This window comes from Notechis scutatus, chromosome 8, assembly GCF_049901735.1.
Source record: "Notechis scutatus isolate UNSWTSFEM ecotype Mainland chromosome 8, rNotScu1.2, whole genome shotgun sequence".
NCBI classification, from domain to species: Eukaryota; Metazoa; Chordata; class Lepidosauria; order Squamata; family Elapidae; genus Notechis; species Notechis scutatus.
Genome location: NC_142016.1, coordinates 11,137 through 72,084, shown reverse-complemented (window position 1 = coordinate 72,084; position 60,948 = coordinate 11,137). Strand labels below are relative to the sequence as shown.

Genomic DNA, 60,948 nt, shown 5'->3' with positions numbered 1-60,948 from the left:
CAATAGTAGACAGTCTAAGGTTAAAGTTTTTGGGGTTTGGGGAAGAAACCACAGAGTCAGGTAGAGTATTCCAGACATTGACCACTCTGTTGCTAAGTCATATTTCCTGCAATCAAGTTTTTGTGCGGTTAACCTTGAGTTTGTATCTATTGCGTGCTCTTGTATTATGGTTGAAGCTGAAGTATTCATTGACTGGTAGGACATTGCAATGTATGATTTTTATATACTATACTTAGATCGGACCGAAGGCGGCATAGTTCTAGATTTTCTAGGTCTAACATTTCAAGTCTAGCAGGGTCATGGCTTGTGGGGCCACAGGGAAGGCTGGTCTGGTCAGGGCAAGGTTGCACAATGCTCCTGGGCAGAGAAGAGTCTCAGAAGAACAAAGTAATGCACAAATTGCATCCTGCCTTCTCACCACATTTCTATAAGGAGCTGAACTTATAAAACATTTCCTAGGGGATTCAAGAAAAAGGGGCTTATGACTGTTTTTCACGTTCACAACTGTTGCAGCATCCCCCTGGTCACGTGATCAGAATCCAGACACTCAGCAACTGGTTCATATCTATGATGGCTGCGCTGTCCTGGGTTCACATGATCGATCCCCTTCTGCAACCTCCTGACAAGCAAAGTCAATGGGGAAGCCAGATTCATTTAACAGCCATGTCCACTTGCTCTGCCTGGCTGTGGGCCTTGAACTCTGCAAGATGGAAACTCTGGAGCTGCTGCACTCACCTTCCTTCTGCCCTGACTTTCCAAAAGGACCAGGACTTGGCCTGAGAAGGAGTACCAGTTGCACAATACACATTAAATGCGCAATCGCATTTCCTCACATTCAATGAGGAAAAAGAAGACGACTGGAAAAATCCAAACAAAAAGCAAAAATTGAATGATAGGAAATGGAAAGAAGGACACCCAAAAGCTCATATGGGTAGTCTGGAAATCAAAAGGGAATATTGGGAGAGCTGAGATTCAGAATGTTCAAATTGGCAACGGAGGCCAAGAAGAAACAAAAGCCTTTCTTGAGCTGTTTACCAGTTTGGCCAGAGAAGGGCTTGCCTTTGCTCCAAATGCTCAAGCTTGATCTGTCAAGAAAGCTTCAGTTTGGATTCGTGCACTGTGGGGGGAATTAAGCATAGTGGCCTAAAGGGGTGAAAATCTGTCAAGGTTGGGAAAGCACAGGTATCAATTTCATTGAAAAATACTTATGTTAAAACCATAGCTTAAAATATAGAATTGAAAGTTGGTTACGGAATGCAAGAAAAGCAGTCTGATGGAAATAAAGCATGTGTAAAGTATAATGCACTCTTGACAACAGCTCAACAGTGAACACTTGAGTGAAAGAAATGTAATATCCACTGTTGCCCTGTAGTGACACTAAAGGTGTTGGACTGTGGGTGGGAATGCCCATCTACTTTTCTATCCAAAGGATGCTGTTATGGTTTGAGAACCTGAGCAATTTGGATCAATTGCATGTCACAATGAGGAGTATGAGGAATCTGTATGCTTTAGCAGAGTGTCTACCAAAGATGGGAAAGCAAGCAGAGAAATATTATGAAATGCAAAAGCTGAAAGAAAATTAAAATTGTACACTTAGGCAAGAAAAATCATTGCACAGATATAGAAGAGGTGGCACCTGCTCAGTAGCAACAACTGTGACAGGGATCTAACAGTCCTAGTGGACAACCATTTAAGTATGATCAAAGATAAGTGGGGGGGGGGCTCCCTGGACCTAGCACAGGCTAGGAGAGGGGAGACCCCAGGCGGGAACAGTGCCTCCTGATGGCAAGGGGCGCCAATAGGACGGGAGGCGGGTCAGGGCCCGGGCCGGAAGCATGGCGTCACGACGGGCTGTCCGGAGGCCGGAAGCGGAAGCCCCACTGCCTGCGGAGACCCTGGTGGCGGCGGAGAGCAGAGAGAACGGCGGTGGCGGAGGACGACCCAGCGTCATGGCGGCGGCTCCGCCCGGCCCTGACCTGGCCCTGAGGGCACCCGGTAAGGCCACAGCCTCTGCAGGCGGCGTCGGGCCCGGCTGGCTCAGTGATGCTGCCGCTGCCGGGCCTTCCTAATCGGCGGGCGGGCGAAGTGCAGCGGTGCGGCCGACAAGGCGGCTCTCCAACGCCTGGGTGCTTTGTCGGCCGGGGGCGGAGGGCCGGTCGTCTGGGTCTCGGGAGTAAACTGCGGCCGAAAGATGGTTTCACGGTGTTCCTTTCCTTTCTTTGCAGGCTCTCCGCACCGTCTTCCTCCTGTGGCCGCCCCTGAACTCCACTGAGCCATGGGGGAGAACAGCCCTCGGAATGTCATCTACTACGAGGTGGAGGAAGATGACTTGGCTCGAGATGACAAACTGATAAGATTTGATGACCGGAATGGCCTGGCCTCCCCTTCCTCCGGGACAGTCTATGACAGGACGACCGTCCTCATTGAGCAAGACCGGGAGCCATTGGAGGAGGAGGAGGAGGAGGAGGAGGAGGAAGGGCAAGGCGGGCATCTTTTGCCTTTCTTACAGGAGGATAGATTCCACTTGATGGCTGATCATGAAGGCATCTCCCAGGGCTACGTGCAGCACATTATTTCACCAGATCAGATCCATTTAACTATCAACCCTGGTTCAACTCCCATGCCCCGGAACATTGAGGGGGCCACCCTCACTTTGCAGTCAGAGTGCCCTGAAACCAAGCTTAAAGAAGTAAGTCACCGGCTTCAATGGGAGCCTCTTTCCGAGAGTCTTCTTGAATAAGTTCTTCATTGAAAGAATGTTGGCTCTGTTAGAAAATTCTTCTGAGTGTCTTCTGGTATATCTGAGAAAATTGTTTCCTTTTGCATCTTAGGGGCTTAAAATCTGCCAAGCCTGCAACTATATAAGTTAAGGTGCCTAAATTTCCAAACCAATTTTGTTTTTCTGTGTTTTTGTGTTTATTTAATTTCTATTACTGATTGTTTCAGCCAATGACTCTGGACAACATACATCAACATAAAAACATACACTATGAGTAAAACCATTGCCATAGATGTTAATATATCTAAGAAACAGGACCTTTAACATACTGGGCACCAGGCCCAGGCACACAAGCAAATCTTCACAACCTTATAGGAGGCCAGCAGGGTCACAGTCATCCTACCCTCTAAAGGAATATTATTCCAGAAGACAGAGAGGGAAGGCACATCTAGTTCCCACCAGCCAACATTCCTTGGCTGACAGGACTTGTAACATGCCCAACTTGCCAAACTAAACTGGATGGGTAGAAACAGCTTTTGTGTGCTCTTGAGTAATGTTTTATGGTGGATATAAAAAGTCCACACACCCCTGTTAAAATACTATGTTTTTGAGATGTAAAAAAAATCAGACCAAGATTAATCATTTCAGAATTTTTTCCACCTTTAATATAGAAATAGAAATAAAATAACAGAGTTGGAAGGAACCCTGGAGGTCTTCTAGTCCAAGCCCCTGCCCAGGCAAGAAACCCTACACCGCTTCAGACAAATGGGTATCCAACATCTTTTTAAAAACTTCCAGTGTTGGAGCATTCACAACTTCTGGAGGCAAGTTGTTCCCCTGATTAATTGTTCTGTCAGAAAATTTCTCCTTAGTTTTAAGTTGCTTCTCTCCTTGATTAGTTTCCACCCATTGCTTCTTGTCCTGCCCTCATGCTTTGGAGAATAGCTTGACTCCCTCTTCTTTGTGGCAGCTCCTCAAATATTGGAATACTGCTATCATGTCTCCCCTATTCCTTCTTTTCATTACACTAAACATACCCAGTTCCTGCAACCGTTCTTCATATGTTTTAGCCTCCAGTTCCCTAATCATCTTTATTGCTCTTCTCTGCACTCTTTCTAGAGTCTCAACATATTGTTTTACATCATGGTGACTAAAACTGAATGCAGTATTTCAAGTGTGGCATTACCAGAGTATTATAAAGTGGTATTAACATGATCTTGATTCTGTCCTTCTATTTATGCAGCCTAGAACTGTGTTGGGTTTTTTTGGCAGCTGCTCCAAAACATTCTCAAAGATCCATCTCATCTTGGGAACCCTTTTTTTGAACTATTACCATCTGGCTGACAGTACAGAATAATAAAAACAAGGACAAATAGGCTGAAAAACAGCTTCTATCCCAGGGCAGTAGCTCTTTTGAATTTTGCTGTATAGTGCAGTGTTGGTGTGGTGTTGGGAGTTTCCGGTTCAATGGGTGAAGGGTGAAGGATGTGTGTTTGTGTTTTTTTCTTTTTAAACAAACTATTAATTATACAACTAAAATGTCAAACAAACACATACACAACACACAGAAAGAAAAAAAAAACAATTAAAAAAACTAGCAATTCTATTATCGACAGTCTATGGTTCCTTGTTTGTTATCAATATTGGTGACATATTTACAAATACATCCTATTGCGAGTATATAATTACTTCCTCTTTTACATTTTACGGTGTTTACTAATATATTTTCTATTTTTGTTCTATCCAGTCATACCAGCATTCCCACTTTTATAATATTCTGATGTTTCTTTTTCCTTAAGTGCTAAGGTTACTTTATCCATCTCTGCACAGGCTGTTATTTTCTGAATGACCATTTCCTCTGTTGGAATATCTGCTTGTTTCCAACACTGTGCAAAGGTTATTCTGGCTGCAGTAAGAATGTGCAGTGTTATATATTTGACTTTTTTTGAAATTTGTCTATTAAATATCCCCAGTAAGAAGAATTCTGGTTTTAATTCAATTTGCTCCGCCATTATTTCGTCTAACCATTTTTTTATTCTGTGCCAGTATCTTTGGGTTTCAGTGCAGGACCACCACATGTGAAAGAATGTTCCGTGTTTCTTTTTACATTTCCAGCAATTCGGATTCATGTTAGGAGACATCTTCTCAATTCTTGAGGGCGAGAGATGCCATATATAAAACATTTTATAGGCATTTTCTTTATATGTTGTTGCTTTTGTGATTTTATTGTTCCTTGTCCAGACCTTTTCCCATTCTGATAATGTAATGCTACGTCCTATGTTTCTACTCCAAGCTATCATGTTGCCTTTGACTACTACTTCTTCTAATTCTATCTCTAATAAATAATTACAAAATTTAGTTATATTTTTTTTATCTGGGCCTAATAGGATTTTATCTAATTGTTGTGGCTTAGCATAAATTCCATTTTTTTTTTCCTGACTGTATCTATTTTGAATTTGCAGGTAAGCCCACCGGTCTACTTGTAGCCCTTGTTCTTGGAGATCTTGCCATGATTTTAAAGTTCCTTGCGCATCAAGAAGGTCTTTGTATTTTATCATTTTGTTAAGATCTAGATTATTTGGATGTATCATCGCCTCCATCGTTGAGATCCAGATTGGGATTTTAAATAATGTTTTTTATTTTATTTTATTCCAATTAGCCAATAAGGAATCTCTAATTATATGTCTGTGGAAATAGTTCTGTTTGATTTTTCCAGTGTCCCATAAAAATGCATGCCACCCCCTCTGTAAGTCGTGGCCTTCTAGAAATAAGATTCTTTTATTCGATAGGTTTACTCACTCTTTCAACCAAAGTAAGGAGGCTGCACTATAGTATATTTCCCAATTTGGGAGTGCCATACCTCCTCTGCTCTTCATATCTTGCATTGCTTTTAGGTTTATCATCAGGTTTTTCCCTTGCCAAATAAATTTGGTGATTATCTTGTTAAGTTCCACAAGGTAATTTTTATGTATTTTTATTGGTATTGTTTGGAATAAGTAAATAAATTTGGGCAGAATGTTCATTTTTATAGTGGCAATCCTCCCTAGTAAGGAGATTTGCAATTTGACCCATATCTCTCAATCTTTTTTGACTTGCTGTAGTAGTTTATTATAATTATTTTCCATTAGGGTTTTGCATTGAGCCGTCAACCAAATTCCTAAGTATTTAACTTTTTTTATTATTTGTAATCCCATTATCCTTTCCAATTTTAATTTGTTTTTCTGTTAAAGTTTTAGTTATTAATTTCGTTTTTTCTCTATTGATTTTAAGTCCTGCAACTTCCCCAAATTGATCTAACTCTTTCAATAGTTCTTGACCTGTTTCAATTGGTTCCTCTATAAAAAAAACCATATCATCCGCAAATGACTGGAATTTATATTCTTCTTTCTTAATTTTTAGTCCTTTTATTCCTGGGTTCTGTCTAATTCGTGTAAGCAATGTTTCCAAAGATAATATGAAGAGCAGGGGAGATAATGGACATCCCTGCCTAACTCCTTTCTCTATTTTTATTGAGCGCGTGTACTCTCCATTAATTATAATATTCGCTTTTTGTGAATCGTAAATTGTAGTCACAATGTTTTCAAATTTAGTGCCTAAATTCATGTAAATTTGTTGGATTAGGAATTGCCAATTTAGGTTGTCAAAGGCCTTCTGTGCATCCAAGAATACAAGAGCTATTTGTTTTTCCGGGTGGGATTCATACCCTGTTTCTCCAACAATATGGCCTCCCCCAGTAGGAAGTCCCAGCATGTTTTATAGGCATGAAATGAAATTAAGCCCCTCCCTCCAAATTAAGGCCTATATTAAAACATGCGAAATGGGGGGGAATGGTGGGGGGGCTTGCCGTTAGGAAGTACTTTTGTTGCACACCAGATATGGTGCTGCCTGCGTTGACCCCGATACGAACTGCCCCACCAACGCTGAGGTCAACATCCAAGCCATCGCTGCCCGCCCACCCGAAGATGCAAGGGGGGGAATTAAGTCACCCCTGAAAAGACAGCCTAGCCATTTTTTCGGGGCTCAAAAAAAAATAAGACCCGGCCTTATTATATGAGAAACACGGTAGTATTCCAAAACATTTAATACTATTCTCAAATTATTCCTAATTTTTCTATTGGGAAGGAATCCGTTTTGATCTTTATGTATATATTCATTCAATATTTTTTAAATCTATTTGCTATAATTGTGGTAAATATTTTATAATCAGTATTTAACAGGGAAATTGGTCTATAGTTTTGTATAAGCCGTAAGTCTGAGTCTTCTTTCGGAATCAACGATATCAGTGTCTCCTTCCATGAATCCGGCATTCTTGCTGCAAGTAGGACCTCATTATATACTTCCATCATGAGAGGTCCTATTAGTTCTCCTATTTTCTTATAAAGTTCCCCTGGTATCCCATCAGGTCCTGGGGTTTTATTGTTCTTTTGGTTTTCTATTGCTGTTTTTAACTCAGGCCACATAATGTCTCTAGTTAACATTTCCTTCATCTCCTCCTTGATTATTTTATCTTTAGTAATACCCAAATAATTTCTTATCATGTCCTCGTTTACCTCCTTTTTATAAAGATCTTCAAAAAATTTACATGCAATTTCTTTTTCTTGTTCTATTCCTTGTTGGGCATCCCCATTTTCATCTATTAGTTGGTAGATCAATCTTTTTTGTTTTTCTTTTTTAAGTTTGTAGGCCAACTACCTTCCTGGTTTATTGGCCTGTTCAAAGAATATCTGTCTAGCTGTATTCAACTTTGAAACCATTCCCTCTTGTTCGATTAAATTTAATTTATGTTTATTTATTATCCTCTCATTTTTCAATTTACAATCTTTTGGGGTGTTTTGTAACTGAATTTCTAATTCTTTGATTCTTTGTTCTAATTTATTTTGTTGGGCATATTTTTCTTTATTTCTTTTAGCGGTGTATGATATCGTTGTGCCTCTTATTATTGCCTTCATTGTATCCCAAATATTCTGTTTCGTAGTTGCCTCATTGTTATTTTCTTTTAAGAAATAGTCTTAATTCCTCAAGTCTGTTCATAAATTCTTTCTCTTTAATTAGCTGCGTATTTAAAGTCCACCTTTTCCTTGGTTTCTTCCTACCCTTCCACACTATCTGAATCGGATTGTGATCTGCCCATTCGTTTGGTAAAATTTCAATCTCTTTTAATTCATTTACTAGCTCATCATTCATCCACACCATATCAATTCGTGTCCATGACTGATAAGGATTAGAGTAAAATGTAAATTGCTTTTTCTCAGAGTTTAATTTCCTCCACATCTCTATCAAATTTAGTTCAATCATCATTTCCTCACATGTTTTCGGTAGTTCTCTTTTTTTCTTCTTTTCCCCCCTGTTACTGTGATCTTTCTGATGGTCCACAATAGCATTGAAATCCCCCAAGATACAAATATTCCTTTTCTCTAATTCCACTATTTTCCCATGTAATTATTTAAAAAATTCCTTTTGGTTATCGTTAGCAGCATAAATTACCACTAATAGAATTGGAATTGATTTAATCCAAATTTGTAACACCAGAATTCTTCCATTGGGGTCTGTCCAAATTAGCTCCGCTTTCATGTCATCCTTAACATATACTGCTATCCCTTTCTTTTTCCTAAGATCTGCTGGCGACGTATACAAATTTTCCTAGCTTGGGGCATTCTAAATATTTTTCTTCTTCCTTCCTTATATGAGTTTCCTGTAAACATATTATATCTGCATTTTGTTTAATTAGTTTGGTTAGTATTCTTTTCCTTTTTAGCCTAGAGTTTAGGCCATTTATGTTACTTGATAATATTTTCTTTTCTTCATCCATCACCTAATTGACTCTTGCTCTTTGTCTTGTAGTTACTCCTGTCTCTCTTTGTGGCTGTTTGTGCATCTTTGGTTCTTCTCTCTCTTGATGTTGTATATTTTTCGAGTTCCTATGATTCCCCTCTCTATTATTTTGATAGTCTTGGTCGTCTTGCGAATTTGTTTCTAATTCATCTCTCTTACTTGATTCTTCAGGGCCTACCAATCGTTCATAGAATTCTTGGGCTTTTTCCACGGAGTCTACTTTAATTTTTCTTTCTTCCCATGTGATTAGCATTCCCTCTGGGATTAGCGATCTGCATATGGTGCCTTTTTGGTTTAATTGGTTTGCCAAGAATTTATAATCTCACCTCTGCTCTCTCACTCTCCTTGGGGTTTGTTTAAGCACCAAGATTTCTTTTCCTTTATATGTAATTGTTTCTTCTCTAGAAATTGTATATATAACATCCTGAACTTTTCTTCTTGCAAATCTCACGTGGACCTCTTTTGGATATTTATGTCGTCTTGCGTAGTTTGTGCTCACTCTGTATACTTCGTCTAGCTCTTTCAGGATATCATCCCTATATTTTTCCAATAGGTCTGCTAATATTCCTGCCATCACTTGTTCCAAATCCTCTTCTTTAGATTCCGTTATATTTTGGAATCTCAAATATGCTGCAGCCTTGTCCATTTCCAGATATACCAAGGAATCGTCCATTTCTTTACTCACATTTCTTAATTGCTCACCAACCATTTCCAGCTTCTTTTCTGTTTGTTCCGTCCTTTTCTCAACCTCCTCTATTGTTGATTCATTCCTTTCTAGTGCTTGCTGTATTGTTTCAATTTTTTGATCCAGCTTTAAGATGTCTAATTTCATTTCTGCCTTTAAGTTCCCCATCTCTTCTTTTAATTCATTTGTGTCAGCTCTTGTTTCAGTATGATTTTTCACCATTATTTCCTGAAGTTTCAGCATGGATTCTTGTAAAGTAAGAAGGGTTGATTGGATATTGGCATTCGTGATGACAGGTTGTTTCTCTCCAGGTAGAGTTTCTTCAGTTGTCTTTTGTATCGCAGTTGTTTGTATTGAAGGGGTCTTCTTTCCAGTTTTAAGTGTTGTGTTAGACATAGAGGTCATTTCTTGTAAAATTTGTTTTTGTTTTTGTATTATACTAAATATGTTGTCCCAAATTAGCATTCACTATTGAGAAGTATCAGCTATATATGGCCACTACTCTAATTAATATGATATGTTATAGGGTTAACCTCTTTTGTCAATATATAGTGTCTCCAGAACAATTTTAGAGCTATTTTCTAAACCAAATATCTGGATTTGTAGATCTTAATAATATATCAACTTCCTCTATTTAAATTTAAGTACTATTAATTTGTATATCTATAAATGCTATAAGATCCTTAATCTCAAAATAGTATTATAAGATAATATTTCAAATACTTACAAATCTAAATGAAAATATATCAACCTTGCTATACAATAATTAATTAATCTGTAGTAATCACAATTAATTATTTAATTCAATATAATCAATGCCTATAATAAAATATCAATACCTAAATAATTAATTAATTATCACATTTTTTGTGTTATAACCCAATATAAACTTCAGTATTTACTAGTGTATCAATTAAATCATATATAAATTATGTTTACCACATTCGAAAGTCACTTAAGTTGGTGTCAAGAAATAATTATTACAATCCGCAAAGTTTAAAGTCTTAAAGTGTCTTAATGTAGTTGTTCATCTCTAAATCAAAATTCCTTCACCGAGTGCATCGGAAGCACAGACTTGCTGAGTAATATCTCTGGTTTCACCATCTCACCGCACTTTCTGCTGTAGCCATTTCTCCTTTCGTTTAAAAATCTTGTAAATCAATCTTTAAATTCATATAGTCTCTTTCTTTAATAAATCTTCTCCACTTACTACAGCTCCAGTCCAATAATCCAAAAAGAGTCCAGTAAATTATTCAGTTTTGTTCATGGAATATTTAAAGTTGTAATAAGACTACTTAATTCCTTACTTCAGATCTCCCCTGATCTCAAGTTCGTCCTTCCAATTTTCCCCAAAATCCACAGTTCAAATCTCTCAAAGTTCCCTTAAATTAAATTCGTCGTTCTTTCTTTCTTTTTTTCTCCCCCAATTATTGTCAGTCACTCAGGTCCCTCCGATTCTCTTATCTTCTCTATCCGATCGCTCGCGTCCTTACCTTTCGTCTCACGAGCCTGAGCCCTTTCGCTTTCACCGCCACTCGTATCTGCTTTGGCCGCTGTTTTCGGGCTTCGCTCCGATTAAGGTTCTCCAATATTCAGTGCTCAATCAGGATCGCAAATTCTTTCACTCGTAGTCTTCATTCACCACAGTCTGTCATTCACTCGCTTCCTCTGTATGTAACGATCAAGCCTTCAGGACTGCCATTACTGACAGTCTCTTAATGTCGGTCTCTACAGGGTCTCTCTGCGTCACGATGAGAATTACTTCCTCCATACCGTGACTCGAGTCTCCCCACACTGGCACGCTTCTCTACAAGATGCGTGCACCCCTAAGGGTCACTCCAACAGCAAGAGGAGATAGTGTGAAACCCAGAGAGAGTTTCAGCACCTCCGTTCGTCCATATCTCATCACCGGAAGTCTCATAACTTCTCGTGTTTGTGTTTATTTTCATGGTCATGGTCATGAAGATGGTGTTTGATTTTGTTGTATGAGGTGCAGTGACAATAAACTAAACTAAACTAGGGCTCCGAGATCCCTCTCACAGTTACTACTATTGAGCAAAATACCACATATACTGTACCTGTGCATTTTATTTTTCTTGCCTAAATGTAGAACCTTACTTTTTTTCACCATTGAATTTCATTTTGTTAGCGTCCAATGTTCAAGTCTGTAAAGATCCTTCTGTATCTTAAGCCTATCTTCTGGAGTGTTGGCTATTCCTGCCAGCTTAGTGTTGTCTGCAAATTTGATGAGTTTCCCTTGTCCAAAACATTGATGAAGATGTTGAAGAGTATTGGGCCTAAAACAGAGTCTTGGGGTACTCCCTGCATACTTCCCTCCATATAGATGCAGTTCCATTGAGGACTACACCTTGAGTGCGGTTGGTCAACCAGTTACGAATCCATCTGGTGGTGATGCTGTCTAACCCACATTTTTCTACTTTTATCTAATAATAGGTTATGGTTTACTTTATCAAATGCCTTATGATTGCATAAGTGTATACAGCCTTAAACTAATACTTTGTTGAAGCAACTTTTGATTTATGACAACAACTCAGTCTTCTGGAGTTGTTAGTATCACTTTTGCCTTGGGAAGCCCTCTTCAGGCCATCCCACAGATTTACAATTGGAGTCAGGTGCAGGCCATTCCAAAACTTTGATCTTCTAGTGAAATCATCCTTTTGTTGATTTGGAGATATTCTTTGGGTCATTGTTGTGTTCAAAGGTGACATTCATCCTCAGCATTTTAAGCAGAGGCCCAAAAGCTTTGTGCCCAAATTGACGGGTATTTAGAATTGTTCATAATTTCCTCTACCTTGACTTGTTCCAGCTGAAGAAGAGCAGGCCAAAAGCATAATGTTACCACCAACATGGTTCATTGTGGATGTAGTGTATTCTTGGCAATGCATAGTATTGTTTTTGTGCCAAACATACTTTTTGGAATTATGTACAAAATTCCAACTTGGTCTCATCAAAAACTCATTTGCCCACACGCTTTTGCCAGAAATGCAAAATGTAGCTAGGCTTGGGTGTTTTTCTGTGTAAAAGAAAAGCTGCTTTGCCATCCTACCCCATAGCCCAGAGATATGAAGAATAGGGAAGATTGTTGTCACGTGTAGTAAACAGTTAGTACTTGTTAGGCATTGCTGCAGCTCCTTCTAATATTTCTATAGGCCTCTTGGCAGCTTCTTGGATCAGTTTTCTTGTTTTTTTCATCAATTTTGGAGGGACATCCAGTTCTTGTTAATGTCACTATTGTGTCAAATTTTCTCCACTTGTTGATAACTGTCTTCACTGTGTTCCATGGTATATACTATGCCTTGGAATTTTTTTTATACAGCTATCCCAAGTGAAACTTTCCAGCACTGAGATCCCTTTTCATGCTTTGTAAGCTCTTTGCAGATGATGGCTTTTGCTGTAAGAAGCAACTAAATGTCAGAAAAATCCTACTAAAAAGCTGAAATTTATATGGTTTGATCAGAGTCACCTTACTTGATGTTAGGTATGTAGTATTTTACCATCAGTTTGAATTTGATTAATTCTAAACACAGCCACATTATGAGAGGGTATGCACACTTAAGCAACCATGTTATTAGGGGTTTTAATGTTACCCCCCCCCCCCAAAAGATTTAAATTTGGTTTTCAGTTGAATTGTATAGCTTATACCTTATATTAAAGATGGGGGAAAAAATCTGAAGTGATTTATCTTGGCCGGATTTTTTTACATCTTAAAATCCTGGCATTTTAACAGGGGTACGTAGGAATTTTTACATCTACTGCATATAGTACAAATCCAATACTTTTTAAAAATTGCTGCAAAATGCTTAATTGCATTTCATAAAAATTAAGACAGAGAGCAGGTTTAAAAAGGGTTATAGGAATGTTTTCCTGATGAGTCACATAACCTTGGTTCCTGTCTCTAAATTCTGTTCATGATTACTGACCTTTTGGCTTGGGAATTTTCAGTACTAAAATTAAGAGAAAAGATCCAGTGATCGAGATAAGGAATTACATTTAACAAGATTTTACTTAAATCTTTGAAATTTCAGTTGTTTTAAATCATAAATTCAGAGAGCAGTTCTCTTAACTTCAAGTTTTTGGTTCAGTCACAAGTGTAAAATAAAGTGTTTCTTTTCACTTTCTTGCAAAATCTCCTTATTGTCATATGATTTAAAAGTGGTAATACTCAGTTTCTTTAGAAAAAGTTAGAAGTACAGGTAGCCTTTAACTTCAGCCACTTGGTGACTGAAGTTTTGGTTGACCTACTTATGACCCAGATTCAAAGTGGTGATGGCTGCCTGCCCAAGTCATGTGACTTGCATGTCAGGTACTAGGCAATTTGGCAGCAATTATGGCATTTAGCAGCATCCCACAGTCACATGACTAAAGAGAAAATTTTGTCCGCCTTACCCAGTAGAAAGTGCCTGCTTGAATGCCTCATTCTGTTAGGAAGGGGCATGGAGGAAACAGTCTTGCTAGCTGCTTCTCTGTTTTGAAACGACTTGCTCCCATTCTTTTGACTTTCCAGGAAATACCCAAGATCTGGTTTTTCTGGAAGGCTTCCATAGGAGCTGTCCCATTGTTTGGGTAGTAGGAATATATTCTTTGCATCGAGATTTTATGCATACAGAATGAGGCATAAATGCAATCATTCAGAAGATTTTATATTGCATAGTAAAGGAAGCAAAAATAAAGCTATGTAAGTTTTGCTTCCGCATTCTCAGTATACCTATTACATTTCTTCCAAAACCTTCAAAGTAAATTGCTCACTGCAAAGCTGGTTAAAGATTTTTCTTTAATTTAGCTGTGGGAAGCAGAGTAACTGGGATTTGTAGTAAGAGCTTGTCCTATTATTATCTGGACTAGGAGTCAGGATCTGGGATTTACATAAAGGATATTAAGTATATGGAAGATATGACGGTGGAGGGACAAACTCTGGTAGCTCCAGGGCTACCAGAGTTTGGAAATATGTGATATGAGGATAGGAACCCAGTGTTATTTTTCACTGTATTTTTGAAGCTTCCTTGAAATGCTCTCAATATCTGACCCGCACCTATCCTTCATACCTATGCAGCAAACTTTTGTGAGTCTCCTCCACCTTTGTATTGTGTTGGATTGCTAACTGAAGGAAAACCTCTTCAGAGAAATGTATGTGTAGAGGGCATAGACTTTGTCAACTATTGATAGAGATTTTCCCCAAGGAAACCTTAACTATATTTAATGAATGTATTTATAGATGTGTTCTTTGGGCTACAATCTCAGCTATGAGCAAATAACTTTTACTGAGTACAGTAAAGCCTAATTATAGTTTCCTGTAAACCTTCCTCATCATCATGTGTCCTCTATTCATCTCCATAAGTAGACTTTTTTTTATTTCTAAGAAGTCCGAAGTGAGTCTTATTTTCACTATACAACTGGCCGAGACATATTTATAAGGGGCACATGACGATTCGTATGCAGTATTATGATACAACATTTATTTGAATCAGACAGTGTATTTGGTGTTTGATGATTCATGACATTCATTATTTTTATATCATAGGTTATGATAGATGCTGCTAAAATGTCTTCACTGGAGACATTTAGGATAGGCTCTCAATTGAAGTGATCTTCTATATAGTTTTTAAAGTTGCATAAAATAACCTACAAGTAAAAGCTGGGGAGCCTACTTTTGCATAGAGCTCACATTTAGCTATATTTTTCTTGGCTGCTGTTCTGAATCTAAAAGTCCTTATTGTGCCCCTTAATCCCCAAGCAAAGAGCAGGGTCAAGGGATTGTCTATGGACATGAACAAAGGAGGATCTCCTCTGATTCTGGTCAGAGCTAGCACCTATATTTGCATAACATGCAAACAGAGTACTGCTTTTGCTGCCTTCTGAACTCAAATATTTATTTTCTCTTCCAGTCGCTCTGTGAAATGGATTGGACCAATATTGATTTGAATGATGCTTGTTTGTCTGACAGGTGAAGCGCTACCAGTGCACGTTTGAGGGCTGCCCTCGTACCTACAGCACTGCAGGCAACTTGCGCACTCACCAAAAGACCCACCGTGGGGAGTACACCTTTGTGTGCAATCAGGAGGGGTGTGGGAAGGCCTTTCTGACATCCTACAGCCTGAAAATCCATGTCCGGGTGCACACCAAGGAGAAGCCCTTTGAGTGTGATGTTCAAGGTTGTGAAAAAGCCTTCAATACACTGTACAGGTAAGAGGATGAATTTTGGAAATCTCATATTCATCAGAAAAAAATAGTGCTCACACATGGAGAGAGAGAGAATTGGGTATTCCCGGTTGAATTGGATAATGTCCCCAATGAAATATATTTTACTCTGCCCTATGCCCACTCCCCAGATCTCTCACATCAGTGCATGTGGCTCTTGCAAAATTGGTTGCCTGATGTACATCACCCCCAAAATGCCTTCCACTAAAATGTTGGCTTTGATGGGTGTTTTCAGTGTACAGAACCTAGGCCCAAATGTGTAATCATGTCAGGTGGGCCTTGCTCTTTCACTGCAGGGCATGTCCTGGATCAGAAGAGACATTCTCCAACCCCCTTCTTCTTTAGGTTAAAAGCCCATCAGAGGCTTCACACAGGGAAAACATTTAACTGTGAATCAGAAGGTTGCAGCAAGTACTTTACAACCCTCAGTGATCTGCGGAAACACATTCGGACTCACACTGGAGAGAAGCCATTCAGGTAAGTTATCTGGTTGCTGCATGAATTGCATTGTATCCTGGGCCATTTGCAAGGCTTTTAAACATATGGTGTACCATAATATCTGCTGGGAGTTTTTGGAAGCAGTTTATTCACAGTGGCCTGTAGTGTGTAAATTCCCAAACACATTTCTAGTGTGTACACCTCTGGCAAATGTTCAGTTATCTGGTAGAGTGCACCGCTTCATTTGTTCAATGTCATTCAACATTAGACTAGTTTGCAGTAGAAAAACAAGTAGTTTTAGCCCTCTTAATTGTGCAGATGGAGAAGATCTGCTTGATGCAGACATGCCCCTTTCTGCAGAAACTCAGAGGCATCAAAACTGCTCTTGGGTTTTGGGTTTCAGTTGGCTTGATGGGTTGACTTTCACTGGCCGCAACATACTCACACACATTCTGAGATTAATATTGGAGTCCTGCTTTACCTCCTCATTTCAACCGTTAGTTTGGTGGGCATGAAAAATAGAGGTGGCCCTGTATACAAGTTAAGGCAAACAATTTACAAGAAAACCCCCATAAATGATCATTCATGAAAACCCAAGTTAAATGTGTTCCCTAACTTTATATCATGGAATAATCAGGCCAGACTAGCACTAGCATGGTCACTTTTACTTTTTTACTTTTTACTTTTAGGCTAACAATAACAGGAATTTTAGTCTCTGGAGCCACATATCCAAATGCCCTCTGGTTGCCCTCTAAATAATCCACAATTGGTTGTCATGTGACTGGCTGGGCATGGCTTATATGTAAATATTAATATTATATATAAATATTGAATTTTTTATTTAAAAAAAGAGCAACTTTTACCCAAAATCAGGCAAAGCAGGCAGCAGATTGAGGTGCTCACAGAATCACAGATTCATTCAGAGATCTATCTATCTGCCATCGGCTAGCTCAGTCTGTCACATAAAATTTGATTGCAAGCAAACTCACAAAATTAACTCACAACACACCATGTATGTAAATATTGATTTTTTTTTAATAAAAAAAGAGCAACTTTTACCCAAAATCAGGCAAAGTTGGCAGATTGAGTTGCTCACAGAATCATTCAGTGATCTATCTGTCTGCCATCGGCTAGTTCAGTCTCTCAAATTTGTTTGCCGTGAGTCTGCACTGAATTTGCTTGCAAGCAAACCTTCAGTCCTAAGGGAGGTTCGGCTGTGCTGAGCTGAAGATCTAAAGACTAGCTAGAAAGCAAGAAATCCAACCATTTCCTGCTTCGTAGCTAATCTAAATCTCCGAGCACAGCAGAACAGATGATGGTTGGAAAAAGGAAAAATAGAAATTTAGCAGGCAAGTTTGCAAGGTAAGGAGTGAGTGGGTGGGGAGGGTTCCTGCGGGCCATGTGGGCAGTGCAGCCATGTGTTTCTACGCAGCCTGGATTAATTGCTTTGGAGGGATGCTCTGGGGATGAGATTTCTCAAGGCCCACCAAAATTTTCTCACGGCCCACCAGTGGGCCACGGCCCACCGGTTGGCGACCGCTGATCTAAGCCACTTGAGTTCCTGAAGGAAAGGCCACCTCTCCTTCACCACCTCTCCATCACCATCTCTTTTTGAGTAATTGGTTCCATTGTAAAACATTATTATTATTATTATTATTATTATTATTATTATTATTATTATTATTATTATTATTATTATTATTATTATTATTATTATTATCATCAACTGGAATCTGCCCTCCTATAGCTTAAATTTGTTAGTCCATGTCCTTCCTATTCTCTGAAACAATAGAGAATATAAGTATTTGAATTCTATTATATGCTACAGTCTTCTCTTTTCAAAGCTAAAGCTTCAATGTCTTTGTGGGTGTCATCCACATCACTATTTTTTTTAAACCTCTTCCAGCACTCAACATAGGACCTGAGGAAAGGAAAGCGGACCTTTCCTAATTTTGAAACAGTATTCTGTTTCACTATTCACTTTGTGCTGTGGCATGAGGTCATGCTGGCCACACCACAGAAATATCTTCAGACAATGCTGGCTCTTTGGCTTAGAGAACAGAGATGAGCGCTGCCCCCTAAAGGCAGTCACGGCTTGTGGGATAAAACCCATGGAGACACCTTTACCTTTTTATTCCTTTGGATGTAGCCTAAAACCTTTTGCAGCCATATCACATATATTATTCTTACTCAACTTGGCAACCAACCATCGCTGTCACAAATGCTTTTACAAAGCCAGCTTGTGTGAATGGCGCTGAAGTTGTCATACTGCAAGGTTGCAAAGATGGTGCTGCAAGCCTCCCTGCTTTCTCCCACAGGTGTGACCATGATGGCTGTGGGAAAGCCTTTGCTGTTAGCCATCATCTGAAGACACATGTCAGGACACACACTGGTAAGACTTCTGACCCCCTGGATCCTTTTATGGCAGCTTAAGAAAGTAAACATGTTTGAGTGAACACTGATGGGGCCTACTTATTTGATATTTTTGATAAGGTGTGATAATTTGCTACATTAGGATTCTGTTTACTAAGTTCTCTGCAGTGAATTTAGAAATACGTCTGTTGTAAGTATTCAGAATTGTGGGTCTGCTGGAATCCAGAGATCGATGGACTTGTACCTTTGGTTTGATTGATATGCCTGTTGATTTCTTCCGCTGTAGGTGAGAGACCTTTCTTTTGTCCCAGCAATGGGTGTGAAAAGGCCTTTAGCACGCAGTATAGCCTCAAAAGTCACATGAAAGGACATGAAAAAGGATCCTCATACACTTTATTCTCCAACAACAATCTCTCTGAGGTGGGTGTTTAGTTCTTTAGTTAAACATTGGGTAACTAGACTCTTCTTTTTTTCTGGAAGTCCAGCTCCTGCAATCTTTGCAGCTGAAATTTCACAAGGAGCTATGGGTGCCAAGTAAAACTCTGCCTCCCAAATAAGTTGATAATTCACTACTGAGCAGTACAATAATATTTATTTCTGATGCTAGGATTTTGGATCATATAAAAAAATAACGATAAGTATAGGTGGTCCTTGACTTTAGACTTTATTTAGGACTGGGTTTCTGGAAATTCTGGTTACGGTCGTAAGTTAAGGCACCTAGGTGAACGTATCTTGTTTTGCAACATTTTTTACAGTGGTCATTAAGTAAATCATTATTAAATAAATCCACTTTTGTTAAACAAATACTGCAATCATAAGTATGAAGTACCGTATTTATCGGCGTATAACACGCACAGGCGTATAACACGCATCTTCATTTTAAGGGGGAAATTTCAGGAAAAAAAATTAAAAAAAATTCTGCCTGCCTGCCTTAGTTTCTGGTTGTTTGGGAGCAGCTTCGGCTGAGAATAATAACTATTCGCCTCTTTTACTCAGCCGAAGCTGTTCCGATTCAACCATTAACGAAGGCAGGCAGGCAGGCAGAACGAGCACTGCGGGCGGGCGGGCGGACGGGGTGGGGGTGGGGGAGAAACGGGCGCTTCAGGGAAGCTGTGGCGACAGGAAAAGCCCCCGCTTCTTTGAAGCAGTTTCTTCCTGTGCTGGTGGAGGAGCGAGAGAGCGACTGAGAGAGCTGACCCAGAGAGAAGGACAGGCTTCGGTTGCTTCCTCCCTCCCCTTCTTTCATTTGTGTCCTTGATCCCGATCCCAGCAGCATTCACCGAAGGCTTCTTAACATTATATCGGCGTATAACACGCATACATCATTTGCCCCCTATTTTCAGGGGGAAAAAAGTGCGTGTTATACGCCGATAAATACGGTAATTCTTCTGAATGAATGTTTTTTGCCAGAAACCAGCAAAAAACATCACAGACCACAGTCATGTGACCATGGAATACCGCAGCTGGTTGCAAAGGTGAGCCAGTTACCAGGCACCCAAAATGTGGTCATGTGATCAGGGGGAATGATATTTTGCAATGACCAGGTGCTTTACAGGCTGTAAAGCATCCATTTTGGGCCTGTGAACAGTCATTAAGCGACTGGTCGTGAAACGTTGAACAGACCAGTTGAGAAGAACAGAATTTCCATAAATCAAATCAAGAGTTAAGATGCATCAAACAGCTAAACGTTATACAGCTCTTCTGATGATAATATCTTACTAGCATTACATCTCATTGTTCTTTTCATACATACCGTATATACTCGAGTATAAGTCGACCCGAATATAAGCCGAGGCACCTAATTTTACCACAAAAAAAACTGGGAAAACTTATTGACTCGAGTATAAGCCGAGGGTGGGAAATGCAGCAGCTACTGGTAAATTTCAAAAATAAAAATAGATACCAATAAAAACTTTCACTAGGACAGTTGAGAATAAGTTTGATGTTCACAATTTCCTCTTTGAAAGAGACCAGTAAATAGGGAACAAGAAGATGAAGAAAAAGAACTGTGTTTTTTCACACTTTTCACACTGCAGTGAACAAAAATGGCATCGTAGGAACAGGCTTATTCTCAGTCCAAAGGTTTTTTTGTGATTTCTTCCCTGATTTAAGGGAAATTTGGGAAACGATATCACTATCATGAAAGGTTTAATTGATTCACTAACCCAAAAGAAGATGATGATGACAGTGGAAGGCAGGAGTCACTCTCTCCCCTTGCAAGAAAAAAGCAAGAGTTGTTCTTGTGATCTCTCTCTCTCTCTCTTCCCGTAATACAGTCAAGCCCTTTCCAGCACGCGCGATCTGCCGCTGCAGCTTCGTACCTTGCAAATGCAAAATCCCGGGGTTTTTGCATTTGCAAGGTGCAAAGCGGCGGGAGCGGATCGCGCATGCTGGAAAGGGCTTGACTGTATTACGGGGGAGAGAGAGATCATAAGAACGGCTCTTGCTTTTTTTGTGCAAGGGAGAGTGACCCCTGCCTCCCACTGTCATCAACATCTTCTTCTTTTGGGTTAGTGAATCAATTAATTTGGGAAATGATCTCACTATCATGAAAGTCAGTGTTCTCTGCCCATGGGGCGGAAGAAAACGCCCCGCGGCATATCCACGCACGTGTAAGGGGAATCAGAAATCCCCGCGTTCAACGCCTAGCACGCAGCTGTGAGCAAATACTGGGAAAACCTGATTGATCAGAAGGAAGGAGGCAAAAGAGGGAGGGGTGGTGGTGGACGGAGGTCCCACTGGTATTTGTGAAACACTTGGTCAGCAGCGCTTAAAGTCAACGTCCTGGCTCCCACCCACCCACCCACCCAAAGCCACGAAGTCCCCCCAATCGCGCAGCCCAGAATCGCCCTCCCCTCGGGGCAGCAACGACGCCCGGTGTTTCCCGAGACAAGAAGCTCCGCCGTGCAATGAAAGCGCCCTGGCTCTAGGCTCTAGGCTCAGAAAACAACGCGAGCCGAGGTCGCTTCGGCTCCGCTCAACTTCGTTTCCTCAGCCCCAGCTGCTTTCAGTCCACTCGGGAGGAGGGGAGGAGGTGGTGGCGGCTGCTCGCGTTGTTTTCTGAGCTATAGGCTCATAAAACAACGCGAGCCGAGGTCGCCGGCTCCGCTCAGCTTCGTTTCCTCAGCCCCAGCTGTTTCAGTCCGCTCGGGAGGAGGGGAGGAGGTGGTGGCGGCTGCTCGCGTTGTTTTCTGAGCTCTAGGCTCATAAAACAACGCGAGCCGAGGTCGCTCGGCTTCGCTCAGCTTTGTTTCCTCAGCCCCAGCTGTTTCAGTCCGCTCGGGAGGAGGGGAGGAGGTGGTGGCGGCTGCTCACGTTGTTTTCTGAGCTCTAGGCTCATAAAACAACGCGAGCCGAGGTCGCTTCGGCTTCGCTCAGCTTCGTTTCCTCAGCCCCAGCTGTTTCAGTCCGCTCGGGAGGAGGGGAGGAGGTGGTGGCGGCTGCTCGCGTTGTTTTCTGAGCTATAGGCTCATAAAACAACGCGAGCCGAGGTCGCTCGGCTCCGCTCAGCTTCGTTCCTCAGCCCCAGCTGTTTCAGTCCGCTCGGGAGGAGGGGAGGAGGTGGTGGCGGCTGCTCACGTTGTTTTCTGAGCTCTAGGCTCATAAAACAACGCGAGCCGAGGTCGCTCGGCTTCGCTCAGCTTCGTTTCCTCAGCCCCAGCTGTTTCAGTCCGCTCGGGAGGAGGGGAGGAGGTGGTGGCGGCTGCTCGCGTTGTTTTCTGAGCTCTAGGCTCATAAAACAACGCGAGCAGGTCGCTCGCTCCGCTCAGCCGTTTCCTCAGCCCCAGCTCTTTCAGTCCGCTCGGGAGGAGGTGGTGGCGGCTGCTCACGTTGTTTTCTGAGCTCTAGGCTCAGAAAACAACGCAAGCTAGTCGCTCGCTCCGCTCAGCTTCGTTTCCTCCCCCTCCTCCCGAGCGGACTGAAAGCAGCTGGTGCTGAGGAAACGAAGCTGAGCGGAGCCAGCGACCTGCTCGCGTTGTTTTATGAGCCTAGAGCTCAGAAAACAACGCGAGCAGCCGCCACCACCTCCTCCCCTCCTCCCGAGCGGACTGAAAGAGCTGGGGCTGAGGAAACGAAGCTGAGCGGAGCCGGCGACCTCGGCTCGCGTTGTTTTATGAGCCTAGAGCCAGGGCGCTTTCATTGCACGGCGGAGCTTCTTGTCTCGGGAAACACCGGGCGTCCTTGCTGCCCCTTGAGGGGAGGGCGATTCTGGGCTGCGCGATTGGGGGACTTCGTGGCTTTGGGTGGGAGCGAGGACGGACAGAGTCCGTGAAGTGGGGCTTGCCTGCCCTTGCTGGCTGCCTCTGCTTCCTTAGGGGCGGGGAAGGGGGCTCATCTGGACCAAGGGTGAGTCTCCCCCTCAGTCTCCCCTGAAGGATCTTCCGTCGCTTTTGCCTTCTCCCTACATCTTCCCTCTGTTAAAAATCCCCCCCCACACACACACACTTATTTTCGGGCAGATAGATTTCGTGTCTGAGCATTCTCACATGGCGGTGGGTCTTTCCCCCCCGCTAAAAACAATTAAAAAAAGAAAAAACAATATATCCTCATGCAAGAACTTTTCTGCTTCCGATTACCCCCATGCTTAAAAGTTGCAAAGGAAACACGGAAGCAGGGAAGCGCCTGCCCAGCTCCGGAACTCCACACCATTTTTTTCCAGAGGGGAATCTGACTCGAGTATAAGCCGAGGGGGTTTTTTTCAGTACAAAAAATGGGCTGAAAAACTCGGCTTATACTCGAGTATATACGGTATATTGACAGTTATCATCTTATTTGTCTTATCTTTATTTTCTATTCTCTTTTATTCTTCCTCATTTCCAAATTCCTTTTTTATTTTCTAACCATTGATAAAATATTTTCCATATCATATAATACTCAGTTTGCTCTTTCTCCTTGATTGATAGTGTTAATTTGTTCATTTCTGCATTCTAATATTTTCCTTATCACCTCCACATCAGTGGGGATTTCCTCACCTTTCCAATGTTGTGCAAATACAGTTCTAGCTGCAGTTAATACATGAATAATTAGATATACATTCTCTTTACTATAGATTTCACGTCAAATCCCTAGTAGAAATATTTCTGGTTTTAGCTCAATAGGTTGTTTTATCATCTCTTCCAACCAAGTTTTTATTTTCATCCAGTATTTCTTTGCTTCTCCACACGTCCATCACATGTGATAGTAGGATCCAGGTATCTGGTGATATTTCCAGCATTTAGCTGTTTTTCCTTTAAACATCTTAGCCAACCTCGCCAGTGCAAAATGCCATCTATAAAACATCTTATACAAATTCTGTTTACATTGTTAATTTATCATTCCTATCCCACGGTTTCTGCCATTTATCTAATTCTATCATGTAACCAAAATTTTTTCCCCATGCTATCATTGTCTTCTTAACTTCTTCCTCTTCTAACATTATACTCAGTAAATACCGTATTTATCGGCGTATAACACGCACAGGCGTATAACACGCATCTTCATTTTAAGAGGGAAATTTCAGGAAAAAAAATTAAATTTCTAAATAAAAACTTTGAAGCAAAATAAGGGCAGCTCAGAACTTTTTTTTTATTAATATTATTACCACTTATAAGGTAAATCAGTGGTCCCCAACATTTTTGTACCAGGGACCGGTTTCAAGCAGAAAATTTTTGCAAGGACCGGGGAGAGAAGAGAAGGAGGCTTCGCTCTCTCGCTGCTCCACCATCCAAGGAAGAAACTGCTTCAAAGAAGCGGGGGGCTTTTCCTGTCGCCGCAGCTATTCCGAAGCGCCCGTTTCACCCCCACTCCCACCCCGCGCGCGCGCTTCAATCCACAGTGTCCCATTCTGCCTGCCTGCCTTAGTTTCTGGTTGTTTGGGAGCAGCTTCGGCTGAGAATAATAACTATTCGCCTCTTTTACTCAGCCGAGGCTGTTCCGATTCAACCATTAACGAAGGCAGGCAGGCAGGCAGAACGGAGCACTGCGGGCGGGCGGACGGGGTGGGGGTGGGGGAGAAACGGGCGCTTCAGGGAAGCTGCGGCGACAGGAAAAGCCCCCCCCCCCGCTTCTTTGAAGCAGTTTCTTCCTGTGCTGGTGGAGGAGCGAGAGAGCGACTGAGAGAGCTGACCCAGAGAGAAGGACAGGCTTCGGTTGCTTCCTCCCTCCCCTTCTTACATTTGTGTCCTTGATCCCCGATCCCAGCAGCATTCACCGAAGGCTTCTTAACATTATATCGGCGTATAACACGCATACATCATTTGCCCCCTATTTTCAGGGGGAAAAAAGTGCGTGTTATACGCCGATAAATACGGTAACTACAATTTCTTTATTAATCTCAGATGTTCAGCCAAATTCCAGAAAGAAAGGGAAACAAAGTTCTCACAGTAACCAAGAAATGAGTCTTTATTCGTCCATATACTGCTCCGGATTCGGGTAACACCAAGCATCAAGATGATATTAAAGTCAGCTCTGGCGCATCTTGCAGCCAGAGCTGTATTTATACACCAGATAATAACGTAATGTGTTTATCTACCATCCGGTGGACACTACTGCTTAATTTCTGGTCACTATGTAACCCCCAGATACTGTGCATTTGTCTGTTAATTATCCACCCTCCTTTACCATACCCTCACCACGTTATACTCTCCATATCCCACCAACGCCCTTGTGCCCGCCTAGTGAATATCCATCCCCACAAGGTCATTATTTTAACAGTCAGCATGTTCATCGTTCTGCCGATAGCCGCCCACAACTTGTGATAATTCAGCATCTGATGTTATCAGGGCTCGTCAATCTTCATCGGCAATGCGAACCCCATGTCGGTTGGCTGGCATGTACTTCCTAACGCGGTAGCACCTTTGGACGCAGTAGACCGCTCGGTGTCACGGCTCCAGCATGCCGTGGGGACGTGACAATTAACCTTTCTTCTGTTCCTCTTAGGATTTTATCTAACTCTGTTAGTTCTGTGTAAAAACCCTGTGATTTCGCATCTTTCTCATATCTAGACTGTATCTGGACTCGTGAATACCATGTTATATCAATTGCTTGCTCACTCATTTCTTCTTTTGTTTTGAGTTCCCCTTTTTCATTCAAAATGTCTTTGTATCTAATAATATTATCCATATTAATTATATTTGGATGAGTTACTGCTTCCATTATTGAAAGCCAGACAGGTATCCTCAAATAATATTGTTCTTTGGTTTTCTCCCACACCAACATTTGTGCGTTCCTTATATAATGTCTCTGAAAATATTCATGTATCTTATTTTTACCATACCACAGGAAAGCATGCCACCACAGTTGTAAATCACATACTTCCAAAGTCAATAATCTTATGTTTCTCAATACAATCCACTCTTTTGTCCATGTTAATACAGCAGCCTGATAATACAATTCCCAGTTTGGTAGTCCGAAACCTCCTCTGTTTCTTGTATCTTGCATCATTTTCAAACCAATTCTTGCTTTTTTCCCTTGCCAGATATACTTATGTATTATTTTATTAAGTTCCTCAAAATATTTTTTCCAGCTTTATCAGTATTATTTGGAATAAATACAATAATCTTCATACAATGTTCATTTTCATTGGTGCTACTCTTCCTACCAATGATAATTGCAGATTCTTTTTTCCAGATCTATTTGAATTTGTTTCAACAATTTATAATAGTTATCTTCCTTAATACATCTTGCTGTCAGCTGAATCCCTAAATATTTAACTTCCTTTACAATTTGAATATCTATTCTTTTTGTTTGTATTTTTGTTGTTTGTTTTTTTGCTTTTCCGTTACGTTTTTAACTTTCATTTTCTCTTTGTTTATTTTCAGGCCTGCCACTTCCCCATATTCTTCTGTTCTTTTTATTAATTTAGTCCCTGTTCTTAATGTATCTGCTAGAATAAAAGCTAAGTCATCCACAAACACTTGTAATTTAAATGCTTTTAAAAAGGGGGGAAAGAAAATTTTTCTTTAGCATATCTTTTGCTTTACAAATATCAAACACTGTTTCTTTATATCGTTCTCCAGTGCTCATCCCAATTCTGACTTTTCAATCATTACTAGTTTTTTATTGGAATGTGTGATGCTCAAATTTCTTCTTTTTTGACTGCCTTTGGAGCCATTGTAGATTAAACAGTATTTATAAAATATTTGTAAATAATGCCAATTTCAAATACCAGTCATGGAAGACCCTTAGATTTCGACCAACACATGAGACAAAACACATGGACAGGGATACTACAGGTGCAAATGTGCAGAAGCAATGGTTCTCCAATCTGCTTTATCAAACAGATTGTCTATTATCGCAGAGCAAAATCCAATTACAGATTTTGTTTGTTAAGTCACCTGAATGGGGGTCTGTAAAACTGAGACTTTATTGCGTAGTCTCAACTTTATTCCTTTAATTCCAGCAGGATCCACAGAAAATCTAATTAGAACTGAATGAATGAACAAGGAGAACAAACAGGAATACTGGCAGAGGAATCCACTGGGTAGAGGAAAGAGTAAAATTATGGTCAGAGTAGAGCTTCCAGTTCTCAGTATTGCATTGACAAACTGAAGCTTATCAACAGCCAAAATTAGAAGGGCCTTGGAGATTGGTTATTGAAATATTTACAATATTTAATACACAGCCCATTTACATAAATTCAAGACAGTAAACCCAGAGACATAAAAAGCCATACAAATTTTAAAAGGGGCAATATTCCTAAGCAATTTATTACATATGACAGCAGGGGTGGGATTCAACTGGCATTACTATCGGTTTCGGTATTTGCGTTTTGCTTTGCACGCATACGTGCCAGATGCATGCTGCGCGCACGTTTACTACACCATTAGCTGAGCCACTGGGACAGTTGATAAGCAGTGTGCGCGGGTGCGCAGCGTTTCAAAAAACACTTTTTTCCCTGTTTTTTCAACCTCAGCTGTGCCGCGCAAAGCAGCTGAGGTTGAAAAAGCAGGAAATAAAGGTCAGGTAAGAGCCTGGGCGGGCAGGTGGGCCAAATAGCAGCAGACACAGAACCGGTTCGGTATCTGCTGCTCTTTGGAGCTACCGATTCTATAGAGCTGGGCAGAACCAGTAGCATCCCACCCTTGTATGACAGCCCTCATCCTATAAACCCAAATACTCTGGTACACCCAGATCTTAAGTATCTGCCTAAAGCCCAGGAGATTAGAAGCATCTCAACCCTCAGGTGGCCAGATCTTGCAAGACATGAAGGCCTCAAAAGGGAAGGTGTGCCACTGATCCTTACCTGACAGTGGGCAAAGCCTTGCCGTTCCTCTCTGACTTCAGGTGGGTCAAGCTGTGTTGCAAGGGGTGGTCCCAAAAGGGTCTGGGAGCTGAGCTGAGGCACAAGGGGTTTTAAAGGTGCAATGAACAGCCTTCGAATTGAAATGTATTTGTAAGTAGCTCGGGTTGGTAGTCGGGCTATTGGTCTGAGCTCCAGGATTGGCAATTTGGTTGCAAGCATTTTGTCACCATTCGAGGAGACATCGTCAGTGCATTTTGAATTGTGTTCGTCTGACAGATTGCCAAGTTCAGCGCTCAGACCAATAGCCCAGCCTTTGAATTGGGTAGAAATGGGTCACCAATACATATCTGTAGGTAAACCAGTAGGAAATAATAAGTCTGAGAAAGGAAAGGTACAGTATAAATAAAAAGAGAAACGTATCCAAACTAGTTTACATCAACAGTATTTTCCTTTCTTAATAATTTTATTGAAGTTTCAATAAACACAGTAAAGGTTAATACAAACTAAGCTATTGCCCTTATCTCCATTGCTTCTTCTCCAGTTTGTATCTAACAATCTAGTCCCCCTCTGGTTTCTGTATTCACTCTTTACTATCTGTTTCTGTATGAACAGTAATGATGTCCTTCCAATCCTCAAGCACATCTTTATTTATTTATTTGACTTATTTATGCCTATCTCGCCTCAAGACAACTCAGGGTGGCTTACAAGATGGCAGCCAATAAAACATTGTAACAATAATAATTTACAATTAAAAAGATGGGGAGGAAGGAAGCAGGATGCACATGGAGGGAGATGGCTACCTGTTTGCTTCTAGGTGCAATTCAAGGTGCAATTAATTGGCCACCTCCAGTGTGATGCAGCCCTATTGGGGCCCCAAGCCAACTGGCAGAGCCACGTCTTCAGGCCCCTTGCAAGGTCAAGAGTGGGAAAGAGTCTCCCCCCGGGGGCAAGATGTTGCAAATGGCAGGAGCTGCAATAGAAAGCCTCTTCTGCTGTACCCCGCCAGATAAAAAGGTGTCATACTCCAATTAGTAACTACAGGGGAAAAATTGTTTAATGAGAAAAGATAATGTGAAATTGAAACAGGACAGACAAAAGTATAAATATAATGATTGGAAAGACATTGAAACTTAGAAAAAGATATATAATTGAATTTACATATGAGATAATTAAAAATAAAGTTGAGAAAATAAAGTTGGGAAAAATTATGGAGAAAATGTTAAAATAGTAATAAGAGATGGAATAGAAGACAAAGATGAATATGAAATTGAATTTCTGTCTGTATGAAGAAGTGATAACCCGGGATCATGCTATTCTCAAAAAAAGATGTTTTATTTGCATTATGTTTTTGTGAAAACCCAAATAAAATTTATATTAAAAAAAATTGCAGATGAAACCAAACTGGCAGGAATAGCCAACACCCCAGAAGATAGGCTCAAGACCCAGAAGGATTTTGACAGACTGGAACACTGGACCCTAGCTAACAAAATAAAATACACTAAGGCAAAAACAAAGCAAAACCCTGAAATGCAATGGTATAGAATAGATGATACCTGGCTCATAGTGGTAACTGCGAGAGTGATCTAGGAGTTTAGGTGGACAACCACTTTTTGGCAGCTGCAGAGTGCTGCACACTATTCCCACACTTGGAATATTTAATCTACTTTTTATTGCTACAATATAAGAAAAGATGTTGATAATGCTAAAAAGAGTTCAAAGAAAAGTAGCAAAGATGATTAGGGGACTGGAGGCTAAAACATAAGAATGGTTACAGGAATTGAGTATGTCTAGTCTAATGAAAAGAACTAGGGTGACATGATAGTTTTTCCAATATTTGAGGGGTTGTCACAAAGATTAAGCACCCGAAGGTAGGACAAGAAGCAATGGATAAAAAAGAATCAACCTAGAACTAAAGGAAATTTGCTGACAATGAGAATAATTAAATCAGTGAAAGGGCTTGTCTCCAGTAGTTGAGGTTGCTCCATCACTGGAGGTTTTTAAGAACAGATTGGACAGCCATTTCTCCAAAACATTATAGGGTTTCCTGTTTAAGCAGGGGCTTGGACTAGAAGATCCCCAAGATCCCTTTCAGCTCCGTCCTTCTGTTATTCTGACTTGAGTTCTAGTCTAGGCTTGGCCATGGAAGCCCACTAGGTGTCTTGGGGCATGTAAGTAAGTCATGTTGGTTTTAGACAGAACAAAACAAAACATGATTTCAAAAAAGCAACTATATCTGACTGCAATATAGGAAGAGTTTAAACCTATTTTCTACCAACTGGCATTTTAACTTTTCAATTGTTTTAATGAAGAAAATAGTTACTTTGGAAGCAACTTGATTTGTGGGACTTATTTAGAATTTAAGGATGTCACTATTGTCATTTATTCACCATTTTGGAAAGAAATATTTGACCCTCTCTGTTTAGGCTAACAATTTGCTTTTTAATAATAAAATACCAAGAATCCCATGACAACTTAAACAAATGTTGTCTGATTTTAGCCTTTAATCTGCAACAATGTGTTTTTGTTGAAGTAAATTGACTATACATCTCTTGTAAAATTATTCGAATGACAAGTGCTTGCACAGGTCTGATCAATATTTCAAAGAGACTGTAAATCTGAATTTCCAGAGGCAGGGATAGAAAGGAGTAGTGAGTCTTACCTCCTTCTTACCTCCTTTTGGGTTACGTAGGCCTTTGGTGAGGGAAACAAATCACTTCATTGTGCTTGGCATCTTTGATCTTTATTTTTTATTGATTTTGTAATTTCATTGGTGTTGGATAATATCAGCTTTACCAGGGAAATCAGACAGGAAACATACCAGATGAGTTAATTCTACTTTATCGTAAAGCTACATTAACCAAATCTTGCAGGTCTGAAAATACAATTCATCTGTTATAACCTGAGAACTTAGGGAGGGGGGTTCCTTCGGAGCCTCTTGCTCTATTCACTATGCAGCCCGCAGCTCTTATTGGAAGGCTCTTCCCTAGGCAACCTCTCTTCACATGATCCTCCAAGGTCATTCCCTCATACCATTATATGAGCATATACGTGCAAATAAATACTTTAACTTCTTTGATAGTTGTAAGCTGCTCAGTCATTGAGAGTTGGTGACCTACAAGTATAAGTAAATAATCATTTTATTTGTGTATAATCTCAAATTCATGCTGGTAAAAACAAGGAAGTCAAATCCCTCCTATTTTGACTTGCCAATCTTTTCTCTCTCTTCATGGCTTTTTCTTCTGATTTGACCCTCTGTAAAATTGCTGGCTCCTTTCTTGGAGTTGGGCAATTCACTGTAGAACTCAGGGCAGGTTCATCACTCATGCTGTTTTCTGTAGTTCTCTTCTGCCCCAAACTCTCTTTGAACAATCCCTTGTGTTTTACAAAAGTCAGAAGAATATTTGGACTGCTTCATATTCTGAAGTGAAGGTCTGATGGCTGCTGAAAAGTGTGATATTGGAGATGGAACCACACTTGTGGCTGTAATTTGGGGTTTAGGGGATTTTGGCCTTTGGACTGTTGAATGTGTTAGATGTGACTGACCAGAATGGGGCAGGGGGCACTCGGTTCCCCTGCCCTGTTCTGAATGATCCTTCGCTTAATTCAGGCTCCCTTTCCTCTTCTGCAGGATACAAACCACTCACTCTGCCTGAGCGACTTAAGCCTTATGTCCACAGATTCAGAACTGCGGGATAATTCAGATCCAGTAAGCATCTCTTGCCTTTGGTTATAATAGCCCAGTAGAGGGTGTCTGGTATATGAGTAGCCTCTTGCCATCCCTTTGGAGGAGGACCTGTACTTTCTAGTCAATGATACTTGTCTATCATGCTGCAGAAAGCAAGCTGGCTTATAGGATTTCCCCAGCAGAGTACTGCAAACAGCCTCTTCTTAGTTGTCTTACCTGGGCCTAGAGCCAGTGCTGGTGCTGAGCTTGGGCAGCAGATCACTGAGCTGGGATGCCTTATGTCTACTTCCTTTATGTAGGCACATGGACAAGACCTGAGTACGATCTCACCAGCAAGCATCTTCGAGTCAATGTTCCAGAGCCCAGAGCCTCCTCCACATCAGGAAGACTCTCAGCACACAGGTACAAGTTCACTTGGCAACATCATATTAGCAGTGATCTTCAGATCTGAACAAGCTGTCCAAGGCTCAAGAAGAGCTGGCTTGGCAGCCCCTCAGAGCCCAGTGCAGTTAAAGAAACTCCACCTGGGAATAGAAGGAGAGATTCCATGTGCTGTGTATCTAATGCTCTGATGAAGAAAGGTGTCCTTTGGGAGCAGTGAGGAATCTTTGGGCTTGACTGCCTGGAAGGAAAATGTTGGCACAGGCTGACTGATATGGGATGTATCGGGGCCTGCCTTACCAGAGCAGTGTAGGCACAGTAGTGTGTCCTCTCGGAAGGAAGCAGGGCAAAGTTTAAGAGTGGGGCACCTTTCCTGTGCAGCTGTGAGAGTATCCAGCTATGGCTTTCCTGGGTTCTATCAGGATCACCACCTCCCGGGCAGGCCTCAGGCTACAGATGGATTTGATGGTCCCGATGCTTGCTTGACAGATGCCTTGATGGGAGATTTTGGTGGTGATACTCAGCTAGCTCCAGCAGCCCAGCCAGCATCAGGAGAGACTGTGCCCTTATCTCTGCCACTTGTTCTCCAGCTTGGCATCTCTGAGCCTTCCCTCCAAGCACTGCCTCCTGCATCCACGGGTGCTCAGCCAGCAGCGTACAGCACCCCTGCCAGTCTCCTGCAGCCTCCAGAAGTGCCTCCTTCTAACAGTACACTTTTGGCAGCCAATCCCCAGGGCTTCCTGCACCACCTTCAGAGCTCTGCACAGCCCACGGGCGCTGGGCTTCCTGGAGTCTCAGAAGTCACCTCTGGACCAGCAGCTGCAGGTGCCCCTGAGGTCCTGCCCAGCAGAGTTCGGACTGTGCCTGTGGGAGGAGGCCCTGCGCTGCCCAGCAATCCCAGGGTTACCATTGCTCCTTCACAAAACCCAGCCATTTTTCAGTCCAGCATCATCATGGGAGAACAAAACCTCCAGTGGATTTTAAATGGTGCCACTGGAACACTGCAGAACCAAGAGCAAATGGTAAGTCCCAGAGGGGGGTTGTGTTGTCAGAGCTGTGCAGGATTACAAGAGCTCAGAGTATTCTGCAGTGGGGAGCTGCAACCTCTCTCCTCACAGGCTTAACCCCCCCTTTTTTTTTTCTTTCCAAGCCACAGCCTCCTGTTGTAGAGAAGGTCTTCTTCACAACTGCTCTCCCTGTGGCTGGTGGTGCAGGTAAGCCACATTGCCTGAACTCCACGTTCTTTGACAGCCCCCCAAAGAAAAGCTGCTGCTGAGAGTGGCAGCGAGAATGCGGGGGGGGGGGGAGTGTCTGACCAGTGGGCTCTGGTCTTCAGCCATGTGATTTGAGGCTCTCTGCATCTCCTTCCTGAGGGAAGCCCATTGTCTGGTAGGTGTCCTTCTTACTAATGCAAAACAGGAGGCTCCACTGTACACTCTGAGAGACGGAGGGGACATAAGGGGTTTCGCTAAGGAGCAAAGCTGTGGGTTGAAAGAGGATATTTATTTCCATGAACATGAAATTGATGCTGGATAATGCAAGATTCTGCCTCGGGAAGAGCTGCCGAGGTCAGGCTGTAGCCTGAGATGTCTAACCTCACCAGCAGCTTCAAGCTTACAAAGCTACCTAATGGGAGGCGAAGTTGCTAGCTAAGCAGCAGTGATGGGCATGGAAAGAAGAGGTTTTTCTCTGAGCCTCACTTCATGGGCCATTCTCAAAGAAGCAGCCAGGGCCTCTCCACAGAGTGATTGCTTTCTTTCTCTCCAGGGAGTCCAGTGCAGCAGATTGGCCTGAGTGTGCCTGTGATTATCATCAAGCAGGAAGAGGTGTGCCAATGCCAGTGCGCCTGCCGAGACACAAGCAAGGACAAAGCCGGCAGCAAAGGCTGTTCCTCCCTCCTCTTGAAGACCTCGGGGAACCCACTGGCACCAGGGCCACAGGACTTCCCCAGGACGGTGGCCAGTACGTCCACTGTTACTGCTAGCTATTCGTCTGTGTTGCCTCCTGCTGGCCAGCAGAGCACCCTACTGGGCCACCCGCCTGGCTCCCAGAACCAGTCCCTAAGTGCCATGGAGGCCTCCCGCTTTCTTTCTCTCCAGACCTTGGAGACGGCCTCTCCTCTCGTTCCCCTTGAACCTCTCTTGCAAGGGGAAGAGAGACTCGCCTTGGGCAACAACTTCCCTTAGGGAAGCCCTGGAAAGCAGCAGCAGCAGAGATGGCTGAGGGCCAGCTGCCTCGGAGTGTGTCATGGGATCCCTTTCTCCCATGAGGAGACACAGCCATGCCAGCTCTGCCTCCTTCGTCACTTTGGCTCATAGCAATGTGGGCGTAGGAATTGGTCACTTTGGAAGCAGGGGTGGGCAGGCAGGCTGCACCTTGCTTTCAGGAGGGTGGGACGGATTGCTCCTAGGCCTGGGGCTGGTTCAGAGTAGGAGCCCTGTAAGCAGGGAGGGGAAAGAAGTCAATGTTTGTGTGAAAACAGGGAGACGGGGGTGGGGGGACCTCTCCTGGCAGCAGAAGCAGAGAGGCGTGGAGATGCCCTCCCCACAGCCGCCTCTGTCTCCTTGCTGTAAAAGGCAAATGGTGCGCATCACGATCAGACTTTGCACACGAGCAAAAGGGCTGCTGGCTCTTTCCTCTTACCGTTCTGCCCTTCTTGGCAACCAAGTGCACTGCCTGGGTGTTTACATGAATTCAGGGGCTAAAAGAATTTGCACTGTTCAGCTTTATCGGAATGACTATCTCGGCATAGAGCAGCTCTCGCTAGAAAATGTTCCTCTTAGATTGGCTGACTTTAGGGGGTTCAGGGAGGTGCTTAGGGGTCTCGGTGTTGGTCCATTGGAGCAACCCACCTTGGTCTGGCAAAGCAGACTGTCCTTTCTCCAGCAGACTGTTGGGGTGCAGTGAGACAGGCGCCTTTCCTCTTAACTTACTCAGGGTAAAATCCCAGTGTAGAATGCCTGGAAGGTTTCGGGGAGTCTCCTTTCTAAAGTTTTGTACATGTTTTTATTTTGTCACATCCGCTGTGTTTGGATTTTCTAGTAATCCTCTTTTGTTCCCAGGACAAAGGATCTTGGCTCAGAATGCCTGTCCAAGAGCTTTTCTCAAGCCGAGAGGCAGGCAGGGTGGTCAAAAAGCAGAGACGGAAGAAGCAGGATCATTGTCGCTGTGATTAGGCTGTGGAGTGGAGGCGACTGCAAGCCCCCCTGCAGGTTCCCTCCTGGTGCTGCTGCTACTGCTGCAGGAGGTGGACCGGCTGGTTGCTGTTCCTCTGGGAGTATCTGCAGTTCACTCCCTCCTAAGTTAAACACAGACAAGACCCCCCTGAATCTCGCCCTGTGCCTGTCAGGATTGCGTAGTTAAGGTGCTTCTTGTTGGCCTTGGAGAGCTACTCTACTGTCAGTTGGGGTGGGGCTTAGACTAGCATGTCCCTGCATGGATTTTGTTCATGTTATAAGAGCATTCTCTTTGCTTCATGCTGCCTATTGGAAAGGTTGCCCCCCACTCCCACCCCTGTGACTTTGGGAGCCAGCTGATCCTGTGGCTTTGCTTATGGGCTGAGGGTTGAGTAACTTAATTGTACCAAGACTCCAGGGAGTGGAGTCCCCATGGACTTCATCTCAGCTGTGTATTGAGGGTAGGAACAAGTCATCAGAGCAGGGCAAGTGCTCAGTTTCTGGGATATGAATGTCATCTCTCGGACTTTTCAGCAGTGATGATACAAGCTGGGGAATTCTCTGATTCATGAACATGGAAATGACTTAAGTTTTAGAAAAACCTGCTCTGAAGTCTAGTGTTTGCTGGCAGTTGCTTCTGCTATTTAAGTTTAGGTAAGGAAAATAGTTCACTGGGGCTGTTCTAGTTACACTTACTCACTTGCCTCTGAAATGCACTTTAGTTCTCTTTCAGCTGGTGGCTGCGATGTCATTTGTAAATAACTGCTCACAGTCCTTGGGTATTTCTCTCCTTTTGTTCTGAGTAAAGTATGTGGTGTGCAAAAAAAGTACTTAACTTCAGTGCAATACATTTAGCTAGAAGTGTCCACATGCACTCTGTGAGTGTAGTTATATGTATCTATATGTGCGTGCATGCACACAAGTGTGTTTCTGTGGGATCGATGGAAGGGGCACAAAACCATCTCTGCCCTTTTCTGACATATGCATCTTTAAGCAAATGTCCAGTCTATGCAAAACCTCCATTAGTAGCCTGAGCTGAAAGGACTCGGTCAGATAAGAATCTTTCCCATTTTTGTCACTGCTTGGAGACCTTCCCAGCTGTCCTCCTCCTCACAAGGGAGGGAAGGACCAGGCTGCTCTTTGCTGATCATGAAGCTGTTCTGAAAACTATGCTTCTGCCCTCTGAGTGCTCTGCCACCACCTGCCTGCCTTATTTCCAACACACCAGGCGTTCCAAAATTTCAAGGTACCAACAAGAGACAAGTTAATCTTGGAAGAGATGGCAGTAACATTGGTGAGTTCTTATCTATTAAAGCATGGGAAATCTTGTTTGGAGCATCTATTGGCCCAGGAAGTAAATGCTATCTCCTATCATATCCTTTGCATTCGCTTCAGCAATCTAAAACTAGCATTTCCTGTTTTTAGCCAATATTTCCTGCTAGTGATGGCTGGTTTTTCAACTTCTGCATTGTTTATTGTTTCTGCTTTGGAGTTTGTTCTGCACTGAAAAATGCCAAGGAAACTGGATATATTTATATATGGTGTGTCTGTGTGTGTGTTTGTGAAAATGGGTGGAAATGGTATGTTATCCACACTGTGTTTTCAATAGTGTGCACGCTGGCCAAACCCAGTTTCTATGCAGCGGACACTTTCAAGTAAATGCATTATATTTTCCTTATCACTTGAGTGTTTTAGCTTTTCTTCCCACATACAGTCTTCATCAGTAAAGTCCAGGGAAGAACGATTATTGTTGATGTTCTTATTTTGTAATGTTATTTGAAGTTTTTTTTTCTTTTGTTTTGCAGTGTTATTTCTTCACAAATACTAAATACTGGCTTAGATTATATGGGCAAAAAACAAAGCACCATTCTATCTAGCCACAGTCAGAATTTAGGGGTGGAGCTAGATGTGGGACTCTACTGAATATCAGAAAACAGTATAAGCTTCTCTTCCGCTTTTGGACTAGTCCAATTTAGGATTAAGGCATACCAGGAAATAGATATTTCCCATTGTTCCGATCATGAAAGTTTCAAACGCATCTTTTCCTGTTGGGCAGAAAAACATCAACTTGTGCAAGATGGAGGGAGAGAAAACGCTTTAGTTGAAGAGAAGTGGTTTCCTTCCTTTTTTTTCAGCAGGCACTTTTCCACAAAGAACAATTGATTGCTTCCTAAAGTAAGGAGCCTAGAGATTCCAAAGGTTCTCAGAGATCATTTTTGAAAGTGCCTTCCTGGGTTCCCTTCACTTTTGGACTGTGATCTAAATCTTCATGATCAGACTGGCTGGGTTTCATGAAAGGTTTAGCCAGTTTATGAAAGGCTTAACCATTGCAATGCACAACTGCTACAGTTTGGTTAGTCTTAAATTTTGTAATTGATCAGCCTATTGTGTTAATTCATGATTTGAGGTGGTCTGTGAATTGGGTGAAATATCAGGTTATGCATGTTGTGGGAACCCTGCCTCGACTAAACTCCACAACCTCAGAGGTGGGGAGAATTTGAAGTAACCTGTTTCTCTCAGGAGTACCTATATTATGCTTAAGCACATTTAGTTTAACTTTGAAACCTGGGATCAAATGTCTGTGCATTGAGTGATGTGAAGATGCTCACTATAGGTACAGTACTTCCAAAGGAAGAGCTTTCCAAACACCAGAAGAATAAACAAAGTTGTATTTTTGAAGAATGTAAAATGTGAAATAGGGTTTGCTACCTGCTCCCGTTTGTATAAAATTACTATTGTACTTTGAAATATCTGCAAGGAATTAGAAAATAATTTTTAATTGAAGGCAATATTAGTAGCAATTAAATATTAAATGCTTATTTAAATGTGGTGCCTATAGAAGGTTTCTTTCTTCAATAAATGAATCATTGGGGAGAAGGTACATGCCAGTTCCCGTGCCATTCACTTAGATGGCAGAAAGTGTGCCGAGCCATTCTGTGGGCCTCCAGTCAACAAGAGGGGGAGCAGAGCATTGACATGGACTAAGGGAGTTGGACTAAGAAACAGCTGAAGTTGGAACACCTTTTGCTTCTGCTTGAACAGGGAGCAGCAGGATATCCTGATTCTTTACCTGTTCCCTCCAGGGTGCCATTGTGGGAGCTAGTTTAAACTGCTTAAGTATCCCCTCTGGACCAGAATATCAGGGCCAGGTGCAGCAGGAGGCTGGAGTCAAATGGGAATCAGCACTCATTTCTCATACTGAGGCCTCCACTCTTTTCTTTCATAGTATTTTCATCTCTAATTTCTTTTAGTCATGCAGAACATAAAAAGCAGCAGCTTAATAGAATCATAAGAGCTGCAAGGGATCTTGGAGGTCTTCTAGTCCAACCCCCTGCTCAAGGCAGGAGATCCTATACCACCCGTCAATATTTTCTTGAAAACCTAGCAATGGAGCATCCACAACCCCAAAAGGCAAGCCTCAAGGCCCCTGATCATCTTCACTGCACACTTTCTAGGGCCTCAGCATCTTTTTTGTATGGTGGTTACCAGAGTTGGCCTTGGTATTCCAAGTGTGGCTTCACTAGTGCAGCCTCACTAGCTTTATACTATCCCTCTGCTGATACACCCTAGGACTGCATTGGCTTTTTTGGTGGCTGCATTGGCTTTTTTGCTGCCTCATAAGTGATAGTCTATATCCCCTTCACAGTTATTACTGTTGAGCCTGATACCACCTATTCTACACCTGTGCATTTGGTTTTTCCTGCCTACGTGCAGAACTTTGAGTTTAAGTAAGCCATTGGCCACTGAGCTGCATCTTGTTGTCTAGGGCCCAATGCTCAAGTCTGTCAAAGTCCTTCTGAATTTTGAGTCTATCTTCCTTAAAGCTTAAAGGAGATAAAATAGAAATCCAGCATTTGCACTCAAGCTTCTTGCAAGGCTGCAAGAAGCTCCCATTCCAGCTTCTCTCTCCCAATCTTCCTGTGGTTGCCACCTTTCCTCCCAAATAGAACACTGTACTTTGACCTACAGATGAACATAGGAATTCTATAGTATATTGACTTAGAACAGAGGTATCCAATTCAAGGCCAAATCCGGCCTGTGAGGTGGTTAGATCCGGCCCGTGGGTCTGCCCTGGAAACATCAAAGGACCAGCCCGGACACCTTGGCCTGGCTCAGGCCAACTGAGTGTTGATCTGCTACTCGGTGGCCATCCAGGCCAGGCCATGGCCAGCCTTAGATCTGTGATGGCACCTCAGCTCCACCCCTGGGCATGCACAGAGGCGGTGAGCGTGCGGGGCCTGGTATCCCTGGGGACTGTGTGCTCAGTGCTTCCTTCACTCCAGCCCTCACACGCTTGGAGCCTCCTATTCACATGCCCAGGGGGCAGGGCCAAGTCAGCCCTGCGGATCTAAGGCTGGCTGCAGTCCAGGTTGCTGATCACGCGCCCACACCAGTGTCTCCATGCCCCCTCAACCTTTCACTGGGGCCACCCCACCCCCACGTGGGAGAGCCATGCTGCCAATCTCTCCCCCTTCCCTCATTCCTACCTGAGCATGGAAGAAGGAGGAGATGAGAAGGGAGATGAGACCCCTGGGGCTTCTGCCTGCCAGCGCGCGGGGGGTGGTACGAGATTGCACAAGCTCTGGGAGGGACGTAGAAGGCGGACGGCGGCTTCTGGCATTGCGGGGTGGCGGGGGAGGTGACGGGAAGAAAAGATCAGGAGAGAAGCTGGGATGGGCACCTTTTGCAGGGGACTGAGGCTGAGAAACAAGCAACTTTCCTTGGCTGGCATTTGGCAGCCTTCCATCACAGGGGTTTGTGTGTGTGTGTGCGCGTGCAGGGGCGGGGGAAGGTGTCGCCTTGCAGCCCCACGCCCTCAACAGAGACCTGCCTATAGGAGGCTACAAGTTAATGACAGCTATTTTTTTTGCCATGCTTGTTTCTTTTTCTCAATCCCCAGCTCCGTGGAAGGCTGCAAGAAGCTCCCATCCCAGCTTCTCTCTCCCAATCTTCCTCTCCAATGTCACAGCACTGGGCTGCAAGGGAGACACAAACATACACATACAAGTCTGGGAGAAGTGAGCTGAAAACCAAGATGAGGCAACAATGGGGGAGCGGTCAAAATGGGAAACCTCTGCTGGGACCCTCTGGCAGTTTACAAAAAAGAAGAGAGGAAACTTGGTTGGAGATGCCCCATTTCAAAGGAGAAAGCAATTTTGTGTTCTGTTTTGTCGCAGACAGAACTTTGTTGCCAATCCAAGTTAACATTGGTATTTTTGAACTGTGAGCTCTAAGGAACATATCCCCTCCATGTGTGTTACAAACAGCCATTTCCAATGGGGAAAACAGGACAAAACTCTGCTATATTTTCAGTCTCAATTAGACCATGGCAGGCTCTCTACTGGAGAGCCCTTTTAAGGATGAAGTATTAATAGAAAAGCAACTAACTTACCTCTGTTCCTAAACGCTAAAACTGTTGCACATAAAAAACGGAGGACTATGATCAACTGTCACAGCCACCGTTTTGACAGTTTGCTGTTGTCTTGTGGACTCTCCCACTAAATGCAAGCATGGGATAAACTGAGCCTGGTTTGTTCTCAGTCTTTGGCCACAAATTACTAGCAAAAGTGACATTTGATCACAAGGCAAGGAGGTATTGAGAAATGTGTCTCCTTTTGCATTTGAGCATCCAAAAAGGGGCAGGAAAGAAAAAGAAGGAAAAGGGGGAAAGCAGTGAAGGGAAAACAAGGAAAGAGGGGAAGAAAGGAAAAGGGAAGCAAAGAGAAAAGGGGAAAAGGAAGGAAGATCATAATGAGGGAGTCAGATTCTGAGGAAAGTCCTGCCTTAGCATTTGGCTACCAGCAGCCCTGCTGCCCTTTCGCCATCCCCTTGTCCACTCTTCCTGACCTCTCCTAGTGGTCTCCCATCTTATTGTTCGGGATGCTTTGCTTACAAAGCCGGGTCTCCTTACATGGAAACGGACCCACACTTTGCCCTTCCACGCACACTATGAGCAACCTGCCCAAGGAGAGCGAGCATAGCGACAGCAGCCTTGAGGAGTGGGGAAGCGGGGCTGGGCTGTGGTGTCCCAGTGCCCCGGGAGCTCAAGGGCCGGGCTGGCTGCTTGTCCCCCACTGCCCAGGCGGCCTCCGTATGGCCCGAGAGGGACGGCGAGGCTCCCCTGGACGCAGCGGTTTAACCACCGGTTCTGTGAGCGGACGCTTCCATGGTCTCCAGCAGTCTCTTTCGAAGCGTTCGGTCTGTAACTGCGGCTCCCTGATCTGCGTAGAAGTTTCCCATCCAAACAAAGACGTGCCCCGGGATTCCCGTTCTTTCTGAGTGCTCGACAGACTCGGCGCAACGAGGGGCTTTTCTACCCTCGAGGACAGGCACGGCGACCGCCTTTTGCGCGCTCTCTGGCTTCCTCAATGACCCAGTGTTGGGATTACCCTCAGCAGCATTGCAGCGACGGAGGAGTGGAACTGATGTACGGTAGCTTTCTGAAGAAGCACGAAGGGCGGGAGACGTTGCCCAGCAAGCAAGGCAGTTGGACTCCCTGCGGTTCCCCGGCCGGTGAAAAATAGGAACTCGACGGCGCCTTGCTACGGCATCGCCTCTTCCGGGACGGGGGAGGATGGCGAGGGGCCGCTCGGGCCATGCCCTCTCGGTGGCGGGGCGGAGCGCCGGAAGTGCGTACCTGGCGCCGGAAGAGCTGCGGATGCCGGTCGCTTTGGGGCGGTGTGGGCTGTGGGGCATGCTGGCGGGCCCGATGGCGCGGGGGCGGCTGCTCCCTGCCTGCGCGGGCGCTGAGCGGCGCGTTTGCCTGCTGGAGGGCGCGGGCCAGGCGGCGCGGTCGGCGGCGGCGGCGGCTCTAAGCGAGGGCGGGCTGGTGGCGGTACCCACCGACACGGTCTACGGCGTGGCCTGCTTGGTGCAGAACTCCGCGGCCGTCGAGGCCCTGTACCGGCTGAAGGGGCGCCCCGCTGGTAAGCCGTTGGCCATCTGCCTGGGCGACGTCGAGCAGGTGCACAGGTGCGCGGGCCGGGAGCGGCGGGAGGGCCGAGGAGGCCGGGCAGCCGCTGAGCCCTCTTCGCCCACAGGTACTGCCGCGTCCCGGTGCCCGAGGAGCTGCTGCGAGATCTCCTGCCCGGTCCCGTGACGCTGGTGCTGCCGCGCTCGGACGCCCTCAACGCCGACCTGAACCCCTTCACGCCGGTGAGCGGCGGCGGCGGCGGGCGGATTGCGCTCTTGGGGCTGGGCGGTGGCCCCCACACACAGCGCCCCCCGCCGAGGTCGATTGGGCACCTCCCTTCAGCAGCGCGCCTCTCTCTTCCCCTCCTGCAGCTGGTGGGCGTCCGTGTCCCTGATCATCACTTCGTCCGGGAGCTGGCCAGGGCCTGTGGCGGTGCTCTGGCTTTAACCAGCGCCAACGTCAGCGAGAGGGCGAGCAGCATCACCGTTACAGTAAGACCGGCTCTGGCCCTGACCTCGCAGCATGTTTGGAGCTACTCCTGGGCCTGTTTCAGGAAAGCCTTAAATTAGGGCACCCCTTTTATAGAAGAGTGCTTGCTTGTGAGAAGTTTGCTTGAGGTCATCTGGAACTCGCCATCCTTGTGGTTCTTTGCTCTGTACCTTCTTGCTCATTGATTGATTTAATGCATGGGAAAACAGCTATGAAAACAAGCTGCCGCCAATGCAATAATCACAGTATACAGCAATAATTAATACAATATTTTTGGCACTGGGAGCTCTACAACATTCAAGCCCCAAAGGGCTTCCAAAGCAGCCATGTTTTTTTCCACTTGCCTGAGACCAGGAGGAGTTATTCCAGAGGAAAGGTGCCCATCCATTGCACATCTCAAATGGGATGTTTAGCAGACATTCTCTGTTTTTGGATTGGGCAGGCACAGTTTCAATCTTTTGCTTAGACCAGAATCCTGCCTCCCTTTCCCATGCTTTTGTTTCCCAACCCACCCACCCACTTTCCCTACAATATTTCCTGTGAAGTGTACTAAGCAGGTTCTAGGAACTAATTTCTTATGTATCTTTTATTCAGGAATTCCAGGAGCTTTGGCCTCATCTTTCACTGGTCATCGATGGGGGTCCAACTGGGGATGCCCTTAGTCCCGAGTGTCGTCTAGGCTCAACTGTGGTTGACCTCTCCATCCCTGGAAAATACAGGGTTATTCGACCAGGATGGTAAGCCACCCATTATTTTAGGGTTAAGTAGCTTGTGTGAGTTATACTTGCTTCTTATGAAGGGGAACCATTTTTGTGGTCCAAAGGAGTTGATGATTCAAAATAGATGCACTTAAGCAGGCTTCTCCTTTCTACACATGACTTGTGGATTGGGGAAACCCAAGTTATTGTACTAACTGTGATTGTTCTCATTGCATTCCAAAATATTACAGCAGGAATACCCCGGCTCTATTTTGTATCTTCTTCATTTTTTCTATCTTCTTCATTTTTTTTCCAGTGCACTTACTCAAACTGTTGAAATCCTGGCATCCAAGTATGGATTGAGGGCTGAGGAGTCTGGATGCTGAAATATTGGACCTTAGGGACACTGAAGTGCTATCTACCAGTCTTTTCCCAGCCAAGAAAGTAAACTGTTTATGTGACCATCATGATTGCAAAGGGACTGTCCCTTAGGTGACATCCTGGATGCTGTGACTTTGAGGACTGTGGCTAAATGACTGAATTTCCTTTAAGACCTAAAATTGCAGCTATTTCTGGTTGCCTGAAATATTTCTGTCATCTGGTTTGTCACACAGACTAAATAACTTTTTTTCTACTTTTTCCTACTCTGTCTAAAGAAGCAAGCTTATGTGATCCTGCAAGGAAATTTGGAATAATTCAGTTGGGAACACATTGTATAATGTGGGAGTGTGGAATGCAGAGGGTTGAATATAGGACTAAATAAATGAGTGGCCTCGGTTTGACCCTTCTCATACCCTAACAAGGGTCTTCAAACTTGGCAAGTTTAAGACTTGTGGACTTCAACTCCCAGAATTCCTGAGCTAACATGACTGGGGGGGGGGATTCTGGGAGTTGAAGTCCACAAGTCTTAAGCTGTCAAGTTTGAAGACCCCTACACTAACAGTAGGACCAATGTCATTAAATGAAAAGTATGCAATTTATGTGGCATTTTTTTCTATAACAACAGGATCTAGGTAGGGTTGAACTCAATTATTGCATGGATAGGAGACCATCAAAAATAGCAAGGCAATAAAGTAGATGGAAAATCAGAAAAACACTTCGGGAAAAGTCAATGGCAGATTTTCTGCCAAGATAAGAATTCAAAAAGATTTTCAAGTTGGGATTGACCTTGAATGGCCTATTACAGAAAAATTTTAAGCTGCTGAATGAGAATAATTTTCTCAGACAGCATAACAGTTACTGCAGAGAAAATAAATTTGTCTTAACTGGGCGATGGGTTTTTGCCATGTCTTTATCCCCCAGAATTGTTGATGGGGGCAAGTGCATACTATTCCATGTGCTCTGAAAATAACATCTAAAATGGAAGTAAAGGCTTCTATTAATTCTATTTACATCTGCAATCTATTTATACAGTTAGTTCCTGTTTAGAGTCCCAAGAACTACAAATTTACATTGCCCTGCAGTTTCCTCACTGAAGGTTTTGGAACGCCTCAAGGGCTGCAGGTCTAACAGGAAAACTCTTTTTCAGTCCGAAAAGAATAGAGAGGAGCAGTTGGTCAATCCAGCTCAGCGGAAGGCGGCAGGGGGACTGGTGCTCCCCGAGGAGAGGTTTGGCAGAGAGAGCTGTTTGTGACGGGAAGTAGCCCAGGAGGCTCTCCGCTCCCATCAAGGCGTCCATCGCCTTTAGATAGGTGGGTCGGGCGTCTCTCGGGCTTAAACGGCTGCCGGCCAGCCTCTGACCCGGAAGAAAAGGACGCGCCAGTCGCAGGGAGTGGGGGCGGGGAGGAGGCGACCGGAAGAGGCGGAAGGAAAGAAGAGTTTCCGCCTGCAATCTAGAGACGCGCGTCCTGTCCTTCCCGGAGCGCCAGCCAATCGGGGGGCCGGGGCTATGCCGAAGAGGATGTTGACGGCGGCGCGGCGTCATCCAGTCGGGGATGTGCGTCCTCCGTGAGCAGCACCGGGGCTGGCGGGACACGCTGGCCACCTGCCTGCCGCTGCTGCGGGCCCTGGGCAACGTGGCCCGGCAGGCGGAGGCGGCGCGGAGGGTATCCTTCGGAGAGACGCCGCTGCGGGCCTTCGCGCGCCTGCCGGAGCGGCTGCGACTGAAGCAGTGGGCGGCCATAGAGGCGGTGCTGGCGGAGCTGCGCCGGGAGAAGCTGTAAGGGCCGCCGCCGCCCCCCCTCCCTCTCCCTACTGGGCCTGGGCCGCCGCCTCCCTCCGCTCCACTTCTCTTGGCAGGCCGGCGCTGCGGGAGGCTCGGGATGCCGTCGGCGCGCGCCTGGTGCGGCTGCTGGCGCTCGAAGGGCCCCGCGAGCCCTTCCCGGCCTGGGCCGGGCTGCTGGCCGGGCTGCTGGACGCCGAGGCGCTCTACCACGCCGTGTATCCTTCGGCGCGCGGGGGAGGGCGGGCGGAGGGGGCCGGGCGGCCGCTGAGCCCTCCTTAACTGGCCCGGCCCAGGTACTTGGAAGCGCGGCTGCTGTTGCTCTCGCTGAGCTACCGAGACTTGGCGGGGTTGCAGGCGGCCCCTCAGGCCTGGGAGCGGATAATGCAGCACGGGTACCGGAGAGACCGCCTGGAAGGTAGCCGCCCGACGGAGGCCTTTCCTGCGATGCCGTTGGGGGAGGGCCAGAAAGGACGGCTGGCATCCTCCCTTGGGAGGCTTAGGGGCCCAGGAACACCCTGGCTCACTTTGGGCGTATCCCTCCCTCCCCAGCATGGTTCTGAGGAGAAACGGGAGGAAGGATGCTGCGGCTCGTGAAACCAAAGAGCCGTGGCCGATGTTTGACCCAAAGCATTTTTTCTTCTTTTGCCCAGAAACGTTGCTGAAAGCCACCTTCTTTCTGGAGGACACCGCCACTGACACATGAGAGCCCAAAGCAGCGGCAGCAGCAGCCGCTTGTTTGCTCCCCCCAGTGGAGGATTCTTCCAGGCCAGCCCTGCTATCTGAAGGCCCCTGGACTTGGAGTCTGCCCTGCAGGATTGAGTGACTTTTGCAGCTCAGACTTAAATTTCCACCCTGGAGCCTCTTTTCCAATCTGGAGCCCAGTTCTTAGAGGCACCTCAACATCACCGTAAATAAAAATGATTTCCTGTCCTCAAGGTGTCCACGTTCTCTTTTAGAGCAGCAGGCAGGGCAGGGTCTAGTTTTGCCAAAAGGAGAAGACCGCAGATGTGCTGGGTTCTCTTTCAGGAATTCTGTGGCGAGGAGTCCATTGTTGTAGCTCATTCCTCCGTTTGCTGCTCAGGGCAGAGCTGCTTTTGTACAGGAGAAAAAATAGTTGCCATTTCCTATGCCTTGCAAAGATGCAGCTGGGCTCGTAGGCTAAGCATAGTTTACAGCATTGGTTCCCAAACTTTTTCAGTTCACCACCCACTTGGTGCTACAAACTCATCCTCGGTGCCCCCCACCCAGGGGTGGGATTTAAATTTGTGGCCTAATTTGAGGGTGTGGCTTGCTGGCTGGGTGTGGCTTGCTGGTCACATGACCATGTAGGTCTGGTTTGATGGTCATGTGACTGGGAGGGCGTGGCCAGGTGACTGGCAAACCAAATACAAGTGGTCCTCACTTAATGGCCGGTTGTTTAGCAAGTGAGAGAGGGAGAGGGAGGGAGAGAGAGAGACCAAGACCTGATGCATCAGATTGAAATGAGATCTAGTTTAGTCTGAGGCCCCTTTCCACATTGAAACCTCTTTGGCTTCTATTAAAGGTTTTGTGGACGAAACATGGTCAAGACTATCAGGAAGCTCACACATTTTGTTGAGGCTTTAAACAGGATCCATTGGACCAGACCTCCACCCTAAAAAATTACTTTTCCTCAATGTTTTAAAATGCCAATTCTGAAGAAGGCAAAACCAAAATGTACTGGTAAATTACAAGAACACACACACTCCCTTCTAACCCTGCTGGAGCAGGTCATTGGACTAGAATTGGCAAAGCTTCTCTGATTAGATTCTAGTAGTGAATAAAACCTAATCAGAGATGCTTTGCTGATTCTTGTTGATTTGTTTTATTTTTATTTCTTTATTTTATGTTGCTGAATTGCATTACATGTGTGTCCCTTCGTGTGCACAACCCAGAAGCTTTGCAGCAAAAATTACTGACCTCTGGCTTTGCTTGACTTTTCAAACGTGCCACCACTGCCACGTTTTAGGTGCCAGCCCCGCAGGTCCACCCCATTGAGCCCACTGCACCGGAGGGACTTGCCCAAGCAAGTCCGAGCGAAGCAGTGCACCAAGTCAATGGGGTGAGCCTGAGAGAGGGAAAGAGAGAGAGAGAAAAGAAAGAGAAAGAGAGAAGAAAAGAAAGAGAAAAGGGAAAGAAAGAAAAAGGGACAGATGAGGAAAGGGGGGGATAGAAGGAAGGGACAGAAAGTAAAAAATAAACAAAGAGGGAGGGAGGAGAAAGATAATTAGATATCTATTCTAGTCCAATCACCTGTTCCAGCAAGGTTAGAAGGGTGTGTGTGTGTTCTTGTAATTTACCAGTACATTTTGGTTTTGCCTTCTTCAGAATTGGCATTTTAAAACATTGAGGAAAAGTAATTTTTTAGGGTGGAGGTCTGGTCCAATGGATCCTGTTTAAAGCCTCAACAAAATGTGTGAGCTTCCTGATAGTCTTGACCATGTTTCGTCCACAAAACCTTTAATAGAAGCCAAAGAGGTTCCAATGTGGAAAGGAGCCTCAGACTAAACTAGATCTCATTTCAATCTGATGCATCAGGTCTCTCTCTCTCTCTCTCTCCCTCTCTCCCTCTCCCCCTCCCTCTTTCCCTTTCTCTCTTTCTCTCTCTTCCTCCCTCCCTCCCACACTGGGTTTGCTCTACTTTCCCAATGTGCCTGCGGGGCCGGCGCTTCGAACATGGATGGATGGATAAAGACAGAGATAGGTAGGTAGGTAGATATTGGTAGATAGGTAGACAGAAAGGCAGGCAGGTAGGAAGGCAGGCAGGCAGACCTTTTGGATGGATGGATGGATAGACAGACAGAACATGACAGCAGCGGTACTTTGGGAAAGTAAAGCAAAGCCACTGTCACCGCATTCGAGGCGCCGGCTCCAGAGTGGTGCAATAGTCAATGGGGCGAGCCTGCAGTGCCGGCGCCTCGAACGCCCCCCTGCCGCCTTTTAGCACTCCTCTTCCAGCCCCCTTGGGGGTGCTAAGAGGCAGCAGGGGGGCATTCGAGGCTCTGGCACCGCAGGTTCACCCCATTGACTGTTGCACCGGAAAGGTGCAAGGGGCTCAATGGGGTGAGCCTGAGGAGCCGACGCGTTGAACGCAGTGGTGGCACATCGCAAAAGTACAGCAAAGCTGCTTGCCATGGGCTTCCTCAACCCTGCCCTGCTCCAGGAAGGAGGGAACAGCACCACCCTCTATGACGTGAGTGCCCCGAGAGGGCGGGCATCTTGGGAGGCCAGGGGGCAGGAGGGACACCCTGTGAACTTGCTGTCAGGCACGGCAACTACAAAGAGGGGCGGGCTTGGCTGAGCCCCCCCTTCCTCTGCCTCCCCCTAGGACGGGTCTGCAACCTTAAACACTCAAAGAGCCATTTGGACCTGTTTCCCACAGAAAACAAAACACCGGAAGCCCCAAGACATAGGTGGGCGTGGCAACTCAATGTCACTCCCACTGAGTCACATGACCCCCCCAGGTTTTATGGTTTTATATGTTTTCTATGGGGAACATGTTCTCTCTCCCTCCCTCCATCCTTTCCTCCTCATCTCTTTCTCTCTCCCTCTCCTCTAACTTTCTTCCTCTCTATGCCTCTTCCTCCTTCTCCCCCCACTCCCCACCCCCCCTTCCCAACTCCCACACCCAGGGAATAACTAAGGAAATTTGGCCAGGTTCTTTCTGTCTCTGGAAAGATACAAAAATAAACCTTGCATTCCAAAAGGAGTGACAGTCAGGCTGTTACCTCACAGTGCTACGAGGTTGCTGCCTTAGATCACTGCTGAATCCTTGCAAAACTGGGCAAAGACAGAGGGGAGCAGACAGAGATGAATTGAGATGAATCTCTCTCCCTCCGTTTTCATCTATCTCTCTCTGTATCTCTCTCGCTCGCTTCCTGTCTGTGTCTCTTCTCACTCTCGGAAAGCCCTTCGTACTCTCCTTGGGGCTTCTTTGCTGTCCCCTTTTCTTTCTTCCTTTTGGAAATCTGGGCTGGCTGAAGAACGAGAGGAGGAGGGGAAGGAGGGAAGCCTCCACCGCAGATTCATTTTCATGTTCTATGGGGTGGAAAACATTGAAAATCCGCATGATTTTCTTGTGCGAGCTTTTCCTGTGGAGTTATCCAAAGGCATATTTCAAAATGGAAGGTGGAATTCAATTTAGTAAAAATACATAACTTTTGAAGCAGACCTCGGATTTCAAAATTAAGCTCATTTTCATGTTCTGCAAGGAGGGAACCATTGAAAATCCACATGATATTCGGAGGCTAGCTTTTCCTGAGAAGTTATCGCAAGGCATATCTCAAAATGGAAGGTCCAACTCAATTTAACAGCAATGCGGCATAACTTTTGAAGAAGAGTTCGGACTTCAAATCTAAGCTCATTTTCATGTTCTGCCGGGTGGGAAACATTAAAAATCCACAAGATATTCAGAGGCTAGCTTTTCCTGAGAAGTTATCGCAAGGCATATCTCAAAATGGAAGGTCCAACTCAATTTAGCCGCAACGCTGCATAACTTTTGAAGAAGAGTTCGGATTTCAAAACTAAGCTCATTTTCATGTTCTGCGGGGTGGGAAATATTGAACATCCGCATGATATTCGGATGCTAGCTTTTCCTGACAAGTTATCGCAAGGCATATCTCAAAATGGAAGGTCCAACTCAATTGAGCAGCAATGCTGCATAACTTTTGAAGAAGTGTTTGGATTTAAAAACTAAGCTCATTTTCATGTTCTGCGGGGTGGGAAATATTGAACATCCGCGTGATATTCGGATGCTAGCTTTTCCTGAGAAGTTATCGCAAGGCATATCTCAAAATGGAAGGTCCAACTCAATTTAGCAGCAATGCTGCATAACTTTTGAAGAAGAGTTCGGATTTCAAAACTAAGCTCATTTTCATGTTATGCGGGGTGGGAAACATTGAAAATTCGCATGATATTCAGAGGCTAGCTTTTCCTGAGAAGTTATCGCAAGGCATATCTCAAAATGGAAAGTCCAACTCAATTTAGCAGCAATGCTGCATAACTTTTGAAGAAGAGTACGGATTTCAAAACTAAGCTCATTTTCATGTTCTGCGGGGTGGGAAACATTGAACATCCGCATGATATTCGGATGCTAGCTTTTCCTGAAAAGTTATCACAAGGCATATCTCAAAATGGAAGGTCCAACTGAATTTAGCCGCAATGCTGCATAACTTTGAAGAAGAGTTCGGATTTCAAAACTAAGCTCATTTTCATGTTCTGCGGTGTGGGAAACATTGAAAATCCGCATGATATTCGGATGCTAGCTTTTCCTCAGAAGTTATCACAAGGCATATCTCAAAATGGAAGGTCCAACTGAATTTATAGGAAAGAACTCAATTTATAGGAAGGTATCACTTTTGAATCTGACCTCGGATTTAAAAATTAAGCTCATTTTCATGTTCTTCGGGGTGGAATACCTTAAAAACCACATGATTTTCGGTGCGAGCTTTTGCTGTGGAGTTATCCCAAGGCATATCTCAAAATGGCGAAATAATTTATAGGAAAGAACTCAATTTATAGGAATACATAACTTTTGAATCTGACCTCGGATTTCAAAATTAAGCTCATTTTCATGTTCTTCGGGGTGGAATACATTCAAAAAACGACATGATTTTCGTTTGCAACCTTTTCCTGTGGAGTTATCCCAAGGCATATCTCAAAATGTCAAAAGAACTCAATGTATAGGAAAGAACTCAATTTATAGGAATACATAACTTTTGAATCTGACCTCGGATTTCAAAATTAAGGTCATTTGCATGTTCTTCGAGGTTGAATACATTCAAAAAATGACATGATTTTCATGAGGATGTTCAATGTTTCCCACCCCGCAGAACATGAAAATGAGCTTAGTTTTGAAATCCGAACTCTTCTTCAAAAGTTATGCAGCATTGCGGCTAAATTCAGTTGGACCTTCCATTTTGAGATATGCCTTGCGTTAACTTCTCAGGAAAAGCTAGCATCCGAATATCATGCGGATGTTCAATGTTTCCCACCCCGTAGAACAGGAAAATGAGCTTAATTTTGAAATCCGAAGTCTTCTTCAAAAGTTATGCACCGTTATGGCTAAATTGAGTTGGACCTTCCATTTTGAGATATGCCTTGCGATAACTTCTCAGGAAAAGCTAGCCTCTGAATATCATGCGAATTTTCAATGTTTCCCACCCCGCATAACATGAAAATGAGCTTAGTTTTGAAATCCGAACTCTTCTTCAAAAGTTATGCAGAATTGCTTCTAAATTGAGTTGGACTTTCCATTTTGAGATATGCCTTGCGATAACTTCTCAGGAAAAGCTAGATTCCAAATATTATGCGGATGTTCAATGTTTCCCACCCCGCAGAACATGAAAATGAGCTTCGTTTTGAAATCTGAACCCTTCTTCAAAAGTTATGCAGCATTGCGGCTAAATTGAGTTGGACCTTCCATTTTGAGATATGCCTTGTGATAACTTCTCAGGAAAAGCTAGCATCCGAATATCATGCGGATGTTCAATGTTTCCCATCCCGCAGAACATGAAAATCAGCTTAGTTTTGAAATCCGAACTCTTCTTCAAAAGTTATGCAGCATTGCGGCTAAATTGAGTTTGACCTTCCATTTTGAGATATTCCTTGTGATAACTTCTGAGGAAAAGCTAGCATCCGAATATCATGAGGATGTTCAATGTTTCCCACCCCGCAGAACATGAAAATGAGCTTAGTTTTGAAATCCGAGGTCAGATTCAAAAGTTATGCGTTCCAATAAATTGAGTTCTTTCCTGTAAATTGAGTTCTTTCGCCATTTTGAGATATACCTTGGGATAACTCCACAGGAAAAGCTCGCCCACGAAAACCATGTCGTTTTTTGAATGTATTCCACCCGAAGAACATGAAAATGAGCTTAATTTTTAAATCCGAGGTCATATTCAAAGTTATGTATTCCTATAAATTGAGTTCTTTCCTATACATTCAGTTCTTTCGCCATTTTGAGATATGCCTTGGGATAACTCCACAGGAAAAGCTCGCCTACTAAAACCATGTCGTTTTTGAATGTATTCCACCCCGAGGAACATGAAAATGAGCTTAATTTTGAAATCCGAGGTCAGATTCAAAAGTTATGTATTCCTATAAATTGAGTTCTTTCCTATACATTCAGTTCTTTCGCCACTTTGAGATAGGCCTTGGGATAACTCCACAGGAAAAGCTCACCCACGAAAACCATGTCATTTTTGAATGTATTCCACCCCGAGGAACATGAAAATGAGCTTAATTTTGAAATCCGAGGTCAGATTCAAAAGTTATGTATAACTATAAATTGAGTTCTTTCCTATACATTGTTCTTTCGCCACTTTGAGATAGGCCTTGGGATAACTCCAAAGGAAAAGCTCGCCCACGAAAACCATGTCGTTTTTTGAATGTATTCCACCCCGAGGAACATGAAAATGAGCTTAATTTTGAAATCCGAGGTCAGATTCAAACATTATGTATACCTATAAATTGAGTTCTTTCCTATACATTCAGTTCTTTCGCCACTTTGAGATATGCCTTGGGATAACTCCACAGGAAAAGCTCGCCACCTAAAACCATGTCGTTTTTTGAATGTATTCCACCCGAGGAACATGAAAATGAGCTTAATTTTGAAATCCGAGGTCAGATTCAAAAGTTATGTATTCCTATAAATTGAGTTCTTTCCTATACATTCAGTTCTTTCGCCACTTTGAGATAGGCCTTGGGATAACTCCACAGGAAAAGCTCGCCTACGAAAACCATGTCATTTTTGAATGTATTCCACCCCGAGGAACATGAAAATGAGCTTAATTTTGAAATCCGAGGTCAGATTCAAAAGTTATGTATTCCTTTAAATTGAGTTCTTTCTTATACATTCAGTTCTTTCGCCACTTTGAGATATGCCTTGGGATAACTCCACAGGAAAAGCTCGCCCACAAAAACCATGTCGTTTTTGAATGTATTCCACCCGAGGAACATGAAAATGAGCTTAATTTTGAAATCCGAGGTCAGATTCAAAAGTTATGTATACCTATAAATTGAGTTCTTTCCTATACATTCAGTTCTTTCGCCACTTTGAGATAGGCCTTGGGATAACTCCACAGGAAAAGCTCGCCCACGAAAACCATGTCGTTTTTTGAATGTATTCCACCCCGAGGAACATGAAAATGAGCTTAATTTTGAAATCCGAGGTCAGATTCAAAAGTTATGTATTCCTATAAATTGAGTTCTTTCCTATACATTCAGTTCTTTCGCCACTTTGAGATAGGCCTTGGGATAACTCCACAGGAAAAGCTCGCCCACGAAAACCCATGTCGTTTTTTGAATGTATTCCACCCCGAGGAACATGAAAATGAGCTTAATTTTGAAATCCGAGGTCAGATTCAAAAGTTATGTATTCCTATAAATTGAGTTCTTTCCTATACATTCAGTTCTTTCGCCACTTTGAGATAGGCCTTGGGATAACTCCACAGGAAAAGCTCGCCCCGAAAACCATGTCGTTTTTGAATGTATTCCACCCCGAGGAACATGAAAATGAGCTTAATTTTGAAATCCGAGGTCAGATTCAAAAGTTATGTATACCTATAAATTGAGTTCTTTCCTATACATTCAGTTCTTTCGCCACTTTGAGATAGGCCTTGGGAAAACTCCAAAGGAAAAGCTCGCCCACGAAAATCATGTCGTTTTTTGAATGTATTCCACCCCGAGGAACATGAAAATGAGCTTAATTTTGAAATCCGAGGTCAGATTCAAAAGTTATGTATTCCTATAAATTGAGTTCTTTCCTATACATTCAGTTCTTTCGCCACTTTGAGATAGGCCTTGGGATAACTCCACAGGAAAAGCTCGCCCACCAAAACCATGTCGTTTTTGAATGTATTCCACCCCGAGGAACATGAAAATGAGCTTAGTTTTGAAATCCGAGGTCAGATTCAAAAGTTATGTATATATGCATATAAATTGAGTTCTTTCCTATACATTCAGTTCTTTCGCCACTTTGAGATAGGCCTTGGGATAACTCCACAGGAAAAGCTCGCCCACGAAAACCGTCGTTTTTGAATGTATTCCACCCCGAGGAACATGAAAATGAGCTTAATTTTGAAATCCGAGGTCAGATTCAAAAGTTATGTATACCTATAAATTGAGTTCTTTCCTATACATTCAGTTCTTTCGCCACTTTGAGATAGGCCTTGGGAAAACTCCAAAGGAAAAGCTCGCCCACGAAAACCATGTCGTTTTTGAATGTATTCCACCCCGAGGAACATGAAAATGAGCTTAATTTTGAAATCCGAGGTCAGATTCAAAAGTTATTTATACCTGTAAATTGAGTTCTTTCCTATACATTCAGTTCTTTCGCCACTTTGAGATAGGCCTTGGGATAACTCCACAGGAAAAGCTCGCCCACGAAAACCATGTCGTTTTTGAATGTATTCCACCCCGAGGAACATGAAAATGAGCTTAATTTTGAAATCCGAGGTCAGATTCAAAAGTTATGTATTCCTATAAATTGAGTTCTTTCCTATACATTCAGTTCTTTCGCCACTTTGAGATAGGCCTTGGGATAACTCCACAGGATAAGCTCGCCCACGAAAACCATGTCATTTTTTGAATTTATTCCACCCCGAGGAACATGAAAATGAGCTTAATTTTGAAATCCGACGTCAGATTCAAAAGTTATGTATACCTATAAATTGAGTTCTTTCCTATACATTCAGTTCTTTCGCCACTTTGAGATAGGCCTTGGGATAACTCCACAGGAAAAGCTCGCCCACGAAAACCATGTCGTTTTTTGAATGTATTCCACCCCGAGGAACATGAAAATGAGCTTAATTTTGAAATCCGAGGTCAGATTCAAAAGTTATGTATACCTATAAATTGAGTTCTTTCCTATACATTCAGTTCTTTTGCCACTTTGAGATAGGCCTTGGGATAACCACAGGAAAAGCTCGCCCACGAAAACCATGTCGTTTTTGAATGTATTCCACCCGAGGAACATGAAAATGAGCTTAATTTTGAAATCCGAGGTCAGATTCAAAAGTTATGTATTCCTATAAATTGACCTTTCCTATACATTCAGTTTTTTCGCCACTTTGAGATAGGCCTTGGGATAACTCCTCAGGAAAAGCTCGCCCACGAAAACCATGTCGTTTTTTGAATGTATTCCACTCCGAGGAACATGAAAATGAGCTTAATTTTGAAATCCGAGGTCAGATTCAAAAGTTATGTATACCTGTAAATTGAGTTCTTTCCTATACATTCAGTTCTTTCACCACTTTGAGATAGGCCTTGGGATAACTCCACAGGAAAAGCTCGCCCACGAAAACCATGTCGTTTTTTTGAATGTATTCCACCCGAGGAACATGAAAATGAGCTTAATTTTGAAATCCGAGGTCAGATTCAAAAGTTATGTATACCTATAATTTGAGTTCTTTCCTATACAGTCAGTTCTTTCGCCACTTTGAGATAGGCCTTGGGATAACTCCACAGGAAAAGCTCGCCACGAAAACCATGTCATTTTTGAATGTATTCCACCCGAGGAACATGAAAATGAGCTTAATTTTGAAATCCGAGGTCAGATTCAAAAGTTATGTATACCTATAAATTGAGTTCTTTCCTATACATTCAGTTCTTTCGCCATTTTGAGATAGGCCTTGGGATAACTCCACAGGAAAAGCTCGCCCACGAAAACCATGTCGTTTTTTGAATGTATTCCACCCCGAGGAACATGAAAATGAGCTTAATTTTGAAATCCGAGGTCAGATTCAAAAGTTATGTATATCTATAAATTGAGTTCTTTCCTACACATTCAGTTCTTTCGCCACTTTGAGATAGGCCTTGGGATAACTCCACAGGCAAAGCTCGCCCACGAAAACCATGTCGTTTTTTGAATGTATTCCACCCCGAGGAACATGAAAATGAGCTTAATTTTGAAATCCGAGGTCAGATTCAAAAGTTATGTATTCCTATAAATTGAGTTCTTTCCTATACATTCAGTTCTTTCGCCACTTTGAGATAGGCCTTGGGATAACTCCACAGGAAAAGCTCGCCCGAAAACCATGTCGTTTTTTGAATGTATTCCACCCCGAGGAACATGAAAATGAGCTTAATTTTGAAATCCGAGGTCAGATTCAAAAGTTATGTATTCCTATAAATTGAGTTCTTTCCTATACATTCAGTTCTTTCGCCACTTTGAGATAGGCCTTGGGATAACTCCACAGGAAAAGCTCGCCCACGAAAACCATGTCATTTTTTGAATGTATTCCACCCCGAGGAACATGAAAATGAGCTTAATTTTGAAATCCGAGGTCAGATTCAAAAGTTATGTATACCTATAAATTGAGTTCTTTCCTATACATTCAGTTCTTTCGCCATTTTGAGATAGGCCTTGGGATAACTCCCAGGAAAAGCTCGCCACGAAAACCATGTCGTTTTTTGAATGTATTCCACCCCGAGGAACATGAAAATGAGCTTAATTTTGAAATCCGAGGTCAGATTCAAAAGTTATGTATATCTATAAATTGAGTTCTTTCCTACACATTCAGTTCTTTCGCCACTTTGAGATAGGCCTTGGGATAACCACAGAAAAAGCTCGCCCACGAAAACCATGTCATTTTTTGAACGTATTCCACCCCGAGGAACATGAAAATGAGCTTAATTTTGAAATCCGAGGTCAGGTTCAAAAGTTATGTATACCTGTAAATTTGAGTTCTTTCCTATACATTCAGTTCTTTCGCCACTTTGAGTTAGGCCTTGGGATAACTCCACAGGAAAAGCTCGCCCACGAAAACCATGTCGTTTTTGAACGTATTCCACCCCGAGGAACATGAAAATGAGCTTAATTTTGAAATCCGAGGTCAGGTTCAAAAGTTATGTATACCTGTAAATTTGAGTTCTTTCCTATACATTGAGTTCTTTCGCCACTTTGAGATAGGCCTTGGGATAACTCCACAGGAAAAGCTCGCCCACGAAAACCATGTCGTTTTTTGAATGTATTCCACCCCGAGGAACATGAAAATGAGCTTAATTTTGAAATCCGAGGTCAGGTTCAAAAGTTATGCATACCTGTAAATTTGAGTTCTTTCCTATACATTCAGTTCTTTCGCCACTTTGAGATAGGCCTTGGGATAACTCCAAAGGAAAAGCTCGCCCACGAAAACCATGTCGTTTTTTGAATGTATTCCACCCCGAGGAACATGAAAATGAGCTTAATTTTGAAATCCGAGGTCAGATTCAAAAGTTATGTATTCCTATAAATTGAGTTCTTTCCTATACATTCAGTTCTTTCGCCACTTTGAGATAGGCTTTGGGATAACTCCACAGGAAAAGCTCGCCCACGAAAACCATGTCGTTTTTTGAATGTATTCCACCCCGAGGAACATGAAAATGAGCTTAATTTTGAAATCCGAGGTCAGATTCAAAAGTTATGTATACCTATAAATTGAGTTCTTTCTTATACATTCAGTTCTTTCGCCACTTTGAGATATGCCTTGGGATAACTCCACAGGAAAAGCTCGCCACGAAAACCATGTCGTTTTTTGAATGTATTCCACCCCGAGGAACATGAAAATGAGCTTAATTTTGAAATCCGAGGTCAGATTCAAAAGTTATGTATACCTATAAATTGAGTTCTTTCCTATACATTCAGTTCTTTCGCCACTTTGAGATAGGCCTTGGGATAACTCCACAGGAAAAGCTCGCCCACGAAAACCATGTCGTTTTTTGAATGTATTCCACCCCGAGGAACATGAAAATGAGCTTAATTTTGAAATCCGAGGTCAGATTCAAAAGTTATGTATTCCTATAAATTGAGTTCTTTCCTATACATTCAGTTCTTTCGCCACTTTGAGATAGGCCTTGGGATAACTCCACAGGAAAAGCTCGCCACGAAAACCATGTCGTTTTTGAATGTATTCCACCCCGAGGAACATGAAAATGAGCTTAATTTTGAAATCCGAGGTCAGATTCAAAAGTTATGTATTCCTATAAATTGAGTTCTTTCCTATACATTCAGTTCTTTCGCCACTTTGAGATAGGCCTTGGGATAACTCCACAGGAAAAGCTCGCCCACGAAAACCATGTCGTTTTTTTGAATGTATTCCACCCCGAGGAATATGAAAATGAGCTTAATTTTGAAATCCGAGGTCAGATTCAAAAGTTATGTATTCCTATAAATTGAGTTCTTTCCTATACATTCAGTTCTTTCGCCACTTTGAGATAGGCCTTGGGATAACTCCACAGGAAAAGCTCGCCTACGAAAACCATGTCGTTTTTTGAATGTATTCCACCCCGAGGAACATGAAAATGAGCTTAATTTTGAAATCCGAGGTCAGATTCAAAAGTTATGTATACCTATAAATTGAGTTCTTTCCTATACATTCAGTTCTTTCGCCACTTTGAGATAGGCCTTGGGATAACTCCACAGGAAAAGCTCGCCTACGAAAACCATGTCGTTTTTGAATGTATTCCACCCCGAGGAACATGAAAATGAGCTTAATTTTGAAATCCGAGGTCAGATTCAAAAGTTATGTATACCTATAAATTGAGTTCTTTCCTATACATTCAGTTCTTTCGCCACTTTGAGATAGGCCTTGGGATAACTCCACAGGAAAAGCTCGCCACGAAAACCATGTCGTTTTTTGAATGTATTCCACCCCGAGGAACATGAAAATGAGCTTAATTTTGAAATCCGAGGTCAGATTCAAAAGTTATGTATATCTATAAATTGAGTTCTTTCCTACACATTCAGTTCTTTCGCCACTTTGAGATAGGCCTTGGGATAACCACAGGAAAAGCTCGCCACGAAAACCATGTCATTTTTTGAACGTATTCCACCCCGAGGAACATGAAAATGAGCTTAATTTTGAAATCCGAGGTCAGGTTCAAAAGTTATGTATACCTGTAAATTTGAGTTCTTTCCTATACATTCAGTTCTTTCGCCACTTTGAGTTAGGCCTTGGGATAACTCCACAGGAAAAGCTCGCCCACGAAAACCATGTCATTTTTTGAATGTATTCCACCCCGAGGAACATGAAAATGAGCTTAATTTTGAAATCCGAGGTCAGATTCACAAGTTATGTATACCTATAAATTGAGTTCTTTCCTATACATTCAGTTCTTTCGCCACTTTGAGATAGGCCTTGGGATAACTCCACAGGAAAAGCTCGCCCACGAAAACCATGTCATTTTTTTGAATGTATTCCACCCCGAGGAACATGAAAATGAGCTTAATTTTGAAATCCGAGGTCAGATTCAAAAGTTATGTATACCTATAAATTGAGTTCTTTCCTATACATTCAGTTCTTTCGCCATTTTGAGATAGGCCTTGGGATAACTCCACAGGAAAAGCTCGCCTACGAAAACCATGTCGTTTTTGAATGTATTCCACCCGAGGAACATGAAAATGAGCTTAATTTTGAAATCCGAGGTCAGATTCAAAAGTTATGTATATCTATAAATTGAGTTCTTTCCTACACATTCAGTTCTTTCGCCACTTTGAGATAGGCCTTGGGATAACTCCACAGGCAAAGCTCGCCACGAAAACCATGTCGTTTTTTGAATGTATTCCACCCCGAGGAACATGAAAATGAGCTTAATTTTGAAATCCGAGGTCAGATTCAAAAGTTATGTATTCCTATAAATTGAGTTCTTTCCTATACATTCAGTTCTTTCGCCACTTTGAGATAGGCCTTGGGATAACTCCACAGGAAAAGCTCGCCCACGAAAACCATGTCGTTTTTTGAATGTATTCCACCCCGAGGAACATGAAAATGAGCTTAATTTTGAAATCCGAGGTCAGATTCAAAAGTTATGTATTCCTTTAAATTGAGTTCTTTCTTATACATTCAGTTCTTTCGCCACTTTGAGATAGGCCTTGGGATAACTCCACAGGAAAAGCTCGCCCACGAAAACCATGTCGTTTTTGAATGTATTCCACCCCGAGGAACATGAAAATGAGCTTAATTTTGAAATCCGAGGTCAGATTCAAAAGTTATGTATTCCTTTAAATTGAGTTCTTTCCTATACATTCAGTTCTTTCGCCACTTTGAGATAGGCCTTGGGATAACTCCACAGGAAAAGCTCGCCCACGAAAACCATGTCGTTTTTTGAATGTATTCCACCCCGAGGAACATGAAAATGAGCTTAATTTTGAAATCCGAGGTCAGATTCAAAAGTTATGTATACCTATAAATTGAGTTCTTTCCTATACATTCAGTTCTTTCGCCACTTTGAGATAGGCCTTGGGATAACTCCACAGGAAAAGCTCGCCTACGAAAACCATGTCATTTTTTGAATGTATTCCACCCCGAGGAACATGAAAATGAGCTTAATTTTGAAATCCGAGGTCAGATTCAAAAGTTATGTATACCTATAAATTGAGTTCTTTCCTATACATTCAGTTCTTTCGCCACTTTGAGATAGGCCTTGGGATAACTCCACAGGAAAAGCTCGCCCACGAAAACCATGTCGTTTTTTGAATGTATTCCACCCCGAGGAACATGAAAATGAGCTTAATTTTGAAATCCGAGGTCAGATTCAAAAGTTATGTATACCTATAAATTGAGTTCTTTCCTATACATTCAGTTCTTTCGCCACTTTGAGATAGGCCTTGGGATAACTCCACAGGAAAAGCTCGCCCACGAAAACCATGTCGTTTTTTGAACGTATTCCACCCCGAGGAACATGAAAATGAGCTTAATTTTGAAATCCGAGGTCAGGTTCAAAAGTTATGTATACCTGTAAATTTGAGTTCTTTCCTATACATTCAGTTCTTTCGCCACTTTGAGATAGGCCTTGGGATAACTCCACAGGAAAAGCTCGCCCACGAAAACCATGTCGTTTTTTGAACGTATTCCACCCCGAGGAACATGAAAATGAGCTTAATTTTGAAATCCGAGGTCAGGTTCAAAAGTTATGTATACCTGTAAATTTGAGTTCTTTCCTATACATTCAGTTCTTTC

General features: G+C 43.4%; 3 protein-coding genes across 5 annotated transcripts; all 3 read left to right on the top strand.

Annotated features, from left to right (window-relative positions):
- The first annotated feature begins 614 nt into the window (after positions 1 to 614).
- On the top strand, positions 615 to 37,553 carry MTF1 (metal regulatory transcription factor 1). Of its 3 annotated transcripts, none has more exons than XM_087970421.1 (11): positions 616 to 1,995; positions 2,226 to 2,689; positions 15,199 to 15,437; positions 15,798 to 15,929; positions 18,209 to 18,282; positions 18,550 to 18,683; positions 31,115 to 31,192; positions 31,471 to 31,573; positions 32,276 to 32,574; positions 32,703 to 32,766; positions 33,320 to 37,553. In XM_087970421.1, exons 2-11 carry the CDS (start codon positions 2,276 to 2,278, stop codon positions 33,736 to 33,738), a joined length of 1,956 nt encoding a protein of 651 aa, XP_087826547.1. In that variant the 5' UTR covers positions 616 to 1,995; positions 2,226 to 2,275; the 3' UTR covers positions 33,739 to 37,553. The 3 variants fall into 3 exon arrangements, with proteins under 3 accessions (XP_026529563.1, XP_087826547.1, XP_026529562.1); XM_026673777.2 differs by having other exon boundaries at positions 32,042 to 32,574; XM_026673778.2 differs by lacking the exon at positions 31,115 to 31,192 and having other exon boundaries at positions 615 to 1,995; positions 32,042 to 32,574.
- Positions 37,554 to 41,367: 3,814 nt separating this feature from the next.
- YRDC (yrdC N6-threonylcarbamoyltransferase domain containing) lies at positions 41,368 to 44,215 on the top strand. The gene is made up of 5 exons (XM_026673781.2): positions 41,368 to 41,700; positions 41,769 to 41,883; positions 42,013 to 42,132; positions 42,725 to 42,867; positions 43,145 to 44,215. The coding sequence occupies exons 1-5, from the start codon at positions 41,387 to 41,389 to the stop codon at positions 43,212 to 43,214; spliced, it is 762 nt and encodes a 253-aa protein (XP_026529566.1). The 5' UTR covers positions 41,368 to 41,386; the 3' UTR covers positions 43,215 to 44,215.
- A 141-nt stretch (positions 44,216 to 44,356) lies between these two features.
- Positions 44,357 to 45,922, top strand: AIRIM (AFG2 interacting ribosome maturation factor). Its single transcript, XM_026673782.2, has 4 exons — positions 44,357 to 44,986; positions 45,067 to 45,207; positions 45,286 to 45,407; positions 45,643 to 45,922. Exons 1-4 carry the CDS (start codon positions 44,763 to 44,765, stop codon positions 45,693 to 45,695), a joined length of 540 nt encoding a protein of 179 aa, XP_026529567.1. The 5' UTR covers positions 44,357 to 44,762; the 3' UTR covers positions 45,696 to 45,922.
- The last annotated feature ends 15,026 nt before the right edge of the window (positions 45,923 to 60,948 follow it).

Excerpts from the sequence above, each read along its gene's own strand:
- MTF1 (XM_026673777.2), top strand. The coding sequence starts at position 2,276 with ATGGGGGAGAACAGCCCTCGGAATGTCATCTACTACGAGGTGGAGGAA. Across the intron at positions 18,684-31,114 it reads CCAACAACAATCTCTCTGAG|GATACAAACCACTCACTCTG; the intron begins GTGGGTGTTTAG and ends CCTCTTCTGCAG. Across the intron at positions 32,575-32,702 it reads TGCAGAACCAAGAGCAAATG|CCACAGCCTCCTGTTGTAGA; the intron begins GTAAGTCCCAGA and ends TTTCTTTCCAAG.
- YRDC (XM_026673781.2), top strand. The coding sequence starts at position 41,387 with ATGCCGGTCGCTTTGGGGCGGTGTGGGCTGTGGGGCATGCTGGCGGGC. Across the intron at positions 41,884-42,012 it reads ACCTGAACCCCTTCACGCCG|CTGGTGGGCGTCCGTGTCCC; the intron begins GTGAGCGGCGGC and ends CCCCTCCTGCAG. Across the intron at positions 42,133-42,724 it reads CGAGCAGCATCACCGTTACA|GAATTCCAGGAGCTTTGGCC; the intron begins GTAAGACCGGCT and ends TCTTTTATTCAG.
- AIRIM (XM_026673782.2), top strand. The coding sequence starts at position 44,763 with ATGTGCGTCCTCCGTGAGCAGCACCGGGGCTGGCGGGACACGCTGGCC. Across the intron at positions 44,987-45,066 it reads GAGCTGCGCCGGGAGAAGCT|GCCGGCGCTGCGGGAGGCTC; the intron begins GTAAGGGCCGCC and ends TTCTCTTGGCAG. Across the intron at positions 45,408-45,642 it reads CCGGAGAGACCGCCTGGAAG|AAACGTTGCTGAAAGCCACC; the intron begins GTAGCCGCCCGA and ends TCTTTTGCCCAG.